Source organism: Eschrichtius robustus, chromosome 10, assembly GCF_028021215.1.
Source record: "Eschrichtius robustus isolate mEscRob2 chromosome 10, mEscRob2.pri, whole genome shotgun sequence".
Classification (NCBI taxonomy): Eukaryota; Metazoa; Chordata; class Mammalia; order Artiodactyla; family Eschrichtiidae; genus Eschrichtius; species Eschrichtius robustus.
The window spans coordinates 55,455,161-55,512,356 of record NC_090833.1 but is presented as its reverse complement, the minus strand read 5'-3'; the positions used below and the strand labels follow the sequence as shown (position 1 = coordinate 55,512,356).

The 57,196-nt window shown below is 42.5% G+C and overlaps 1 protein-coding gene across 1 annotated transcript; it reads right to left on the bottom strand.

The window, feature by feature from the left end:
- Positions 1 to 447: 447 nt before the first annotated feature.
- RCL1 (RNA terminal phosphate cyclase like 1) lies at positions 448 to 56,627 on the bottom strand. Its single transcript, XM_068552643.1, has 9 exons — positions 56,328 to 56,627; positions 42,272 to 42,343; positions 39,508 to 39,683; positions 34,095 to 34,169; positions 33,025 to 33,149; positions 20,398 to 20,523; positions 15,730 to 15,886; positions 10,418 to 10,521; positions 448 to 763 (listed from the first exon to the last, which is right to left on the bottom strand). The coding sequence occupies exons 1-9, from the start codon at positions 56,461 to 56,463 to the stop codon at positions 613 to 615; spliced, it is 1,122 nt and encodes a 373-aa protein (XP_068408744.1). The 5' UTR covers positions 56,464 to 56,627; the 3' UTR covers positions 448 to 612.
- Between the last annotated feature and the right edge of the window lie 569 nt (positions 56,628 to 57,196).

Below are 57,196 nucleotides of genomic sequence, written 5' to 3'. Positions count from 1 at the left end.
TGCTCTCCCTAGTCACTCATCCTCCCTAAAATCCACATACAATGAACCAGATGGGGAGCAGTACGTCTCTAAGATAGCAGTCCACTCAGAAGACGAGGGATAAAATAGTCTACTACACCAATTTCTGACATTTGCATAACACTGCACTACTCATAAAGGGCTTCTACCAATATTATCTCATTTAATCCCTACACAGAAACCAAGGTTCAGAGAGGTCAGTCCTTGCAGAACGAACAGTAACTCCACAGGTCTGGAAAAATAGCCATATGGCAGAAGCCTGGGGATGTGGGCCGAGGAAGCATTGCTGAAATGCAGCTGTGATGTTGTTCTAGCAGCACGACTGTATCCTGAAGGCACACCTTCATCCAGGTAAGCCAAGGGAGCTCCCATCATGACTAGGCCTCCTGAGGAATGTCTGCCCTGGAGAAATGGCTGGAAACCACAAGATAGAGAGACATCTTTTATTCGGATATCCTGATTGTTTTTAAATGGAAAATTTTAAAAGTCCTTAATACAAGAGGCCATCCTGTCCTGGATGAACTTGGTCCCTTTGGTTCCTTGGCAGCTTCTGCTGTGTCTAGAGGCCTTGGGGTCTTTCATCTTGTGACAGTGTCACTTGAGGGTCTTGCTGAGGTTGGAGAAGCCAATGCCAACACAAGTCATCAGCACTTTATCCCCTCCCTTGAGTTCTTCACCACATGGCTTGGTTTCAATTTTAAACATAATCTGGAAAAAGCTCTTCAAATGCCGCAAAAATTCTATCCTAAAAAATAAAAATAAAAATTTTAAAAAGGGAGGGAGAAATGAAAGAGGAATTCGGTTTTTAAAAAATTCTTCTCCAGCCTAGAACTGAAGCTTTTAATTTCCCAGATCAGGAGGAATAACTGAAATTAAGAACTCCTATCAATGCTGATTAAACAGCATTTATTTACAGCCTGCCAGATTCCAAAGATGATTTTAAACAGCTTGCAGAGATGCACACAACATAAGACAAATTAAGTAAAGAAAAAGAAAGAAAAAGGTTAGAGGTTAGTCCTACACACGCATTAGAGTGGACATGAATACGGCATTAATCTTCAAGAGCTCATGCAGAGAGAGAAACACGTGCTTTAATGAGTCACAGTATCATGAGATTAAAACCAAGCAGAGTGACTGCTGCTGATGCTGAAAGAGAGAAGTCTCTCCCTCCATTGTTCAATCCCGACAGCCTTTTCATTCATTCAACAAATATTTATTGAGTGCCTACTATGTGCCAGGCACTGTTCTTCGTGCTGGAGATATTGCGGTCAACCAAAAATCCCTTCTCTTATGAAGCTTTCAATCTATATCCTTGAAATATATATATACTTCCTCCAAAGTCAGAAATTTAAATAAAGTAAACAAGGCAGATGAGAAGGAAATGTAGGTATAAAATATTTGTGTGTATATGGCAGAAGGCAATACTAAATAAGGTGGCCAGGGAAGTGCTCACAGTAAACATGCAGAGGAGGTTGAAGGGGCTCTTTCTTGTCATCTCCCTTAAGACAGAGCGATGGCTTCACCCCAAGAGTACCTTGGGAACAGCAATTCCGTGGAAGGACGATGGTACTGGTCTGGCCTAGCAGATTCAGCATCAACCCAGCTAGACTGACCATAGGACTCACCTGCAGAGTTCATTTAACAAGCAGATTCCTGAAGGTTTCAATCAATTGGCAACTGGTGGAGAGGAAGTGTCCATGTGGAAGAGCCCAGAATCACAGGCCACATGTCCCCTCCTCACCCCTTACCAGGCCGTGTCTCCCCAGGGCACAGGGGCCAGAATCCTCCCTGGTGATTCTTACCAGCCCAGTTTGCGAAACACTGGTTTAGTTAAGAACAGATGATCTGCACGTCTTTAATGAAGTAGTTCAGCAACCCTGTGTTGTGCTGCCTCCCAATCAAACCATTCAAACAGTTCTCACCCAGAATGTACATGGAATCACCCATGGAGCTTTCAAAATACTGATCCTGACATGCAGATCAATGGAACAGAATTGAGAGTCAAGAAACAAGCCCACACACTCGTGGTCAACTGATTTTCAAAAAGGTGCCAAGATAATTCAAAGAGGAAAGAATAATTTCAACAAATGGTGTTGTAACAACTTCACAAGCAAAAGAATGAAGCTGGACCCTTTCCTCACATCACGCACAAAAATTAACTCAAAACGGATCAAAGACCTACGTGGAAGAGCTAAAGCTATGAAACTCACAGAAGAAAACACAGGAGTAAATCTTCACGATCTTGGGTTAAGCAATGATTTCTCAGATACACCATCAAAAGCAGAGTGATAAAAGAAAAAATGGATTAACTGAACTTCATCAAAATTAAAATCTTTTCTGGACACTATCAACAAAGTGGAAAGACAACCCCCAGAATGGTAGAAAATATTTGCAAATCATTTATCTGACAAGGGTCTGGTATCTGGAACATATAAAGAACTCATACAACTCAATAATAAAAAACCAAATAACCTAATTTTAAAATGAGCAAAGGATCTGAATAGACATTTCTCTAAAGAAGATATGCACATAGCAATAACCACATGAAAAGATACTCAACATCATTAGTTACTAGGGAAACGCAAATCAAAACCAACAGAAAGGCTACAATCAACAAAAAAAGATAATAACAAAAGTGTGGGTGAGGATGTGGAGAAATTGGAACCCTCAAACACTGCTGGTAGAAATGTAAAATGGTACCACCACTGTGGAAAACAGTCTGGCAATTCCTCAAAATGTTAAACAAGGAGTTAGTTACCATATGATCCAGCAATTCCACCCTAAGGTATGTACACAAGAAAAATGAAAACATACATCCACACAAAAACTTGTACACCAATGTTCATAAGAGCACTATTCATAATAGTCAAAAAGTACAAACAACTCAAATGGCCATCAATTGATGAATGGATAAACAAAAGATGGTTTATCTGTACAATGGAATATTATTCAGCCATAAAAAGGAATGAAGTACTAATACATGCTACAATATGGATGAACCCTGAAAACATTCTGCTAAGTGAAACAAGCCAGTCACAAAGAACCGCATATTGTTTGAGTCTACATGAACTGGACAGAAGAGGCAAATCTATTATAGTGACAGAAAGCAGATTAGGGGTTGCCTAGGGCTGGGGGGAGTGAGAGGAATCAGGAACAACTGTAAATGGGCAAAAGGGTTTCTTTCCGGGGTGGTGGAAATGTTCTAAAATTAAGACTGTGGTTACATTTACACAACTTTGTGAATATACTAAAAACCCACTGAATTGTACACTTTAAATAGGTAAACTGTGTGGTATGTGAATTATATCTCAATAAAGTTGTTTAAAATAACTATTTTATTTGTGAAGTTAAAAAAAAAAAGAAAAAAAGAACTGATATATGGCTCCCGTCCTCACACAGTATATACCAAACTAAGTATAGAGCCTACTGCAATGCATTTTCCACCCTCTCCTGTCCCTTTATCCTAGTTAACCTAGTCAAAGGAGGAAAAGGCAAAAAGGGGAAAAGAAAGTCTGAACAATTCCACATCCTGTCTGCCTGAGATGGGCTAAGAGATGGAACAGTAACTAGCCTGGACAGTAGGAGTCCCAATGATAGCTGCATGCTCACAGAAAAATTCCTCACTTCTTTGCTCTCTCTTCCACCTTGGATTGTGTTACTTCATCTCCGTCTTTAAAATAACGTCCCATTTGCCACCTATTCTTCGAAGCCTTCTCTAGCCAGTAACCCCTCAGGGTTTCCATAGCATTCTTGGCTCTGCGTATGGAGTCTAATTAAATGCTCATGTGTAACTGTCTCACAATTGCCCTCGCCCCGCTCTTGGTAAATTATATAAGCACCTCCAGGGCAATGACCTTAACCCATTACACCTTCTAGGCACTATATATATAAGGCACTCAGGAATGGGGCACCCAACAGAATGTGGGAGTTAGGGTTTAGGGATACTTTTGAGAAATGACTTCAACATTCTTAGCAATTAAGGGAAGTCAATTCTTCCCCTGCTGGCTTTCCCATTTTACTAACCAATTGAAATTTTCAGGTTTTTGCTCTGTCCCAGCCTCACAACCTCCCTAACCCTGCCCTGAGAAAGAAAGAAAACAAACACATCAAAAAACCCCATAGATAAACAGTCCACATCTGTGGGCACAGCTTCCAGCTGGCAGCAACGCAGAAAAAGCCAGCCATCTCACCCACTTGTCTGCATTCTAAGGAGGAAACAGCCTGTTCTCTCTCGCTGCTGCCTCGGTTCTAATACAGGCCCGAAGCACGCTCTGCTCCCAGAGCCTCCCCAGCCTACTTCATGCTTCACCTTGAATCATTCAACTGTGCTGGAAAAACCAGACACCCTCCCCAGCTGGCAGAATTCCTAAAAGGCCGCAGCCTGCCTCTGATCTCTTGGAGAAGGAGGGGAGAAACACAGGCTTGAGTGTGCAGCCCTGCATAGTTGCAGCTTTGGGGTATTTGTAGCCCTTGGAATCGTTAGGAAAAAGCAAAGTCAGTTCCACTTTTTACATAATGTTCTGCCAACCCTTCAGCCTGTCTGAGGAAGACTGTGTAAGGACTGAGTTAAGGTACATTTCACGATGCCCTCCACTGCCAGCCCCATTCTCCCTAAGTCTCCTGTGGCTGGGATAGCAAAAAGCAACCATGCTCAGAAGCTGAGAAATAACCTCAGGCGATATGAAATACTAACAGTATCCTTAAGAAAATGAAAACCAAACAGAATAAACTCACCCACATCTATATGCAGTTGAGCAAAGTCAGGTCCAGGGCCAGCCTGCGTCCTTTTCCACAGCCCCATGCGGCACTGCTCCCCTTTCTTTCTCTTCCAAACACCATACAGTAGACCCACACTTTCTAGACACAGCCCCCCGGCCACAGAGCCAGGCAGAAGAGGCACCCCCGGGACACCGAGGGCAGCTCTGCTCCTCTACAGATAATCCCCGCAACAGTGTGACTGGAAGATTTTCAGACTAACCCTTTTAGGCAACTGGGACCCCTGACTTATGAGAAGTATCCTTAGCGAGCTTTCTTCCCCTAGAACAAAGTGATTTATTTTTTTTAAAAAATGAAAAAACAAAAAACCACCAACAACCTACTTTTCATGAACGCCTCCAGTCCATCTGACAAGCGGGTTTCAGAGAATCCTGGAGCACAGAGGTAATTTTTCCTGTGCATTTTCCAAGAGCGGGTTGTTCCCACCACCATTGTTGGTCAACAGGTGAAGGCCACTGGGCTCACAGTCATCTGCCCATTGGATCCCAACTGCCTGCAACTTGCCAGGTTGCCTGGCCCTGCCCCTGAAAATACAGCCCCTCATACCAGGTCCCCCTCTGAAGCCAGCTAGAGCGTGGTGGTGACAGGGATCACGACGCACTCTCTCTGGCGGCTCTACAACAACAAACCATGATAGAGGGTCCAGCCTCCTGCTCCACCAAGCCACTTGGACACTGGGGTCACCTACTTCTCAGATCTAAGGAGTTGCTCTGCAAATTGAGGGGATGGAAGATCTGGGAGGTGGGAAGAGAATCTGCTCAACAGGGCCCCCTGTAGTCACTACACGGCATCTTTTAAATATATCGGTGGTACTTTTTCTGCCAAAGAGCTGTTTTCCCAAAGACCAGCTGACCTCTGCTCCAGGAATGAAGTTATTAAACTCCGTTATAAAGGCAGCAGGAAACAGAGAGCCAGGTTGGCTGCACTCTCAGGAGACATGGATCCCAGGCCAAGTTCAGCCAAGAACTCACTATGAGCAGGTGACTGACCTCTTTGTCATCTGAAAAGTAAGGATATCACTTGTTTTACTATATGCCAAATATGTCCTGCGGCTCAAAGAGCATAATAAAGGAGACTGGGCTTTGCAGCGTTTAAACCATTTCCCAGATGTAAGGTGGCGTGTGCTGTGCTGGCTCCCAGAGAGGAGTTAGGCAACTGAACCCAAAGAGCAGCATCTCATTGATCTTCACATCACTGTGCTACACACTGGGTGAGCCAACTACCCCGATCAGTCTGTGTTTACAAGGACCCTGGGCTCTCGCTCCCCAGCACGTCACAAAAGTGAAGAGGTCATTTATTAAAACTAGAATAAAACAAAGTGACGTAGTTTATTTTAGACTTCCAATGAAAGACCGAAGGAGATCATTTTATGACAATTTGAAACGAGGACGCTGAAAAGATACAGCAGGGCACCCTGGGCTCAGGCAGGGAGGTGCCTGGAGTCCAATAACATGTGTGAAATCCCAGCTTTTACTAAATAGCACAGTGGGTCAGGGAAGCGTGCACTCTGGACGAGACGTCAGAGTCCGAACCCCAGTTGCTGCCTGTGTGACCCTGGGCACACGACTTGACCACTCTGTGTCTCAATCCGCTCACCAGTAAAATGGAGTGTACCTGCCTTCATCACTTTACCACCCTTGTGGGGTTATCATGAAACCTGAAAGAGTTCGTGTTTGTAAAGTGCGTAAAACAACATCTGGCCCACAGCGAACACTGTTAAGTGTTGTTAAATAAACATTCACTTACAGAATTCTCAGGAACAGTAAATAAGATGTGTGTAGTTTGTTTAGTAATGTGACTGCAGGAAGTTAGTCATAAATTTAAAAATCAGTGGATACAGGGACTTCCCTGGTGGCGCAGTGATTAAGAATCCGCCTGCCAAGGCAGGGGACACAGGTTCGAGCCCTGGTCCGGGAAGATCCCACATGCCGTGGGGCAACTAAGCCCGTGCACCACAACTATTAAGCCTGCGCTCTAGAGCACGCGAGCCACAACTACTGAAGCCCACGTGCCACAACTACTGAAGCCTGCGGGCCTAGAGCCCGTGCTCCACAACAAGAGAAGCCACCGCAATGAGAAGCCCATGCACTGCAACGAAGAGCAGTCCCCACTCACCGCAACTAGAGAAAGCCCGGGTGCAGCAATGAAGACCCAACGCAGCCGAAAATTTTAAAAAATAATAAATAAATAAATAAATAAAATTTTAAAAAGTCTTTAAGAAAAATAAAAATAAAAATTAGTGGATACAGATTTAGATAGCTGAGCAGACGATTTACAGCTGACTTCAGGCCTGAGGTTACCCAAAGCAAGTTTACCAGGCCTCCTGGTGTTCAAAGTGAACTTCACAGGAGAGTGGACGTCCATGTGCGTCCAGCACTGATGGAGCTCTGCCAGGCACACCGCGCTGCTGGGAGAGCTAAGTGCCCAACCTCGTTTAAGCCTCGCTCCACCTTCACAAGCCCATGACTTCAGGACCATTCACTTTCTCTGTGGATGAAACTGAGGCTCAGAGATGCCAAAGACCTTGTCCATGGTCTCCCAGTGCTGCAAGGTAGAGCCAGAACTGAAATCCAGATAGGCTGGACTCGAATACCTGTGCACTGGCAGAACGCAGGAACTTTTCTGGTCACCGCAGTCTCTGGTCATAAACAATTTCTGAAAGTGCTAATTAAGATGCTCGTTGATATATACTCTTACTTTCAAATAAAGTATAAATCATCCTTAAACTGTAAAATTAAGCTTTTTGAGGGGAAAGTAGAACCACCATCACTAATTGTAAACCACCTAAAACTCAGCAAATTGAAAAGAAATAGATTCTCCACATACCAGCACGTTATCCAATACTATTTTATTCTACTGAAAAAAAAACTCTCTGGCCTTCCCAAAGAATTTCACACATATAGATTTACTTTCTCAAATAACACAGAAAACCATTACCAGCCACGTCCTGCAGTAAAACAGAGAGAAGAGGAAAGGGGAAAAACAGAAAGACCCTTATTTTCCAGAAAGGGTTTGAAAGCAACACTGCTAGAAAACACTATCCTGCTTAATCCCAGTGCTCTGTAAATAGACATTTAAAAAGCTATTTATACAAATCAAAACATGCAAACTGCCAGAAAAAATACATTTCTTTAAACCAAGGAGGGTCTTGCTTCTGGTTTTCTTTAGAAATCTGAGGTTACAGAAAGCAGATTTTTATGATTTTAACTGCACATAAAAATACGTGTGATATTATGGTCTCCAAAGCTCTTGAATCCAACTAGGATAAGCTGTTCCCTCACCATGATCATCCTGACTGTGGATTCTGCCCTTTTCACCCTTAACTGTATGCAAACGCATGATGGTAACTTTGCCTGTCCTGGAGCACGCCTATTTCTTCCCACCTTTGCCCTTCATCTCTTTGGGCTTCTAGAGCTTTCCACAATGATTAAAGGCAAGAAGGGTCCCAAACAGATACAGCTTTCAAAAAGAAACTCCCTCCTCCTCCCTTGTGCTAGCTTACTGAAATGAAAGAAGGGAGGCTGCCGTTTCCAAGCCCCTGGCCGCCCCTCTTGCAGGAAGCCCTGGGGGGTGCAGGTAATCCAGAGAAAGACTGTCCTGCAAGTCCCAGCCCCAGGGCTCAAAACACAAAATTTTGCAATTTGTCCCACTCCTGTAAAGCTCCATTCAGAGCAGACCACTTTGTTTTCCCAGGAGATGTGTAATTTTAGGCAAGGTTTCTGGAAGACAAGACACTGCAATTAATGTTTGGTGAGGGGGTGTGTCAAGGACACAGGAACTTTTAAAAATGTCCAGTCACATCTTGACGGTCTCCACAGAGTTTGCTGACTTAAAAAGATTATACAAGGCCCTGTAGCCAAACTGAAAAAAAATCTCTAAAAGCAAAAAAAAAAAAAAAAAAAAAAAGTGTCAAGGAAAAATAAAAATATACATTCCATTTTTCACATAATGTTCTGCCAAACCCCATGCCCCACAACCACACACATTTCTAGACACCGCCTCATGCTGTGTGAGCAGCCAGGCCTTCTGCTGCCCTGAAGCCAAGGCTGGGAAAGCAGCAGCCATGAGACCAGCTAAGAGGGTGAAGGGCGCTGTGGCGGCCACACGGCTGTCAGCCACTTCCAGCAAACTCGCTGGGAAGCCAATCTCTACACTTAAGGTGCTGTGCTCCCAGCCCTCACCTCCTCTCCAAGTGCCTTAACTACAAAGTCTCTCTCGGCAATGTTCATTCCTGATGTCAGCATGCCATTTAGGACTACTCAATTTCAGGTTTCCTGTCCTGTGAAATACTTTACACAAGTTATCGGGAGATAATGTGGTCCTCACCAGTTCCCTGCTTTCAGTCTTCCCGCAATGCTAACAATGTATTCTCTTCCATTTCCTTGTTCCAAAAAGCCTTCCACCACCAACTTACAGAAAAAAAAAAAAGTCTCCAAAAGAATCTCCTGGGGCTTCCCTGGTGGCGCAATGGTTGAGAATCTGCCTGCCAATGCAGGGGACACGGGTTCAAGCCCTGGTCTGGGAAGATCCCACATGCCGCGGAGCAACTAAGCCCGTGAGCCACAACTACTGAGCCTGCGCGTCTGGAGCCTGTGCTCCGCAATGGGAGAGGCCGCGACAGGGAGAGGCCCGCGCACCGCGATGAAGAGTGGCCCCCGCTCGCCGCAACTGGAGAAAGCCCTCGCACAGAAACGAAGACCCAACACAGCCAAAAATAAATAAATAAATTAAAAAAAAAAAAAAAAAAAAAAAAATCTCCTGGTCGCTATACTCCCAGCGCCGGGGTCCAATGGTACACTGCCCCCTCTACAGTGCCCGCCCCTTTCTCAATGTGATGGCACCACCATTCTTCAGTTATCACAGTACTGTACCTTTCAGATATACAGCATCGGTACCATGATAACCGAAAAAGGACAGTTCAGTCTCATATCTACCTGAATATTTCCTCAAACTCAAGGCCCATTCCCCCCGCCAGCTTCCCACCCACAGGTGGCCACAGAATGATCTTCAAGTATATAGAGACATGTACAGAGATGTCAGTGTTCAAACAGGTTGTTTCACAGCAACCACACTAACTATCAACAGGAGTGCTTCTTTCATTGTGCTGTTTAGAATTCAAGTCTTCTGAGGATCTGCTCTTTTTTGGAGAATGCCTGCTTTAATACCCCAACAGTCAACTTCTGATAACATCTCATGGCCTCAAACTCACCTCTGCATTTCCCTCCTAGTCCAGTGGTGTTACTATGAACTTTGCCTCCTGGACAAAAAGGCAGTCCTTTTTGCTAAAGCTCGGAAAAAGAGGGATTTTTTAAAACTAACAATAAAACCCAAGCTATAACAGAAGCAGGAGTTTACCTCCAAAATGGAAACAATATCTAAAGCACAGACAGAACTGTCTAGTATAGATCACGCAGTTTTAATGACACAGAAATGACAGATGGGAAGGAAGAAACTGCAGGAAAGAAAGGAAAGCAAAATCCTTGTTAAACGCCAGATGAAAGCAACAACCTCCAGCTCATTTAAGGATCAGCATAATCAGGTGGGAACAGGATAGCGCTCATCATTTCGTTCGACTGGAGGATTAAACTGGACAGCATAAGGAGGCTGAAAGAAAACAACTCACGTGTAGGGAGAGAGCGGTCCGAGAAGGACTTTGGAAACGTCCTGCTGTCCAAGGGTCATGAGTAACAGAGCCAGGCTTTGGTTGGTCGAGTCCACACATCCACCCTGTAAACACAAACACTTTAAGGATTAATCATTGTACCAAACCAGATAATGGAAAACCAACAAAACAGAGGGAAAAAAAAACAGACACAGATGCCCAGAGTATCGGAACCACAGAAGAGCAGACGGCAAAGTTCAAGCAATAATAAAACAGAATAAGTGTCTTTTAAAGAGTTATCCTCATATCAAGTAACTGTAGGGGGTTAAACTAACAGTTAATCAAAACAATTGTAAGAGCTGAGACTATCAGAATGAATAGACATTTAAGTTTACTGAGGTATATCTAGTGAAAAATGAAACTTTCCCTTCGTAATTAAAGCCATAGCAGGACATATAAGCAAAAGAGCATAATTATTTATAGGCAATGCATAGTTAATTACCAAGGGTTAAGTGAATGACATTTCTACTTATTTAATCTGTCATAGAACACCGCAGCTAATCGGACATGAGAGGACCTTTCCCTTTCAAGGGTCTTAACCTACAACACATTCAATTACATTCAGAAACTGCCTGCCATGTCACATTAGATTCCCCTCTTTAACTCTTCCTGTGTGCCTTAGAACTGGAGAACTGTTCAGACCAGATCCCTCCATTCTTATTATTTATGCATTATTTTTCCCCATTTTCCCTGTTCTTCCAAATCAAAGGCAGGACAAAAGCCTCTTCAAGAACTTTCTCCTGAAGTACAACTGCTTTGGTTGCCTTTCTTCTTTCATTCTCGAATTTTTCAACCACTTCAGCCATTTTGCTTCTGCTTGATGCATGCATTACTGCTGTTTCCATTTGTGCCTTAAAGAATGTCTTTATTTCAGATCATCCTCTCTGGGATAACTCTATTTAAAACAATTTAAATTTACACTGTACATACTGAAAGCAGGATGACCTTGAATGTCTACATATTTTGCATATTTCACAACAAGAAATGCAGTTTCTAACCATGGCACATCACTGTTCAAGGCTAGACTCTCCCAGACTTGGAATGGGATAAGTGGTCGCCCACTGCTGCTTATGTGGGTACACCTCTCTCCTTTTTTAATGCATGTAGGGTAAGGAATAAATCGATTCTCAGGTACAGACACTCATTCTCTGCTGTTAGACTTCACTGAGGACAATGAAGTAGGAAAATCAGAAGGTGGATCCTACTGCCAGCCTTTATGAAATCTACTGCTCTTCCTAATCTACCTGAGTTAATAAAGGACAATATTTACCTCATTTAGCAAATTTTAGGACGAGAGGAGTTCCAGCAAATATATTTCCATCTAAACGGAAAACCTGACCCATGGAGAATAAAAGAATATATAACAAAATATATTAATATAAGAAGATATAACAAAACTATTTGTTTTACAGAACTTGCTCCTTTTCATAAGACTGCCTAAAATTAAACTGTTCTCTTCAGTCTCCGCTTCCTAGCGCTATGTTGCTATTCTGCTACTCTCAACTGATTTTTATTATGTACTGAACCAACATTTTACCGCAGTAAATATATTAGGGTCTGTGTACAGGATACGACAGAGGGAGTGGTGGGGCCGCCCAGACAGCAGGACACAAGCCTTGTGCAAAGTAGCTTCAATCTCATTACAAAGACGAAATACGAGCAGGAACCAGTAACAAGTGAAGGTGAAGACGAAGTTACACAGCAGCTGGGGCCTGTGGGCACCTGGACTGCCAAGGCGGTGCGAGAGGGGTTGTCACTCCCCTGGCACCAGAGGGAGGCTTTGGGGAGGTGGGGACTTGAGCTGGCCCTGGAGCGATGAGCAGGGTTTGGAGAGGGAGGAAGAGCAGGAGGATGGGGGAGATACAACCCAGGGCCGGCAAGCACCAGCCAGGAGGCCAGCCTGCAAGTGGCTGTCTGCTCTCTGCGGAGAAGTATGCAGAACCGCAGGGATAAGGTGGAGTAGGCAGACTGAGGTAGGGCTTTTCTAACTGGGCCACGGGTTTTGACTTTATCCTGGGGAAGTGAGAAGCTGGTGAAGGTCTCCGAGCACAGGAGTACCAAGATCAGGTCGCAGCTTTAGGGGGAGATTTAGGCTGAAGAGGATGCTGGAGAGGGTATGGAACGGATTTCTCCTCTGCAAGTAGGGAGAGCCAGTACCTATATCGGGGGAGGGGGGAATGGAAGGGAGGAGGGTGGTAGATGGGGGTAGAGAGAAGGATAGGAAAGGGCAGTTCCAGAAAGCCTGGGACAGAATCAAGAGGGCTTGGTAACTGATGAGACAGAAATGGAACAAGAGGAATTAGATCAGAGGATTAAAACTTTGGCAAAAATAAACGGTACCAAAGGGGATGGATTTTTATTACTTATTTAAACCATGTCACATCACAGACTTACAAAGAATTATTATAAAAACTGCATGCATTTTCATCCTTTTAGCAATTAAAGATCATAGACACACATAAAAGAAGTTTTCTTAATGACTTAAAACAAAAAACTCAGTCCAGCCACTATTGAACGGTTTAAAGCAGAACTTAACTAGAGTAAAGAAAAAGTAAAATAAAATAACCTAATCCAGATTGCATGTTTTCGCTCTTGGGGACTGGTGGACTGTGCTTTCACCCTGAGGCTTTTACTCTGCCATTTACGGAGATACAAAACCCATATTCCAGCTGTGTCTGGGGGCTCCCACTGGGCTATCCTGTAATGGGATACATCCAAATCCCCCAGGTCCACTGGAAAGAGAGGGATGTGTCCCCACAGTCAGAGAGAAGGCTTGCCAGCCACCCCAGGACCAAGGCAGGGAAACCTGCATGAGTCAATAGCGGCTGAGGGACCCACGTGTCTCCAGCAGTCTTTCTTCACAAATATCTAGATGACAAACTTCCTGAACTGAGTAACTGGCAGGGCAACCTCTTGGTCATTTACTCCATTTACTCCTAAATTTTAGTTACTATCCCATCTTTCAAAAATCACTAAATTTAGCATCAAACATTGGAAAGACTTTGCATCGAAAAAGCTGAGGCCAGATCTTGACTGCTCAAGAATTATGAGAAGATACTTCCTCGCTCAGAGGGATTTCTTGTGATAGACTATTTCCTTCCTCCACTATTTCCTAGCTGAATGGTGAGTAGAGGGAATGGGGTCCCTCTACTGAGGACACAGTTATAGGTTCTTTGTCTTCCATTTAATTAGACAGACACTAAACAAGCTGGAAATTTTAATGAACTTTGAAACAGGTCATTCCTATTTGTTCCACCTTGTGACCAATGAGATATTTTCAAAAATGCTGACTTTGATCAGGGGAGTAGACTGTGGCAATAAGCTGTTTTCCTTAGTGAGGCCTGTGCAGGGATCAATACCCATGACCCAGGCATCACCTTGCCACAATGATTAATAAATTACAGTGGCAAAAGGAAGAATTAAAGAACAAAATCACCACTGTACCAGCCTTACTGATTTTATTTCACTGGGCTCACGTGTGATTTTTGCGACTTTAAACAGAGCAAAACTTCCTAGAAGACTTCAGGAAAGAACCACAGAGATGTCTAATAACTGAGAATAAATACACAGGTAGTACAGAGATGAAAGGCTCTTCAGCTGGAGAAAAAAGACAATTTACAAACACTCTACACCATCCAATAGCAATCACCCAGAGTACAGTCGGCCCTCCACATCCACAGGTTCAACCAACCAGATTGATTTTCAATTTCAGATGACTGAATCAGCGGATACAGAACCTGTGGATACTGGGTGGGGGGGGGGGGCAGTAATGAAACACAGACTTGAGTGGATTTTGGTATCCACTGGGGGGAGAAGGGGTCCTGGAACCAATCACCTGTGGACACCAAGAGATGAGTGTATAGTTCTTGCTAGTGCTCAGTTTAAGAATGTGGGCCCCAGTGTGCATCCACAGCAGAGGACTGATATCCCTCGAGCCTGTCCTGGATTCTGCATGTTAAGGAAAAGGTTTCATGTTCCTGAGGTGCAGACTAACAGAAATCTTGGAGACAGGTTTGTGACTCTCCTCTAACCAAGTATACGGGATCTTAAAGAATGAATTTTCAGGCAGCTTATCTTATTTCTCCTGCCATCATCTTTCCTTCTCTTCCAATTTCCTCCTTGTTTATTTTGGGTTGCCTCAGCTGTCCCTGGGAAACAGAGTAAAGTGTGTGTGTACATATGTGCATGTTGCTCTTATGGATCAACAGAGAAAAAGGACTGTGGCAACTGAGGGGACAGGCTTGGCCAGACTGGTCTATGCCATGTCCCACCAGTAGGGCAGCAGAAGCAAAATGGTAATCAGTGCAGTCTTGTCTTCAGCATCATGTCACCTTTTCTTTGTCCCCTCTTCCCAAGCACCTACTGTGCTCTGACACAGGCCGGCCTTCCCTAGACACTCTTCTATGTGCTCCCAAGCACCCTACAAAATCGAGCCTGTTGACACTGTTTTCTATCTGAATTAACTGTCACACACAAATCCAGGTTCCCAGCTTCTCTTGAAAAATCTGAAAAGAATGAGCCCCCATCCCCCTACGGCAACGACAGGGGGCTGAGAGAAGGTCCCTGCTTTGCTTGGGGGGGTGTGTGCTCTTCAATTGGCCAGTCACTGCCTAACCTGCTTCATTTTTCACCTTCTCTCTCCTGTATGACTCTGTTCCAGTTCTCTGCCCTCCCGATCTTTAAAACTTACCTGCCAGGACTTCCCTGGTGGTGCAGTGGTTAAGGATCGACACGGGTTCGATCCCTGGTCCGGGAAGATCCCACATGCCACGGAGCAACTAAGCCTGTGCGCCACAACTACTGAGCCTGCACTCTGGCGTCCACGAGCCACAACTACTGAGCCCACGTGCCACAACTACTGAAGCCCACGCACCTAGAGCCGGTGCTCCGCAACAAGAGAAGCCACCGCAATGAGAAGCCTGGGCACGGCAACGAAGAGCAGCCCCTGCTCGCCGCAACTAGAGAAAGCCCGCGTGCAGCAACAAAGACCCAACACAGCCAAACATTTAAAATACATAAATAAATAAATTTATATTAAAAAAAAAATTTACCTGCCATATGTAACAAACCAGTGGGGCTGGGCCTCTGCTCACTGATTAGTTTAGCTAATCCATTAAGCTAGTTAATGCTAAACTGTCTAAAGGGTAGGAAGAGGCTAACTCCTTGACTGAAGCCCTTAAAAGCGGAAGAAAGTTGCTAACGAATAAAAATGACAGACAAAGAACTGCTTCCTGATGGCTCCTCTCCCGGACCTGCAGAAGCGGAGGACATACCCTATGGATTTCTTCGAGCAGCAGCTTGGCACAGTTCCTGCCGAGGTCCTCGGGAAGCACCGCTGCCCCCTGGCCCTGGCGGTTGGAGACCAGTTCAGCGCTGAGGAAGGTGCCGTTGGTGGTCTCAGCAACCAGCCACAGTCCAAAGCCCGGAGACCTGGGGATTCAAAGGCACAGACACTGAGTAGCATACGAAGTGGGGTTCACATTCACCAGTAAAAAGAGAAGACAAACATCTTTTTGATGGCATTCTGTCTGGTCACATCAGGTCTTATTAAGAGTCCCTCCCAGCTCACAATGGACATATACATGATGCAGTGAGGGCACACACGTGACAGAACCAAAGGTGATGCAAATTTGCATTGCTTTTCTTTTTAGCCCTCCCTTCCCCTAGCTCTCCCTTACCTTTCCCCACTCACTACATTGTAAAAGATCCTGCTGTGAGAGTTTGTAACAATCAACATATAGAGCCCCTAGTTTCTTTTTATTTTATTTTATTATTTTTTTTAAACATCTTTATTGAAGTATAATTGCTTCACAATGGTGTGGCCCCTAGTTTCTGAGCTAGGGGCTCAACACTATTCTGCAGAGTAAATAATACCATCCCCACCTTACAACTGAGGAAATGGACAAATCAAGCAACCTGCACCAAGTCCACACAGCTAGAAAGAGACTGAGATGCGCTTCAAACACAGATCTTCCAGACTCCAAAGCCCACGCAAGTTTTCCACCACGGCACGCACTCAGCCCTCAGTCACAACGAGCCCAGAAGTACAAGCAGCCTGGAGACCATCTGATTACAGCTCTCCTTGAGAGACAGCAGGCTGTTCCCCCGTGCTGAGAAATACCACATGAGGAGAAAGGGCCTAGAGAAGGCACACCTTTATGTTTTTGTCCCCAGGGGACACCTCTAACTCAGAATTCACTTAATATAATCAACGAGCCAGCACCATGTTCTCGCCTGTGTGTTTCAACCACCAACAGCCAGACCCTAACACCCTTCCTGTCCAGGACCACAAATGACTCCTGTATGCGTACATCCAACAAACATTTGGGGGAAAGCTTCCACAGACCCGGGAACTGGGGCGCCATGGTAAGCACAGGAGCCCCTGCTCTCACGAGGCTTAGTGAAAACCAGTTTGACGCAAAACAAAATCCATCCACAAACAATAAAAACAAGCATCTCTCCACAAAATTTCCGGATTTGACACCTCACATCTACCTTGCCCAGTGCCTCTTAAACACACACAGTTGACCCTTGAACAACATGGGTTTGAACTGCACAGGTCCACTTAGAGACTTTTTTCACTAAATACGTACTACAGTACTGCATGATCCTAAGTTGGTTGAATCCGAGGATGTGGAGGAACGGAGGATATGGAGGGTCAACGGCGTTAAGTCCCACGCAGGCCTCTGACCGCGGGGAAGGTCAGCACGCCTAACCCTAGCGTTGTTCCAGGGTCGACTGTACCTACTTCCCAGCAGTACACTCCATATGCAAGCACAATACAGTTTTAATAAAGCCTCCTTTAACACAATCCAACATACATATTCATGAAGCACTTTCTATGCATCTAGCACAAAACCAGCCAAAATATTTTTTTCAGAAAAACTATGCGTAAAATTTATGTTTCAAATGTACTACATATGAGCTCACAATAGGGAGGAACTATACTGGTCAGTCCTTAATTTCTTTTAAAAAGAAGTGATTGTCTACGTAGCCAAGGATTAATAACACCTGCCAAGGGAAGAGGGTGCAGTGAGAACGCCGGTTCCAGGACACTCTGAGTCACGCTTAACAATCTAACACTGCACCACCCAGCATCATCATGGGACATTTAATCTCAAGTTGCCGATGAGTCACTTGACCAGGAGGAGGGACTGGGCACCCAGCTCATCAGTAGAGGCAGTGGCATGCCAAAATGAAGAGGAGAAAATGCAGGGAGGAAGAACCAGGAGACAAGCCACCATCACTGCTCTAACCCACATACCTGCATTTCCTAAGAACTTCTAAACTTTTCCATCCATGTGAAATTTTTGAGGCGTGTGTACTTATTACAATGAACTTCATATTTAATCAAGACCGTTCCATTTGATATTGTATATGTTTTACAGAAAACAACACAATGACATATTAAGCTCTATGTACTCTACGCCAATTCCCCCCCCCGCCCCCCAATTTGGGGTATGTGTATTATCAGGCCTATTTCAAGTTATGCTGACAACGTAGCTGATCACCAAGTGACCTCATTGAAGATGTACATTGGTACAGTTTGCAAATGACAGGCTCCAAAACTTACCAACTGGTGAGGGACTAGATTTTTCAAAAAGTCATGACTGTGAGAATCAAAATGGGACCACACTGGACAAATGTTCACTGGACAAAGAGCTGACACAGCCCACCAAAAATTGCTGGCCACCAAGGTTCCAGGCCATGGCCACACATAACTCTCACTCCCAGACTTCAATAAGCCTAACTTACGTGGATACTCCACTGAATCAGAAGAGGAAAATACCTACCCACAACTTTATAATTTCATAATGGAGAAGGAAGATCACCGTTTGTCAACTGTAGCTTGAGATTTAGAAAACGGAACACAAACTTAACATCATGCATTGGTTTTAGAGGTAAATTTTAAAGTGGAGCTTGGAGTTGATAACCCACAAGGCTACATTATGCCCACATCTCCATCCACGTGTGAGCTTCCTACTCATTATTAGCAGGTATGGGCCTTGACCAGCACTAGGGTCCGCTGAGTCAATGGCATTATAAAAACCACAATCTAGCTGGAGGCAGCATGGTCTTCAGGTCTGCTCTGCCTCTTTGTAGAGCGAGAGGCCGGACGACAAGGCACTATCGAGTCAGGCCATTCAGACAGCTGCTTCTGCTACCGATCCTCCCCCATCCCTCGTAATCCCCTCTCCCCAGAAAATAGCTGACACATAATTCCAGGCCTGTGGCCAAGAAAAGAAGAGAAAGGAAATAACGGCATTAGCAGCTACCATTTCTGTAGCACCTACTATGTGCCAGGCATTGCATTGGTGGCTTACATATGTGACCTTTTCATCTTTACAGTAACCTAGGGATGCAGTTGTTATCACTCCCACATTATGAATGAGGAAAACACTGATGGTATTTGAGCAATACACCAAAGGTTTGGGACCATCACTGACCTTTCCAACTCCCAGAAAAAGGGCCAGCTCTGCACACAAACCCTTTCCCAACTCTAACCTCTGACATCACCACCTCTGTTGCTCTGGACTATGAGCCACCACTGCATTTCTGAAGTCACCTTCATCTTTCCCTTGGGCCTCATGAAGGTCTGAGATCCCATAACACACTCACCCCTCCTTTACCCTCTTTTTCCTTCTTTTCCTGAAGTTAAAGAAAGCTCAGACAGAAGAGCTGTGAAAAAGGATGAGCTGTGGTACAACTTAGGAGAAAACTGATTTTTTATCCCACAACAGTCAGTCTCTGATGTTCTTATTTTTAGAAGACACAACCTGAAAACTTCAGATTCAAAGTGTAAAGATACTGTCATTCACACTGACGTGGTTAGGTAGAAACAAAGAAAACCCACGCACAAGGAAAGCAAATTTGGCAAAATATTCATTGTTAACTACAAGTAGTAGGAATATACAAGTGTTCGCTGTATTACCCTTTCAACTTTTCTGTATACTTAACATTTTCATAACAAGAAATTAGGTTTTAATTGCTTCCCTAACTCGCTGGTTTCTAAATATACAACCAAAGCCTAAAACAGATATTTTCATTACACAGATCATCATTAACTTTTTATTTTCTAAAGTAAGGTCTTCTGTAAAGGCTCTAACTAAACCAAACTCAAATCTGCAATAACAACTTTCTTTGGCTCTAGGGGTGTTTTTCCCCTTGATGGAGAGAGAAGCCGACTGGCACTTAAACCAACAAAGGATTTTTTCCCCTAAACTGTTATTTACACAGGATGGAAGAACTTGTTTACTTTAATTTTTTGTGGGAACAGAGGACAGATGGGATTTAAAGCTTGCGGCACTGTTTATTAATAGCTGGGCTTTAATTCCCTTAGGCTGGCGTCTCAACCCCTCATCACCCAGCACTGGGCACTGTGACACTTTCCATGTGATAGGTGTTCAAAAGATGCCTGTTGGGCTTCCCTGGTGGCGCAGTGGTTGAGAATCTGCCTGCCAATGCAGGGGACACGGGTTCGAGCCCTGGTCTGGGAAGATCCCACATGCCGCAGAGCAACTAGGCCCATGAGCCACAACTACTGAGCCTGCACGTCTGGAGCCTGTGCTCCGCAACAAGAGAGGCCACGATAGTGAGAGGCCTGCGCACCGCGATGAAGAGTGGCCCCCGCTTGCCGCAACTAGAGAAAGCCCTCGCGCAGAAACGAAGACCCAACACAGCCAAAAATAAATATAAAAAAAATAAGTTAAAAAAAAAAAAGACCTAAAGAAGAAATACATGGCGAATATCTTTTAAAAAAAAAAAAAAAAAAAGATGCCTGTTGGTGACAATGGCAGTAAGTTGGAAGGAAAAAAATTGTGAATCATTCTTCCTCTGGCTGCCCAACCTCAGAGCTGGCAACTTTAGCTTCAATCAGACCAGGAGTATGACAAAGGCTGGGTGGCTAGGGAATTAGGCTCCAGAAACACACAGACACTTACCTCCCAGAGTTGACTCCTTTCATGTGGTCTGTGTATATATAGATATCGGGTATAAACTTGTTGAGGATGCTTCTTGCAGAATCCACAATCCGGTTTGCCATCTGAGGTGATACGCGTACCGAATACCTGCAACCTGGAGTTAAGGGTGTCATTCTGCTTGGACTCCACAACAGAGAAAAGTCAGTCATAAAGCTAGCAAATATTTGAGGAACTGTCATAACAAACTGGGGCTTCTGACTCCATTCTGTTCTCCACCTGTACTTAATCACTTAACTTTGTAGTACCATAACTTAATTTTTACATTACTTTTATTTATTATTATTGTATTATTATATAATTTTTTGTATTGTTAAAAAAAGCCTTCGGTGAAAAACATCTAAACAATATAGGCACTTGGAAAGTATAAAATAAAAGCTGTCAACCCTGCTCTAGACTGCCTACCCATCCCGCCTCCCCTAGAAATGGTTCACCTCAATTTTGGAACAAGTAAAGGCAATTGCCCCCCTGTAGGGCATGAGCCAGGCTCCCTTTGAAGTATTCTCTGACCATCCCCACTGCTGTAACCATTGAGTCTTTCTCTTAGGAACCTAAGGCCAGAACAGACACCACACTGGGACTGACCTGGGCCCCTGTGTGACCCAATCCACCCCCTGATAGGCTGACAGGAAAGGCAGAAAAACATTAGTGAAAGAGCATGGTGGGGCTGTTTATAAAGGTATAAACAGGTTTTTGTGTTTAACTTAAGAGCCTATTTTCAGTTATTTAAGTGTCGATGATTCTATTTATGGATGATACAGCCTCCTCACAATTCTATTTATGGATGATACAGTGGTCAAAACATTGGTCATTAGCACTTTTACAACAGGGCACCCTCAGAAAGGAAAGGAGAAAGATATTAGCAACTCAAATGAAAAGGTTGGTGCTTGAGAAAGTGGAAACTATTACCTAAAATTAGACTTTGTTACAGAGACTGGCTCTCCCCAATTCCACCAACCAAATAAAAAGTAAGTATGTACTAAGCACTTCCGATGTTCACTGTACGGTCAAGGGGCAGCTGCGTATGTGGGACGAGGGGCTACCAAAAACGGAGAAGTAACAACATGTGATCTTCCCACTACTCTGATCCAAACCCCATGCAGCAAGTCCAACAGGAAAACAAGGTGTGTAGTCTGCCCAGCCTCGCCCAACTGTTCGAAAATTACTGTCAATAACATATTTAATTTTCATTTGAGCTGCAGAAACAATATGATCAGAGACTGAGCAAAGAACTTGACTGGCATCTGGCTCCCCGTTCTAAGCCATCCTGAACATCCACAAAAGATCCAGCTTCCTCACGCTAAGGAGAATCTCCCAGTAACTCTGGGCCCTCCCAGATCTTGAGATTGGACCCCCGAGTCTGTTCGGTGTTCATCCCCAAACCGACACCACCACCCCCAGCTCCACCAACCAAAGTGTTCAAATCCTTCAGCCTGATCTGCCTGCCTTCATTCTTCAACCCGGAGTTCCCCCCTCTCCTGAAATCCTCTGGGCAGCACCGACTGTGGCCTGCACTTGAACTTACCACACGTCTCCCTTCATATACACTCATGCTGTCCTTGTTCTTCGATGAGACCGCACACTCCATAAGGAAAGGGGCTCTACTTCTGTATCCCTCACAAGTCTCTAATACACTACTTTTGTACTCAGAAATGCTCGATAAATATTTGACTTGACTCAAAGGACAAACCCGAAATGAGGAAAGAGCAAAGAGGGATTTTTCAATACACACACTGAGCCCAGTTACATCACCACCTCTTCTGTCCAGAATGTACTTTTGACCACAGGCAGCTTAGACAAACAGTCCCAGGTCTCATACCCTTTGGACCAGGAGGGTGCTATCCTTCTAAGGCCTGAAGCTGTCCACTCTCTGTGGGAAAATACAGATGTCGTTATCCTGACACATAAGCCCACAGCATTCACGTCTTCCAAAGTTCTTTCAGGTACATGATCATCTTATTTTATGCTCACGGTAACCCTGAGGCAAGGGCCACAGATTCCTGTTCCAGGGCTCACACTTAGGACAGCTGGGTCACGGAACTAAGATTCAAAATTAAACAGATCCGAATTCCCAGAGACAACCTTCTTCCCCCACCCTTCCAGGGATGTGGAAACCAGGTGGCTAACAACAGTGCTAATGAGGGCCAGTGGAAGCATATACTAGAATTCAGGCAGTGGAGTAAAGAAGGAAAGGGACTTTAAAGCGGGTTGCATCCCAGAGTCATTATGGAGCTATCTGGCTTGGCGTGGAGGCCCTACCACGATTGGCTAAGGGTTCTAGAATCAGATTATCTGTGTTAAGCGTCAGCTCCAGCAAACTGCATCATTCTGGGACTAATGTGCTATTCTTGGTGCCTCCACCTCTTCATCAGTAAGAAAAGGATAATCACAATACTCTCCTCACAGGGTCTGGAGGCTCAAATGAAGTAATGCACGTAAAGTGCACAGCGGTGCCTGGTGTGTGGTCGGAGCCCAGTGGATGTCAACTATTGCTTTTCCTACTGGCAGTCCAAGATTCAAATCCCAAAGCAGAGGTTCTTTCCTCTCAGGAGTAAGAGACCTCTCTGAGAATCTAATGAAAGCTATGAACCGTCTCTCAAGAAACACGTGAACACACAATTTTGCAGACAATTTTGGGGGGTGGTGAATGTCCTGAAGGCCATTATGAGTACCACGCTGAGAACTCATATCCAAGAAAGACAAGTTCATGGCTACAGCCCACATGGAACTCCTGCCCTTCACCCTCCCTGGTGTTACAAGTCGGAGAAAGCTAAGGGGTGTGTGTGTGTGTGTGTGTGTACAAAGAAAGAGACTGATTCTCTAAGTACCTTCCCTATAGTTAGAGAAAGGAAACCCCTCTACTCCAGCTTCTTCACTTAACTCTTATGTACCCAGTCATGAGCTACTGGGACAGCATCACAAAACTAAAACACAGTGTTCCTTTCTCACTCAGGCAGGGGGAGAATGAGAGTGGGTGGCAGTAAATAAAAGGCAACCGCACTGTCCAGTCACAGCTGCTGGCAGGAACAACACCAGCTCCCTCCCAGTCCCTGGCCAATCAGTCAGAGAGATGCACTCTGCTGCGGTGGGTGGGCTGGGGGGTCGGGGTGAGGGGTGGAAGGGGACAGCGGGGAGCCCAGTTAAAACCACAAACACACACCAGACAGCGGGGCTAGTTCTCCCAGCTCGAGCCCTCCTATGGGGAATACAACCTCCAAGCTCAGCCCAACCATTAACCGGCCTTGCAAGTAACAAACCACAAAACCAGCTAAAGCTTTTTCCAAAGGCAGCTCTTTTTTCCCAGGCTCCAAAGCTGGCCAAGAAGGTGATCTCAATTCAAACCCACATTCCTTTGAGGTGTTTGAGAAATAGGCAGCTTTGCAGACCAGTGGCTGGAACGTTTGGTTTGCAGACAGGGATCTGGGCAAGGGCGCTGTGTCAACTCTCCTGGGGAGTTCAGAGGAAGGCTCTAGAGTCGGGGCTGTATCGGGCAGGGTTCAGGTGTCCTACCCCCAGCCTCAAGGAAGGTGAGGGGCTTGGGACCTCACTGGCATCCTTCTGGCTCAGAGTCTACACAGGGAAGGCTCAAAGAACACCAGAGAGAAGCCGGGGAGGAACAATGTTGCACCCCAGGTGCCCGGGGCACAACAGCTCTTTCAGCTTTTATGTAAAACACTGTACAACCCCGTTTTCCGCCGTCTTCATCAAAGGCTTCAAAGCTCTCACAAGGCTTTTGCACACCTGGTACAGCGAGTACAGGTGGGATCCCAGTGTAACTGCCTCTGTGAAACCCATGTTGTTACCACAGGACTGTGGTAAACAAACAGAGCACATGCTGGAAATCACATTTCCAAACTAGAGAGAATGGATTCCAAGCAGAGTTCACTGCCACGACATAGCATTGAGGAAACAAGTCTCAAAAGAGAAAAAACAAACTGAAATAGTCCTGAGAGTGTGTAGGACTCCGTGTACAAGGCCATTAACCCATTAACCGCAGCATTTTTGGCAACAGTGAAAAACAGAAGACACCCCAATGGCCATCAACAGGGTTTAATTTGGAATTCTTTACACAGTGAAATACAATGTTAACGAGAATGAGGTTGAGTTATAAGTAACTGACACGGGTCAAGCAGAACAGGCATATTTAAAAAAAAAAAAAACAAAAAAACCCACCTATTCACATCACATTTCCATTTCTCTATAACCTGTTTCTACCTCCTCTGAATCAGAGAACTTGAGAGTTGAACATCACCTTGGGACATCAATGGAAGTATCCATCAACCTGGGGGCTCCCCAGGACAGGAACCATTTCTCCCCCATTCTCTCCTCATATACACAGGTCTTGATCCATAATCCATGGAAGAAGCTTTGTTATAAATTCCTCTGTTCTTGATGACCCCTACAAAGAACTTCAGGTAGCACCCCAAGTTTGACCTTTTATCTCATCAATGGCTCTCTCTGCCCTGTGGCTATGCCACGCCCCCATACCGTGCCCTCACCACTCACTTTTCAATTTACTCAAGGCCTCTGAAAAGTCAGTCCACTCCATACTTCTTTTCCTCCAAGAAGGACCACCCCAAAACCTCCTGAGAAATAGAAAACTTGACTTTAAGCCCCTACTACCCCAAGAAGCATACATCTTGGTCCACCCCACTCTGTCTAATTCCCACCAGGAAAGCCACACCCAACCCCATCCAGCCCCCACCCCACCCCGTCTCTAACACTTGCCCTCACCCAGATCTTGTTGGCACCTAGAATTCTACCACTCTTAATATCTGAAACCCCAAAGCACAGTTCCCTAAACATAATTTCTTGTTCTTCTACACAGCACACATATCTACTTCCATTAAACCTGCTAAGGATTCCAATCCCATGACCAGGTGCTTTCTCCAGGCTGGCGAGCCCCTGCTGCATTACTCAGTAAGGAGCGAACTGGCCATCACTCCAATGCCATGCTCACCAATACGCCCTCTAACCCGTCCTTCTGCACAACCCACTCACCCTGCCAATCCACACCCAGCCCTGGATGAAAATGGCCCTCTTGCCTCCTCTACTTTTCCTTCTAGGCTGCCAACTGCTGCTGGACCCACTGCCATGCAGCTGGCACCATGATAACATTTCACTTCAGCTGAGCCCTTATTGCAGTCCCACAGCCTTTTTCTTATCTTTAGTTACTATGTCCCTATGGGCACCCCACCCCCAATAGTGGCCCCTATGCCACTGTGACAGCACATCTTTACCACCCCTGTTACATTCCCTTATCATACCCGTGCTGATCCCCTTATCCTAGAACCCACCCTAACCCAGTAAAATTGAAAACTCCTCCCACTGGCTTCCAATCATCGTCAGACTGCTCCATCCTTACCATATACCTGCCATTTTCAATCCATCCCCTCTCAAACAATAATAAAAATAACAGCAGCCACAACTTACCAAACACTTACTTATATACCACCCCAGTGTCTTGTACTATACGTCTATTACCTCATTTAACCTTCTTTACAGCCCCATACAGTAGTCGTAAGCGGGCCCAATGATAAATGTGTCAACCAAGGCTTGGGGCCAAACATCTCCACCAGTGAGTGGCAAAGCCAGTTAGAATCCACATCTGTGTGACTCTAGTACCTGTGCTTTAATCACCTTGTTACCTTGCTTTATCAGTCTCCCTCTCTCATATATAAATCTACTTTACCCAACCTACAAAAATACTCAAATCATCACCAACCTTTTTGTTAAAAAGGAAGGGAATCTTCTCAATTCTCTTCCTCAAGTTACCACCTTATCTTTCCTTCTATTCTCTTTCTTGTCAAGGTTGTTGAAAGAGTGGCCTCTGCTCTTCACCATTTCCCTCCATCACCCTGCAACCTAGAACTGGTTATCTGGCCTCTGCCTCTACCACCCTCTGGAAAGAGCTCCCAGGGGTATCAGTGGCAGCCTGCTGTGAGTCCCTCAGCTTGCTCCCCATCCTAATGCTGACTCCTCTGAGCCCTTCTAAGGCGCTGACCTGGGTGGGCTTCCAAGAAGCTACATTTTCTTTTTTTCTTTTTTTTAGAAAAAAACGATTTGCAATTTATTCATAAACAAAGAGTTAACACCCCTGATATACACAGACTTTCCCTCACCAACTTCCCTTCATCAGCTTGTACAGGAAAAGCAGAATAAATGCTTGTCTCTACCAATTTTCAAAAGAATGAGTTGATTTCCAAGTGTGATGAATAAAGGTTTATTTTTTTTTTAAGTATCATAATAAATTTGTGGATGTAAACTTATTTAATGTGTTTCAATGGACTGTAATTGTCCCTATTGGTGGTTGGATTGTCCCACCTTCGGCTAGTAGGAGCCTCTTCAAGTTGGCTTCTGTGTCTAGTTGACATGACTCTAGTAGCCTTTGACAGCTTCCTTGATTTCTGGGAATTTTGCTAGATATTGTCAAATTCTTAACCATAGGGGTTATACTGTCTCACCTTCCCACCAGCCTTTCAACAGAGTATGATGTCAAACTTTAGTTTTTTACCAGTCTGATTAGTGAGAGATGGTACCTCAGTGTAGTTAAAAAAAATTTTTTAATTTTTATGTTTTTTTTTTTTTTTAATCTTGTAGGGACTTTTTTCTTTTTTTTTTTTTTTTATTTATTTTTACTTTTTTTGGCTGTGTTGGGTCTTCGTTTCTGTGCGAGGGCTTTCTCCAGCTGCGGCAAGTGGGGACCACTCTTCATCGCGGTGCGCGGGCCTCTCACCATCGCGGCCTCTCTTGTTGCGGAGCACAGGCTCCAGACGCGCAGGCTCAGTAGTTGTGTCTCACGGGCATAGTCGCTCCGCCGCACGTGGGATCTTCCCGGACCAGAGCTCGAACCCGTGTCCCCTGCATTAGCAGGCAGATTCTCAACCACTGCGCCACTACGGAAGCCCCTTTATGTATTTTTTTAAAATGAAATATAGTTATTTGATTTCCTTATTCTCCTCTCAACTCTCTAATTTTCCCTAGTCTTCCTGCCTGGGAGCACTTACTTTGCTTTTGCTTTCAAGTCTTAGTGACCTCTCACGGTTCCACCCTCCTCCCTGCCTTCTACACGGTACCTGACTTCAAACCTTTCATTTCTAGCTCTCCTTGCCCCTCAGTTACAGTTCTACATTCCTAACTTCTAATAAGTCCTTTCTAGACTTATCCACTTACCTACCTGGAACCACCAAACCCAACATGAATAAAACTAAACTTATCTTCACCGTCACCCACACGGCCACACCCCACCCCAAACATATGTAGCTTCTATCTCAACAAATATGTCTATTCAGGTGCATAAGTGAGAAACATCAAAGTCACACTCAAGGATTACCTGTTCCTCTAGCACAGACACAGGTGATCCCTGCATCCTGCCCATCCTGCCTCTAGGACCTCCATAAACTAGCAGCCCTCCCCTGTCCCCCAGCCACTACCCTCACCGGCTCTCTTTAGGGCATGATAATTCCCCACTATCTTTGCCTCTAAGTGATCGCCATCAGGTGATTAGGTGTGGGTTTTTTTGTTTTTTTGTTTTTTTTAACTTGTACCTACCAAAATTTCTACAACGAGCCAAAAATAGCCAAAAGTGCTTTCGGTACCACCAGAGTTATCTGCTTGATGTGCAAATTCTCTCTCCAAAAGAAAATTACTGACTCTGAATGAAGGTCAACTCCTCCGCACAGCCTCCCACTTTTACAGGCTCCTGCCCCAACTTTTTGTCCCATCTTCTACTACCAAACACCCTTGACTGACCTGCATTCAGGCCACACCACGTTGCCTGCCACTCCCCAGAACCACTGTGCACTGCTCCCTCCACACAGGCCCACATTTCTGCCTGAAGAACTCCGCCTTCTTTGCTCCACTTTACAAGCCTTTATTCTTCAAGGCTCAGTCCAAATGCCCTGTCCTCTCTATAGGAAAAAGCAGAGGTTAAAAGCCTGGGCTTTTAACAGAGACAGGGTCCAAATCCCAGCTCTACCATTACTAGCAATGTGACGTGGGAGCAAATTCCTTTTGAAGCCTCAGTTTCCCCATCTACAAAACAGGATGTAAGAGAATTCAAACTCACTTTGAGGCTTAAGAATAAAGTATATAAAATATAAATGTATTAAACTCCACAATCAAAAGACATAGAGTGGCTGAATGGATAAAACAAGATCCAACTATATGCTGTCCACAAGACTCACTTTTGATATAAGGACATAAATAGGTTGAAAGTGAAGGCACAGAAAAAGATATTCCATGCAAATGGTAACCAAAGGAGAGCAGGGGTGACTATACTTATATCAAACAAAATAGACTTTAATCCAAAAAAGACTTCAAAGTCACTAGAGACAAAGGTTATTATATAACAATAAAAGGGTCAATTGAACCAGAAGATATAACAGTTATAAATATATGCACTCAACATCAGACCTAAATATATAAATATATGCACTCAACATCAGACCTAAATATATAAAGCAAACATCCACAAATCTGAATGGAGAAATAGACAGCAATGCAATAATAATAAGAGACTTCAGTACCCCACTTTCAATAATGGATAGAACAACCAGAAAGAAAATCAGTAAGGAAACAGCAGACTTGAACACTATAAACCAAAGAGAACCAACAGACATATACAGAACATCCAGCCACCAGTAGCAGAATACACATTCTTCTCAAGCACACGTGGAACATTCTCCAGGATCACATGGTAGGTCACAAAACAAAGTCTCAACAAATTTAAGAAGGATGAAATCACCCCAAGTATCTTTTCCAACCACAATGGAATGAAACTAGGTATCAATAATAGCAAGAAAATGGGAAAATTCAAATACATGAAAATTAGAAACATGCTTCTGAACAAATATTGGGTCAAAGAAATCAAAAAGGGAAATTAGAACATATCTTGAGACAGATGAAAACAGAACAAACCAAAATTTATGAAATGCAGCAAAAGGAATACTAAGAAGGAATTTTATAGTGATAAGTGCTTACATTCTTTCTACAAAAGAAGAAAGATCTCAAATAAACAGCCTAACTTTACACTAGAAAAAGAAGAAACCACATTCAAAGTTAGCAGAAGATCAGAGCAGATAATAAATAAAATAGAAAAACGATAGGAAAGAAACCAACAAAACAGCTGATTTTTTGAAAAGATAAACAAAATTGACAAACCTTTAGCTAAACTAAGAGAAGACTCAAATAAGTGAAATCAGAAATGAAAGGAAACATTACAACAGATGCCACAGAAATTGAAAAAGATCACAAGGGACTATTATGAATGATTATATGCCAACAAATTGGACCACCTAGAAGAAATGAATAAACCTAATACCTATCAAGTCTGAATCAAGAACAGAGAGCTTGAACAGACCAATTACATGTAAGGAGACTAAATCAGTAATCAAAAACTTCCCAACAAAGAAAAGCCCAGTACCAGATGGCTTCAGCAGATGAATCCACTGGTGAATTCTGCCAAACATTTAAAGAAGAATTAATACCAATCCTTAAACTTCTAAAAAATCAAACAGGAAAAACTTCCAAACTCATTTTGCAAGACCAGCATCACCAAAGCCAGACAAAGACAATACAAAAAAAGAAAACTATAGGCCAATATCTCTGATGAACATGGATGCAAAAAACCTCAACAAATATTAGCAAACTGAATTCAACAGCACATTAAAAGGATCATACAACATGATGGACTGGCATTTATCCCTGGGATGCAAGAATGGTTCAACAAATGCAAATCACTCAATGTGATACACCACATTAACAGAATGAAGGATAAGAATTATATCATTGTCTCAACAGTTGCAGAAAAAGCATTTGACAAAATTTAACATTCTTTCACGATAAAAACTCTCAACAAATTAAGCATGGAAGAAATTTACCTCAACACAATAAAGACCATATATGAAAAGCCCAAAGCTAACACCATCTTTAATGGTGAAAAACTGAAAGTTTTTCCTATAAGATTTAGAACAAAGCAAGGATGCCCACTCCTGCCACTCCTATTCAACATAGTACTAGAAGTCCTAGCCAGAGTAATTAGGCAAGAAAGAGAAAGAAAAGGCATCCGAACTGGAAAGGAAAAAGTAAAATTATCTGTTTGCAGATGACATGATCTTATATGTAGAAACCCTAAAGAATGGATCAAAAAAAAAAAAAAAAGAAAAGAAAAACTATCAGAACTAATAAATGAATTCAATAAAGTTTCAGGATACAAAATCAACATACAAAAATCAGTTGCATTTCTACACACTAACAACAAACTACCTGCAAAGAAAACCAAGGAAACAATCCTATTTACAATAGCATTAAAAAAAACCTAAACACTTAGGAATAAACTTCACCAAGGAAGCTAAAGACTTATACACTAAAAACTATAAAACATTGATGAAAGACATTTTAAAAGACTTTTTAAGTGGAAAGACAGTCCATGTTCATGGGTTGGAAGAATTATTGTTAAAATGTCCATACTTTCCAAAGCAATCTGCAGATTCAATGCAATCCCTATCAAAATCCCAATGTTCTTTTTAATAAAAACTGAAAAAACAATCCTAAAATTTACAAGGAACCAAAAAGGACTCCAAATAGCCAAAGCAATTTTGAGCAAGAAGAATAAAGCTGGTGGCATCACAGGTACTGATTTCAAAATATGTTACAAAGCTACAAAAATCAAAACAGCATGTCACTGGCATAAAAACAGACATATAGACCAATAGAACAGAATAGAGAGCCCAGAAATAAACCTACGCATATCTGGTCACCTGATCTTCAACTAGGATGCCAAGAATACACAATGGGGAAAGGATATTCTCTTCAATAAACAGTGTAGGGAAAACTGGATACCTACATGCAAAAGAATGAAATTGGACTCATCTTACACCACATACAAAGATGGACTCAAAATGGACTAAAGACAAACATAAGACTTGAAACTGTAAAACTCCTAGAAGAAAACATAGTGGGGAAGATTTTTAGCTTTGGCAATGATTTCTTGAATACGAAAACACAGGCAAAAGAAACAACAAAGTGAAAAGGCAACTTATGTAATGAGAGAAAATGTCTGAAATTCATATATATGATTAATACCCAAATATAAGACACTCATACAACTTAGTAGCAAAATAAACAAACAACCCAATTTAAAAATGGGCAAAAGACCTGAATAGACATTTCTCCCAAAAAGACATACAAATGGCCAACAGGAACATGGAAAGGTACTCAACAATCACTAATCACCAGGGAATTACAAATCAAAACCATACTGAGATATCACCTCACCCCATTAGGATGGCTATTATCAAAAAATAAATAAATAAATAACAGGTGTTGGTGAGAAAAGGGAATCCTTGTATACTGTTAGTGGGAATATAGGTTGGTGTAGCCACTGTGGAAAACAGTATGGCGATTCCTTGAGAAATTAAAAATAGAACTAACCATTTGATCCAGCAATCCCACTTCTGGATGTATATCTAAAGGAATTGAAATCAGGATCTCAAAGAAATATACACACATTTCCATACTCTTTTCAGCATTATTCACAATAGTCAAGGCATGAAAGCAACCTACATGTCCATTGACAGACAAATGGATAAAGAAAATGTGATATTTGCATGCAATGGAATATTATTCAGCCTTAAAAAAAGGAAATGCTGTCCTTTGTGACAACATGGGTGAACCTGGAGGACATTATGCTAAATGAAATAAACCAGACACAGAAGAACAAATACTACATGATCCCATTTATATGAGGAATCTAAATAAGTCCTAGAGACCTACTGTACACTGCAATGCCTGTATTCTATACTTAAAAATTTGCTAGAAGGGTAGATCTTATGTTAAGTGTTCTTATCACAAAACAATTAAAATTTTAAAAATGTAAAATAATAAAGAGGGTGAAAAGAAACTTTTGGAGGTGATAGATATGTTTATGGCACTGATCATGTTGATGGTTTCACAGGTATATACGTATCTCCAAACTCATCAAGTTGTACACATTAAATAAATACAGCTTTTTGTATGTCAATCACACCTCAATAAACTGGTTTTTAAAAAATAAATAAAAATAAATTAAGTATATAAATTATCATAGTGCACACGGAGTAGGCACTTAATAAATGGCAGATGTTATTCATTATTATTCATTCCTCCCACATCTTCCAGACAAATTTGCTACTCTTTACTGTTAGCTCCCCCAACCCACTGCACATCATCTATATCACTTTACACATTATAGCAGAATTATGTGTTTGTATATTTGTTTCCTTCACCAGACGATGAGCTCTTCTGAGGGAGGAACTGCGATGCATTGGTGGCCCCCAAATCGAAGCCCTCAGGATAGTGTCACATACACTGGAGCTGTTTGCTTAAGTGTTAACTGAAAAAATAAATGAATCAATCAGTCAATCTAGTTATGGTGAGGCAGGTAATAAAATATCCTATCTCAGCCAATAATTATAAATTAATTGTTAAGACTTTTCCAAGATTGTTGTCTAAAATGTAAATAACCCTGGGAAGAAGTAAATTGTTATGAGTTATTCTTATCTTAGGAAGGCAAGAAAAAAATAAGAAATCTGAAGCAAATGCAAAGGATACGCCATTCCTCTGATACGTTTGATCTTTCCTGGATCTGTGAGCTGAATGGGCTTCAGGACCTTCCTTACAGGACATGAGAAAAACACTTCACCTCCTCCTCCAGGGAGCATTCCCCGTCGCACAATCTGCACCAAGTGAGAAAGAAGAGGTGAGGGTTCAGTAGAGTGGATGACACCCAACCTGGCTGGTTTACACCAAGAATGAAAACCACCATCAGAAAGCAGCAAGCTCTTTCATACACAACTTGTCAATCCTTTCAAGATGAACAGCACCTGATGTTAGCTCCACGGGGGCATGTGCTGAGCAAGGAGACCGTGTGGTGTGTCGGAAAGAGCAGTGGACACAGAGCCTGCCTGTCCCAGTCAAAGCCAGACAGGTCACTTCACCACCAGAACCTGTTTGTTCAACCTTAAAATGAGGGACTGGCCTAGTTCATCAGCTTATCCCATTTCTTAACCATCAGGAACCCTTTTCTCCTCCTCTGGAATTAACCGATCTATCAAAACTCTACATTATTAAATAAAAATGAAGTCATTTTCCTTGTTTAAAAACATCATTTTAAAAAACAGAGATGCTAAACAGCTTAAGATATCCAGTGTTATCACATTGGATTGATGTAATTCCCTTAAATAGCAAACAAACAGATGCTTAAATTACTTTGACTAAGTTTTGAAAGTAATGTACTAAAAATTCTCAGGGACATTCAGGTTGGGAGGCTCCGGACACAAATTAAGATAAATGATCTAGATCAGAGAGGCAGCATGGTCAGAATCCTGGCTCTACTACTTATTAGCTGAGTTGTTATGAGCCAAGGAGTAAATACATGTAGAATGCTTACAACATCGCCTACCACGAAGTAAGTGCAGTATAACTGCTGGCTACTCCTGTCATTACTAAAGGGTCCCTTTCAGATCAAAGTCTGCAATGTTTGGTTCATGAATCCTGTGGGTCTTCTAATAAATGGCGACTGCAAATGTGCCACACACACATGAGGCATATAGCGCCTCCAATGAGTTGGTAAGAAAATCTTTCACACTGATATATACCACTAACAATTTGTACATTCTTACCTTTAGCTCAAACGATTCACTATCAATCCCAAACTGTTTCAATAGAGGGAGTGCTGTTGCCTTAAGAACATCAACCTGTAGAATTATTTCAGAAAAAAAAAGCTTAGTTAAACCTTGAGAGATGGAAAGAAGAAAGAGCCCGCGAAGCAGGTGAAGGCTTAGCCTCCAGGTAGATGAAGCAGCCTAGTGAAGAGAAAAGAGGCTGGCTTACAACTGAGGGTGTGGGCCAGCTCTGCTCCCGAGTATAGACTGTGACTTTATAAGCCACTGGCTCCTGTGGGCCCCTTTTCCACATTTACAATATCATACGCCTACCTTATGAGTCATCATGAGCATCACGTGCATCAGGCAAAAAGCACCAAGAAACTGCTGGGCTCATACAGAAAACAGAGACCTGTGCTCAGTCTTAAGAGGTATAAACACTATGCAAGAAAATCACCTGTCTTAGTATTCTTTTTCCAACATGACTGTTTAATGTTTAGAGCTGGTGGCACTCGAGGCTAAAGCAAACCAAATGAACTATTCAACCTAAGAGTCCTACCTAAGAATCCTGCTGACACCCACCACAAAGGCAGTTAAAGGTGGTGATTCTATAAGGCAGTGAGGGCCTCGGGGGAAGGACAGCCTCAAACTGCACGAAGCAGCACAAACCCCAAAGTGCAATGACAGCATCCACAGTTGATGACAAGACAGTGCCAAGCGTAACTGTTATCTCCTCCTCAATCAAAACTCCTTCCTTGTTCATTTGTGGATTGCTCACAGAGGATAAGGTGACATTCAAATCAATGGCAACTTGCGAAAGAACAGCAATCTCTTGCTTGTTCCCAATGGAACAAGAGATGTTTCTCGGCCCTGCGGGGGCTGACTCTATAGCAGGAGGTGCTGAGGGCACAAGCGGCACAAGCAGAGGCTGCAGGGAAAAGCCCTGATCCTGGCCCAGGCTCTGTCTCCAGTTAGCTGCGTGGCCTCAAACAAGAAAATCTCAACTGTCTAAATTTCCTTGTCTCTAAGGTAAGGAGCTCAGCCTGCCTGTCTCCGAGTTGCTACCAACTCTAACATGCTAAGAGTCAAAAGAATGATACTCCAGCAAGGCTTTACAGCAGAGAATGCGCCCCAGCTAAATATTCTCATATCAGAAAATTAACCAAAGGTATCAATGACCTATGAAGCCTAGGAACATGTTCAGCACGGATCAGGTGGGGCAGAAGCAGTTACCGGGAAAATTCATTAAAGATGAGCTCATTTCAATTAAATATTAAAGCTACACACACCCACAAACTTAAAATATGCATATGGGATTGCCAGAACCAAGACGAATCAGTCTAGGCTAGTGTTAAGGGCAGTTGGGGAGAAGGCCAAGCCAGATTCTGGAAAACGTCAGGGCAGCAAGGCACTCTTGCCCACCTGACTCCTGGAACTAGGCAGCCTCCAGCTGTCCTGGGGAAGAGAAAGGCAAGAGAACAGAACATCCCCTCAGGTCACCCTACTTACACCTGGAGTCATAAAGGATGAGGTCAAATTGACTCTGAGGGTCAGCCAGGAGCCCAAGCGTAACTCCAGATGTGGTCCTGGCTCCTAAGTCACTCTCCATCTGACGTGGAAGGCAGGCAACTCGGTTCGGTGTGACAACGGCTGGAAAAGCAGTTGTGGGCTGAAGCCCCACTCTGCCTCTTACCACCTCTGAGACCTGGACATTACCTCCCCAGGGCCTTGGCTTCCTGCTGTATAAAGAGGGGCTGGACTGGACGAGTTCCACAGCCTACCCGGGCTCCGCACACTGGTTCTAGCAGGGCGAGGGTGGTCTGTAGGTTTTGTTTAACGGAAACTGAGCTGTGACTCTGTGCTCAGAGAAGAAAGGCAAAAGTCTGACCCAAGTAGAACCTCAGGGCAAAGGTGTCACCCTTACAGTCCAGTCAGTCAATCAACAGGTAGAAATATGACCTGACCGCACCAAATAGAAAAAGGGAAGCAACCTGCTCTTCAGTTCCCTTGTCTGAAACAGTGATAAGAACACCCACCTCACCTCACAAATCAAATAAATATGGACGCAGACGTAAGTACACCTAGAGCAGTGCCCAGCACACAGTACATTTCTTTACCCTTTCAGGACAGTACCGAAAAAGAATGGACTCTTCACACACCAATTGGCCAGCTGTTGGCACCAGTAAATATCTACTGGGCGCTCTAGTATCAAATCACTGAGATTCAAAGGAGACCTCCTAGAAGTTTTCTTCTCAAAATTTCTCCCTATTTCCTATCTTTTTGCCTCCAAGGAAAAATGTCCCTACCCCTTTATACGGCACATCCCATCGCTGCTGCTTTCAACTCTCATCCTTGTTGGCTGTCTGCAGAGCTACCCTTATTAAATCCCCCTACCCTTCTTATTTCAACTCTTTACTTCTCCATTACAGCTTCGCCTCAGCCTACAAACAAGTTTAAGTTTCGTTCGTTTAAAAATTCGCAACCTCAGCTCTTAAGGAATCATCCTATCTAACTTCTGGAAGAATCTCCTAACCTTCCATGGTTCTACTTCCTACTCATTCTGAACCTGTGCCTGCTCTTGCATTCCGATGGCACTGCTCTCTCAAAGGTCAATAAAACTTCTCACTGCCGAATCTCCCTGCCCAATTCCAACTCAACTCCTGCAAAGATTGACTCTTGGATCATCCCTGGCTTCTCAGAATTCAACTCCTGCTTGGCTTCTCCAAATACTTCTATCTCCACAGTCACTGTCTGCAGCTCCTCTTCCCCCCACTCACACCTTACACACTCATTCCTCTTCTTTATTATTCTCAGTCCCTGGAACCATGGGGCCAAAATTCTACTGCCCACAGAGGCCAAAAAGGGAAGTTAAATGAATGATGAGGTCAGCTAAGACCTGTATCCAACTGAAGATCTCATGCCTCATCCAAAGAGGGCAGGTGCTACTCAGCTCCAACAGATGGCTGTCATGCAGAAACAGCCATCCAGTGCTGCCACACCGACCTACTACCATGTAAACTCTGGGGTTTCAAACATGAACAACCAATTCAGATACACACACCACCACCACTACCAGCACACTGTACAGGCCAAAGGAAAGACACCTGTCAGATTAACTGAGCCAAAAAGCCGCCAGTGTTTAGCCTCGGCACTGGTCAATCTCGGTCTCCTAGGGAGTGAAATGTCAGTAGGTAAGATCCTGATGACCTATCTCTGAGGCTCCAGACAATAATTTCCAACTTTCAACTGGACATCCCCTAGGGATGTCCCACCAATATCTCAGGAAACAGGACCAAAATCAAACACGTCATCCATCACCCCACCACAATTTTCCTCTTTCTGATCACTATCCTTCAAGTCAACCAGGACAGAAATCATGGAGTTATTTATGACCCCTCCCTCCTATCCCATCTCCAATTAGTTATCGAGTTATGAAGTCCCTCCCTCCACACTGCCCTTCATATCTGTCCCTACCCTTCCACTTCCCTCTGCATAATGTTCAAATTAGTTGACACCTCTGCAATTCATCCTTCTCTCAACCTCCATAGTTATCTTCCTAAAACCATGACTGACTCTGGGGCTTCCCTTCCTCCAGAAGGCCCTCCCTAGCCCTCAGCACTTTGCTTGTGCTTCTACCAGAGCCCAGAGGTATTCAGCCTTGAGCTAGCCTCCCTAGCTGTGTTCACAGCTGTCTATCCCATGAGACCACGTTCCCTACGGGCAGAACTCATCGTATTCATCCTTGTGTGCAGACAGTAGCTGTGGACATAAACTGATGGGGAAACCACACATTAAAGAGAAAGTTCAAAATGAAGAAGCCACAGGTTGAAGAAGTTACTCTTTATCCAGGATTAGATGTATTTATTTTATCCTGGGCTGGAGCCAGGTACTAACCAAGGTCATTTTAGTCATGCAGCTAGCAAAAGCAGAAAGTCCTGTGGCATGTGAAAACAAACAAACAAACAAAAAAAGTTTTTTAATACTCTGCTAAAAAAAGAATTAAGTACCCTTTCTAGGGAATTCATCAATTAATCTTTTTCACTGTTAATATGTAAATTTCAATACTGCCAGTGATAAAAGCTTTTAAGATCACTGGCAATTACAGAAAGAGAACAAAACTGGGACACACAGTGCCAGCCTCTCCTGTCTGCTTCAGGGCCTTCTCCCAACATTCAAGGCACCTTCCCCTCCCCCTCCCAATCGGAAATGGTAGAGATCTCCTCTCATACTTTTAACTGAAGGACCCATTTCCTAGAATCTTCTGGAAAAAAGCAGTCATTTGAAATTACTTTAAAATTCTAAACAGTTTATGCAACATTCCTATACAGCTAAGAATTTCAGATCTTGCACTGTACTCAGGATCCTGAGAAGAGTTTATGCACCTGAATTCAAGAATTGGGGAATAATTCTCTTAATGCCTAAGAACATATTAACTGTGTTTATACCCTAGTCAGTGTCCTGGTGAATACCAGCAGTCCCCACTTTGGGGCTAACTGCACCACCTAATTGGTCTTCCCTGGTTAGGGAAGCCACACACTTTACATTCTGCCACAGAAGCCACCCCTTCAGTGGTCTTGGTCCAGTGTCTGCAGAGGTGAAGATAAGCGTCCTCAGTTGGAACTTCACATCATGGCCCTCGGCTTGAAGGTAGTTTCTCTGCACAGCAGAGCAGCCGAAGCGAGGGATCGTTGCCCCACTACGAGAGGCCTAAGGCAGGCCTGCTCTAATCAATCAATCTCCCTCACCTTCTGCTCCACCCTCCCACACACACACAAAACAAACCCATCCCAGACTGGCATTAAGACAGCTGTGGTAGCCACAATGACTACTCTGTCTGTATATGAAGCTATCCTCCCTACACAGGCAGGAAAATTAGCACGCTTAATAAGAAGTGTGCTGGTGCCCCAAAACTAGCAACGTTCATATATACCTTCCCTGCCCTTGTGCCCTTTTTCTACACCTGCAGACTCTTCTCAGAAGAAGGAAGTCCTAAAGTGTATGGCTGAAGCCTGAGTCCAGATCATGCTGCAGCAATGCCAAGGAGATGTTATTCTCGGCCTAAAATGTCGGTCTGCTGCCTTCCAGCCTCAACCATCACATGACCTTTTGAAAACTCCACTCTCATGCACTTCAGCCAACAGAGCCATATTTCATGTCAACCATGATGAGATGGCAAGCATCTGTTCTGAAGGTTCTTAGACATGACAATGAAAGGCACCTTGACGAACATTAACCATCGTGACTGAATGTGGTGATTATGAGTCTTGGCTCATCTCCCTCCTGGAGTGATCAACCTCTAAATTTCTAGGTAAGTAACAAAACAAACACTCTCTACAATACACCTGTGCGTTATCAGGAACTGGTTTCTCAAAAGTTGGGTTGTGACAAGAGACAAATAAAACTCACATCTTGGTATGGCCTCACTACTCACCGAAGGGTCCACCTGGTCATTGGTCACTCCTCGTAGAACTATTCTCAGCGGGTGCTTCATAAATGGAGCCAGGCAGAGAAGACTTTCCAGATAATACCCAATGCTGCGAAGGATGCTGCAGTCATGTTCCACAGACCCACCATACAAGAGGCCAGGCTGATAATATAAGGTGGTTCCTTACACCGGAGAAAAGAAAGTCAGCAGAAAAAAAAACTTAGTGTCACAAAGGCAACGAAGGCAGTAAGTCCCAAGGGGAAAGTCTGGCAAGGGCATCCAAGAGAGTTCAAAATGCCATTCCTAAGAGTCCACATACTTCACTCCAAAAGCTGACTCATTACTGTCAAGTCCCTGTAACAATAATAAACTGTGAGTGTAATTTAATAAACAGTAATAAATTAAACCCCTCCCTGAGCCATCTGAACTGCCAAAGCCGTGGCAGGGCACAGAGGAGATATCCTAACAGGCACCCTAGTCTCCCAACAGCACACTCTCAGACTGTGCTGATGTGGGGTTTACAAGTGATGCTCTGAAATCATCATGCCGGCAATCAGCTGCTTCTAGGCCCGGTAAATGAAATTCCCCATATACCACACTCACCAAACAAGGTACCTAGAGAAGGCAAGTACTTTATGGCACTTACCTCCATTAATAGTAGCTGTTTTAATTTAATAGTAACAAATGGAAATGGCTAAAATTATTGAACAGCTTTAGTGGAAACTCTGTTTATTTATTCTTTCAACTATTCACATCATCTAAAAAGTTTCTTACTAGGTTTACATATTAGAGGAAGAACCAAATAAAATAGATGATTCAGGGAGTATGAATAAGTGAACACAGTATTTTTGATGCTAATAATCTTTGGCCAATGTCTTCTGGCACAATTTACCAATAAAGAAATTTAACATTAGAGGAAGGAACTATGTTCAGTCACCAAAAGAAAAGCAGCTCTTGGGAGTTTCATAAAATAAATATAGGTTTTACTATATTAAAAACCAAAATCCTAACCATCACAATCAGAATCATATTCTGATCAAAGTGGGAGAAACTCTACATCGGTTATTCTAAACACTATTAAGTCACAAAACAATCTTTTAGGTCAAAAATCTCTCCTTCCTCCCCCCAGAAAAGACTCTATAACCACTAAACTCTGCAAATCTGTTATGCCTGCAAATTAACCAAATGATAAACTGACCAGATCATCAGAATGAAGGCTTCCTGGGGTGGGGAGAGCGGGGACAGACACATGAGGTGGAAAGAAGCAGGATCACGTAAATGTCTTACTTCTCAACCAAAGTTGCAGATATGACCAGAAAAGAATAGAATTACCTGCCCTCTGAATCACCAATAAAAATAGCTGAAAAAAATCCCCAGCAATTTCAAAGTAAACGAGCCAAGGAAGCCTAAGGGAATCATAGCTTGCAAAGGGCATCTGATGTTTTATGCCTGAAACCTGCTACAGATCAACAAGTCCCATGGCCACTTATGAAGCCAAGCTTGTCTTCTTTCTTAAGAGAGCTAACACACCGAAAAGTTCAGTTTCCTTTGTTGAATATATGAGCAAAGGCACATAGTAAATGGAGCCAAAGGATGCTTGCCATGATCGTCTAACAATGTAGATAAAAGAGTTTCTAGGGGGCTTCCCTGGTGGCGCAGTGGTTAAGAATCCGCCTGCCAATGCAGGGTACACGGGATTGAACCCTGGTCCGGGAAGATCCCACATGCTGCGGAGCAACTAAGCCCGTGAGCCACAACTACTGAGTCCGTGTGCCACAACTACTGAAGCCCGTGCACCTAGAGTCCCTGCTCCGCAACAAGAGAAGCCACCACAATGAGAAGCCCGCACACCACAACGAAGAGTAGCCCCTGCTCGCCACAACTAAAGAAAGCGCGCATGCAGCAACGAAGACCCAATGCAGCCATAAATTAATTAATTAATTAATTTTATTTTTTAAAAAAAGAGTTTCCAACAGCAAAAAAAACCAAAAAAGAAAAACAAACAAAAAAAACCATTCAGACAAAAAACTAGAAACAACCTAAATGTTTATCAGTAGGGAACAGTTAAATAAGTTATCATCCTTCCATACGGTAGAATACAATATAAGGCCCACTGAAATACTGAGATGGACCTGCATGTGCCTGGCAAGAAAATTCCCTAAGACATCTGTGCTAATGAAAAAAAACTGGCTGCAGAACAACATGAAGAGCAAGACCCTGTTGATGGTTTGAGATACAAAAGTGCCCACGTAAGCAAATGCACATAAAGGAGACCAGGACACAGTCCCCACACTGTGACCACGGCCGCCCCTGGGAGAGAGAATGGAAGAGGAAACAGGGTGAAGGGATTTTTCACATTTTTTGCATATACTTGTATAAACTTACTTTAAAAGACAAAAAAAAAAAAAAAAATTCAGCACATACAACAACCTCAGACAGTTTGTTGGAAGATTTTATTGTGACAACATAAGTTAAATGGACATTGAAAAGTTGTATATAAATGTTAGGTATAAAATGTTTTTATTGTTTAAAAAGAAGAGGTGCTCATCTGTTGATCTGAAATTTTCACTCTTCTAACTTACTTAAATCAAGTGTATTCTCCTTAAATTGGCAGATTTCACATACCATCTCCAGACAATTGTATCACAGATAGGAAACTGGGTCTTTCCATCCAAATACAATATTTATACCATCAAAAAGAGTGAATAACAGAGGAATATTTAAGTATTACATGTAGGTGCTTTCAGGAATGGGAAGAAAAGGAGCTTACCTGTTTGGTTTATTTCAATTCGAGAACCATTAGTTATTTTGTCCAACAGCCTTATGAAGCTGGCTTCAAAATCTGTGGGGAGAAAAGAAAACAGATTGGCCTCATGTTAGGTCACCATTTCCAGAGCACATCCCATTCAAGTACTGCAGTGCGGGGTAGGTTACTTCCTGCATCATACCTGGGTTCTTCTCAGGGCCTGGGTGGCTCACTGGCTAAGGAGTTCAACTGAACTTCAGTTTCAACTGAACTTCAACTGAACTTCAGTTTCAACTGAAGCAGTTGAAAAGCACTGACTAGCATATATATGTTTAGTAGAACTATTAGAAACAACTCAGTTTTCGTATTCCACCAAAAAATAGCAACTCTACCAGCAATCTAATAGGATATTAATTTTAGCAGAATAACACCCACTTGTCCTTCTGACCTCAGGAGTGTGTGCCACATAAGGGAGAAAGAACAGAAAGTAGGAAAGAGCTTTAAACTCAAATTCTTACTTGCCGCAGAACACCTGACAGGGAAAATTAAACCGAGGACCACCCTTCAGTCTCAGAGGCAGTAAGAGGTTACCGTCTCTCCCATTCAACAAAGCATCCCTGGCTCCTTTCCTCTATTGTTTACTGATCTAGAAGCTATCTAATCAGTTCAGTTTTTAATTTTATTACAAAGGTGCCTGAATATACAGTATTACTGCCACCTTTTTAATGCATGAAAAAAGACTGGAAGAAAAAATACCAAATGTTAATAAATAGGTTTCTCTTCACAGTAGGATTTTATATGAATTTAGTCTTGTTTAAATTTTAATGTGTAAATTTGCTTCAATTACTTTTATGAATAAATTGTTATCTAGAATATAAAAGCTGGTTATTCTTTACAAGGTGGGGGAAGGTAGATTTTAAATGTGAAATATGGGAAGAGGTAGAGTGAAGACTCAGGATTAAACGTCCTCTGTCCTCCTCGGTAGATTTTACACACACACACACACACACACACACACACACACACACAGGCTTTAGCTTCAACCTCCCTCCCATGAACGGGGACAAGGAAGACCAAGTCTTCTGCACTGAAGGCATGGTGACTGCCTGGCGCTCTCAGTCAGTTCCTACTGCTATAATAGACTAGCAGAGTTTGAGAGCACAGACCTTAGAAGTCACCTAAACTGATCCCAAAGGGTGAAGCAGATCGACTAAGCAATTCCCATCTACCTGTTCTGTTACTTAACACTGTCCCATAACTCCTGTCATAGCAGATTCTGTAATCTGTACAAAAAGCACTGGGCCAGAAGTCAGAGAAACTCCCTTAAGTCCTGAAACAAGGCATAATGGCTAATAACAGCAGCTGTGTATTAATGCTTACCTATGTAATCCTTATAACCAGTAAGCAGGAAGTGTTTCCCATTTTACAGAAGGCTGAGGCCCAAGAATGCCCTCTAGCTTGCCCTGGTTAAACAACTGGCAAGTGGCAGAGCCAGGATTTGAACCCAAGTCTGCCTTTCTCCAATGTCCATGCTCTGAACCACACCATAACTCAGTTTAATCCCTCAGAGTCAACCTCTTCCTCTAGAAAATCATGGTACCTTTCAACTGTAGGCAGTGATTTAACTGAAGGACCCTGCAGACGATTTAATAAGTTCCCAGTCTACATTTATTTTTAATGAAATTAGAACAGAATAAACAATATCAGAGTTACATAGTAAGGGTGCTGTTTATGAAATTTTAGTCTCAGTTTTACATATACTTGTATGTGTATTAGGTTGTGGTATAAGTAGCAACACAAAAGTTCAAAAGTAACTCAACTATAAAATTGAACTAGAAATGATTTCTATGGTCTTTTTATATAGAATATTCTATGTTTTTTAAAAGTAGGCATGATCTATATAGCACAATGCCACTTTCTACTTATGTTTATAGAAAATGCAAGGTATTCTGCACAAAAAAGGAAAACCCTTGATTTGCTCAAGCTTTCACAGTGCCTAAATGGGAGAGAGGAACAAACATTTATGAATAAAGCCCAAGATTATCAACTCCATAGCTTTTACAGATTAGGAAAGAAAAGAAAACAAAATTACTTTAGAAGTAGTTTTTTTCTGCTTTTATTTATTTATTTATTTTTTTGCAATCCACAGGGGCTCTTGAGCATGAACACAATTAAAAACGCTCAGCAGAGGAACATGAGTAGGAAAAGAATGGGCACCTAAAGAGACCTCCAGGCAGGACCATCCCCTGGTCACAGTAAACAGGTGCTTCAGAAGCAGTACTTCAAAGAACCAACACAGAGCTAGTTCCAGAATCCTGGTAACAGTGAAGATATAGCTCCATCAGCTGGTATGAAAAAGATCTCAAGCTCACCTAGTAATAGTCAGACTGAAGTCTCAAACTTCATTAAGACAAGATGTATAGGATTCCTTGCCCCTTCACTTCTTCAAGACTGCTCCTAAGAGTACAGAATGTCGGATATCTAACAACGTTAGGGGGGAAAAATCCCCAAAATAAGCACAAGCACAGTTTTACTGGATGGTTTAGGAATACATAATTAGGCTACACAGGTAGAAAGAGAATCAACATGAAGACCATAATGGTCAGGAGACTGGCTACCATTAGGGGCATGGAAGGGAGTGGTGAATGAAAGAGGCACACAGGTGTGCGCAATGTTCTATTTCTTGACCTGGATGGGATCACACAGATGTTCACTTTATAATCCTATAAGACTAGTTTTATGTCTTATGAATTTTTTATATTATTGTATTTCATACTTTAAACAAATCTGTACTATCAGGACCATCAGTTTCGGGATTTCTTAAATACTAACTCCCATCCTACTGCCCTCCCCGTTTCCCTTGCCCCCAAAGAAGTGAACTCATCATTTCTTTAAAGGGGCTGGTAACTTCTAGAAGACTTAGTGGTGGTCATCAACCCGACCTATTCCTCACTAAGAAAGGCAAAACCATGTCTCCAAGAAGGGGAGCAAGAGAAGGAATACAATCTAAAGATCTATACTTTAAAAACAAGGAGCAAATCTCAATGAGCATTTTCACTTAAAAGTATTGTAACGCAACTCAAATTCTAGAAATATTAGTCTGCTTAAATAAATTATGACACATCTACATACCAGAACACTCTGCTGCTATAAAATTAATACGGTTTTTTAATATACTGATATGAAACATCTCCATAGTATACTGAGTGGAAAAAAAGTAAGATGCAGATGGTCTTTGAGAAAGGAAAAAGTGTGTACTTGCTTATTTATGGGAAAAACAGCCCTGAAAAGAAACACAACAAACCAACGACACTGTTTCCTTCACAGGGAAAGAAGATTGGGAAAGAGACAGACAGAGAAACAGAGACAGACTTTGTAAACCATTTTGTTCCCTTTGAATTTCATGTCATGTGTACGCATTTTTAAAAAATACATAAAAATTAAATTGAAAAATACAAATAAAGGTATTGTAACACAATTTAAAGAGCCAATAAACAATGCTCTCATTAAATAGCCTATGAAAAATATTTATAATACAATATACCCATTATTTTTTTAAAAACTGCTTAATTACATAGGGAAATGTTCACACTATATTAAGGAAAAAAATTTTAAGCAATATATACAGTGTGATTTCAGTTTCGTTAGAGATAACTAAAAGGTAAGACAGCAAACTATTAACACATGAAATTAGGAGTCATTATTTTCATCATTAAATCCAAAAAGGAAGAAATTACAAACATATACCCAAGTCTCAGAATAAATTAAAAGATGTCTGCTCACTTGAAAATAAGGTACATATAAAAAATTTATGTATTTTATGTAATTATGCATAATGTGATAGATAATAAATTATATTTTAACTTAAATATTTACATAACATCTTTCCTAAATTATGAATAGGTCAAGAAAAATATTAAAGAGACATATCAATTTTACCAAAATATATGGGAGTCTACAAAAGAAAAACTTACCACTCTAAACACTTTAGTAATTAAGAAAAAGAAAAGCAAGAGAACAATGAACTGAGATTTTAGAAATGGAACAAAATTTCAAGCCAAAAAATAAATGACAATAATAATCTCAAAAGAAGAGATAAACAAAATGGAAAATATAGCAGAAAAAAATCAAGCTAATTCATTGACAAAAATACAACACAAATCAACAGCCTCATTCATTTGTAAAAGGAAAGAAAATGTGAATTAATAAAATAAAAAATATAATTAATACAAAAGATTTGAGAGCTTTTATGGTAGACTATTCTCTATTATTTACTGACACATTTGGAATTAAAATGGATGGTTATGTAAAAAGATAACAAATCAAAACCAATGAAACAAATTTTAAAAAAGGCACAAAAAGATAAACCCAAAACAAAGGGAATGCAAAAATTTATCAAGTAATAAACAGAAAAGAGCACTGATGAAGTTATTTAAACATAGATAGAGTACATAAATTGTGACGTATTAATAAAATGTAGTATCATGACACAGCAATGAAAATCCACAAACTATTGCTGCTACAACAAAGATGCATCTCACAAACACAATACAGAATTAAAGCCAGACACACACAAAATACGTACTCTATGACTCCACCTATACAAACCATGGTTAATATTTTAGAAACCTAATCTATGGTGTAAAAAGTCAATTTAATGTTTACGCTGGGGATGGGAGGAAATGGTGTGACTGGAAGCAAGCATGAGAGGGGTTTTGTGGGTTGCTGGTCATGTTTTATTTCTTGACATGCATAATGGTTACCTGGGTATATCCACTTAGTCATAATTCATCAATTCATTAAGCTTGTGCACTTTTCTTAATGTGTAGTATAATTTGATAAGTTTATTTTAAAAAATCAAGTTCAAAGTAATAACATCTTTTAAAATATGAGAAAAGCAAAGAAACCCAATCATCTCTCAAATTTACCATACTAGAAATGTGATTAAATATATCTCAAAAAAACACAGCGTCACTACAAGGAAGAAATAACAATTGAGGGAAAGGTTATCTTACCAATTAAGCAAAAGGATTTCACACACTTTGATTTGACCCCACATTCCCTTTTTTTTTTAAAGCATAATTTTTGACCTGTCAATTCCACATCTAGAACTCTATCCCACAGAAATAGAAATATGCTAGACTATTGCACAAAAATTTTTTTTACTGCTGCTTTACGTACAATAACCATCACTGAAGGTTACTTTTTTGCACCATACCTTCAAATTTTCCTAGATATTTTATTTTGCTTATGTAAAAACCTGTAAAAGAAGTGAAGTCAACAAAGGGCAACTTATTTCTCTGATTTATGCTGTTTTTACCACCTTCAAGTTTCCTATTTGTATCCAATTTCTTCAGTTCTAGTCCTTTTCTTTCTCTAACCTAACCTTTCTCTAACCCTAAAGCACTAGAGTATTTCCTCCACCTCAGGAAATTACTAAAGATGCAGCAGGACATTACATAATAATAAAAGGGCCAATCCACCAAGAAGACAGAGCAAGCCTAAATGCACCAAACAACGAAGGTGCAAAATATATAAAACTAAAACTGTTCAAACTGAAAGGAGAACTCAACAATGCCATCAACCAACAGGATCCAATCAACATTTATAGAACACCCAACTCACAACAGCAGAATATACATTCTTTCCAAGAGCCCATGGAACATACACCAAGACAGACCAAATCTTGGGCCATTAAAAAACATCAACAAATTTAAAGTAACTGAAATGAATACAGAGCATATTCTCCAAACATAATGAAATCAAACTGAAATCAATAACAAAACGATAACTGGAAAATATACCCACACTTGGAAGTTAAACAACACACTTATAAATAATCCATGGATCAAAGAGGAAGTCTTAAAGGCAAGAAAAAACACATTAAACTGAATGAAAATTAAAACATGACATATCAAAATTTGTGGGACACAGCTAAAGCAGTCTTGAGAGGGAAGTTTACTGCACTAAATGCCTACATTAGAAAAGAGAAAAGGTTTCCAATAATCTGTCTCACCTCAACTTAGAAAAAGCACAAAATAAATCCAAAGGAAGTGAAGGAAATAATAAAAATAGCAGAAACAGATGAAATTGAAAACAGAAAAATCAGTGAAACAGCTGGCTCTTTAAAAAGATAAATAACATGACAAACCTCTAGCAAGACTGAAAAAAAAAAAAAAAGACACAAATCATCAACATCAGGAAACAGGGAATACCACTACAGATCCTGCAGACATCAAAAGGATAATAAGGGAATACTATGAACTCTACATATATAAAACAATTTAGATGAAATGAACCACTTCTCCAAAAAACACGAACTACCACAACTCATCAAATGAAATGGATAATTTAAATAGCCCTATCACCATTCAGGAAACTGAAAGTATATTTTTTAAAACTCCCCAAAAAGATATCTCTAGGCCTTTATAGTTTCAATGGAGAATTCTACCAAATGTTTAAAGCACTAAAATCAATTCTACACCATCTCTTTTAGAAGACCAAAAGGAAACTGCTTCCAATTCATTTTAAGCTAGTATTATTCTAGTTTAAAATACCAAAACCAGACTAAGACAGTACAAAAAAGAAAACTACAAATCAGTGTAATTTATGAATATATACCCAAAAATCCTTAACAAAATGTTAGCAAATAAAATCCAGCAATATAGAAAAAGAATTACACACCATGAACAAGTAGGGTTTATTCCAGGAATGCAAGCCTGCTTCAATATTTGAAAATCAATCCATGCAATATACCATATTAACAGACTAAAGAAGAACAATCACATGATCACATCAATTGGTGCAGAAAAAGCATTTGACAAAATACAACACTCATTCATACACATACACAAAAAAATCTTAGAAAAATAGGAATAGAAGGGAATTTCCTCACTTGATAAAAAAAAACATCTAAAAAAATATACAGCTAACATTACACTTTGTGGCAAAACAGTGGACACTTTCTCCTTAAGACAGGGAACAAGGTAAGGAAGTCTGCCCTCATTACTTTTATTTAACATAGTGCTAGACGTCCTACCCACTGCAATAAGGGGGAAATAAAAGGCATAAAGTTCAGAAAAGAAGAAATAAAACTGTTCCTATTTGCAGATGACATGACTGTCTACATAAAAAATCCCGAAGAATCTAACAACAACAACAGGAAAAACACACACTTAGAACTGTTAAGTAGGGGACTTCCCTGGTGGCACAGTGGTTGAGAATCTGCTTGCCAATGCAGGGGACACAGCTTCGATCCCTGGTCCAGGAAGATCCCACATGCCATGGAGCAACTAAGCCCGTGTGCCACAACTACTGAGCCCATGTGCCACAACTACTGAAGTCTGCACTCCTAGAGCCCGTGCGCCACAAGAGAAGCCACCACAATGAGAAGCCCACACACTGCAACGAAGAGTACCCCCTGCTCGCCGCAACTACAGAAAGCCCGCATGCAGCAACAAAGACCCAATGCAGCCCCAAAAAAAAAAGAAAAAAAAAAAAAAGAACTTGTAAGTAAATTCAGCAAGGCTGCAGGACACAAAATAAACATCCAAAAAAAATGAATTGTATTTCTATATACTACCAATAAACACATGGAGACCAAAATTTAAAATAAGATACCATTTACAATTGCTCAAAAAAGTGAGACATTTAGGTGTAAATTAACAAAACATGTACAGGACTTACATGCTAAAAACTACACAATGCTGATGAAAGAAAACAAAGATCTAAATAAATGGAGAGATATATACTATGTTTATGAATTGGAAGACTCAAATACAGTAAAGATGATAACTCTCCCTAAGTTATCATATAGGTTTAACACAGTTCCTGTCAAATCCTAACCAGATTTTTTTGTATAGATAAAGACAAGATTATTCTAAACTTTATATGAAAAGGCAAAGGAACTAGAATAGCTAAAACAATCATGAAAAATAAGAATAAAGTTGGAGGGGCTTCCCTGGTGGCGCAGTGGATGAGAATCTGCCTGCCAATGCAGGGGACACGGGTTCGAGCCCTGGTCTGGGAAGATCCCACATGCCGCAGAGCAACTAGGCCCATGAGCCACAACTACTGAGCCTGCACGTCTGGAGCCTGTGCTCCGCAACAAGAGAGGCCGCGATGGTGAGAGGCCCGCGCACCGCGATGAGGAATGGCCCCCGCTTGCCGCAACTGGAGAAAGCCCTCGCACAGAAACGAAGACCCAATGCAGCCATAAATAAATAAATAAATAAATAAATAAATAAATAAATAAAATTAAAGTTGCAAGAAGGCTGGGACTACTTTAAAAAAAAAAAAAAAAAAAGAATAAAGTTGGAGGGATCAGCCTACCCAAATTCAAAATTTATTATATACATATAGTAATCAAGACAGTGTGGTACTGACAAAGGGATAGACATATAGATCAGTGGAATAGAACAGACAACCCAGAAAGAGACCCACACAGTATACCCAACTGTTTTTTTACAAAGGTGCAAAAGTGATTAAATGGAAGAAAGATAGCCATTTCCACAAAGGGTGCTTAGAGCAGTTGGACATCCATAGGCAAAAAAAATGAACATCGACCTAAGTTTTAAACCTCATACAAAAAAATTAACTTAAATATAAAATGTAAAACTTTTAGGAAAAAGAAGAAAATCTTCAGGATCTAGGGCTAGGCAAACAGTTCTTAACACCAAAAGCACAAGCAATAAAAGAAAACTTTGATAAATTCTATTTCATTAAAACTTTCCCTCTGCAAAAGACCATGTTAAGAGAATAAAAAGACAAGCCATAGAGTGGGATAAAATACTAGGAAACCACATATTAGACAAAGGAGTAGAATATGTAAAGAACTCTCAAAACCTAACAGAAAAAGAAAAAAATCTTACTAGAAAATGGCAAAAGACATGAAAAGTTGTTCAATATCATTAGCCATCAGGAATATGCAAATTAAACTAGAAGACGGCACTACACACTAATCAGAATGGCTAAAATTAAAAATAGTGACAACACCAAATGCTGGCAAGAATGCAGAGAAACTGAATCATTCCTACATTGCTGGTAGGAATATAAAATCTACACTTATCATTAGTATAGTCGTCAGGCCTCCCCCAGTTCTAGTTATCAACAACTTTGAGTCCCAAACAATACTGAAATAAAGTATAGGTACATCCTTGTGGTATAACAAGAAATGTATTTGGTCTTTGTTCCTGGCACAGAGCTCCTAAAACCCCTGAAAGTTCCAGAGCCACAGGAGTCTCTTTTAAGTTATTCATACAGAGGCCCTTTTGAGCACACCTGAGTTTATGCTATGAGTTGACTTAGGGTGGAGCCCCTAGACAGCCTCAGGATGGGGCCCATCACCAGAAAAACCAAATGATTAGAGGGTTAGAACTTTCAGTCCTACTCACTGACTTCTGCAGGGGTGGGGGGGTGTCGAGGTATGCCTAGAGATTAAGCCCTATAAAAACTCTTTAACAAGGAGAGAACTTCCAGGTTGGTTAAAAAAAAAAAAAAATCCACATTCTGGGAGAGTAACAAAACCCCATTCCACAAGAACAGAAGCTGCTATTTCATGACCCTTCTGGACCTGGCCCTATGTACCTCTTCATCTGGCTGTTCATCTGTATCTTTTATAATATCCTTTATTGTAAACTGGTAAATGTAAGTAAATGTTTCCCTGAGCTTCATGAGACATAATTTTATCAAATTATCTGGGAAACCAGAGGTATGAGTGACCTGGACTTATGACTGGGACTTGTGACTGGCACCTGAGGGGGTGGAGGGGAGTCTTGTGGGATTGAGCCCTTAACCTGTGGGATTTGATGCTATCACCACCGAGACAGTGTCAGAACTGAGTTAAATTTGTAGGACACCAGTGAACATCCACTGAGAACTGGAGAATTACTTGGTGTGGTGAGAAAAACCCACACATCTGGTGTCAGAAGTATTGAAAGTAGAGGATAAAAATAGTTTTCCCTTACAATCCTCCTTTTAGAAGATCCAATTTATGAACAGCCAGATTTATCCCCAAAACAATATATCAGTTTGCCAAAAGATATTTTACCTTTAAGGATCTCTATGTGGTATATTTCCTCGGCACGTTTTAAAGGATTCTTTTCATTAAAATGCCACTTACCCCTCCTTTTTCAGAATCTCATCTGCTCAAGACCAAATAACTCCTCTCTCCAGCTTCACAGCGAGGCTTAGTCATGTGACCTACTCAGGGACTTGGGTAGCAGCAGTCCCGCGTCCTAACTGCTAAACCAGGGCTCTTGCCCAAGTCCATCATTTCTGTATACCCACTTTAAAAAATTATCATTCTTGTGGAATTCTTTCCTTATGGACCCCACCTTATCCAGAAAATGTTAACTCAACTGAACCCTGCAAGATACAGCCCTCGTGAAACCCAGAAACAGAAGCACTTTGGACAGCTGCTTTATAATCTGAGGAACACTCAAGTCCACCAAGCAGTCAGATGGGAGAACAGGCCTTCCAGGCTGGAGCTGGCTGCCGTCTGTTTCCGGTTCTGTCACCGACTGGATATTCAACTTCACCAGCTATCTTACTTAACTATGTCTTGCCTTTTTTACCTTCAGTAAAACAGCAACAAAAAAATATTTATTTCCTCCTCACTGATGGAAAGAGTCTAATGAGACAATATAATCCTTCATGTTCCTCAAGAGTGAAGTAAAAATTACACATGTGGCTGCATAATTAATAAAAACCATTCCAGGATCATCTTTCTTTGGGATTCAAATTCTTCTCATTCTTTACAATTCCTCTTTCAAAGGAGGCAGTTTTATTTAAGAGATTAACAAATCTGCCAGAAGTCACAGAGTTTGACCCGTGTCTCATCCCCTTCTGAATCTTTATGCAGTTTTCTTAGTACCTCATGCTGCTATTCCCAACCATTAGGGATACGAGGAAAAGAAAAAGGTTAATAATTAAGTCTAGTAGACCAGGGTTTTTCAACATCAGCGCTGCTATTTTGGACAGAATACTTCTTTGTGTGGGGAGCCGTCCAGTGCACTGTAGGATGTTTAGCGGCATCCCTGGGCTCCACCCACTAGGTGCCAGGAGCAGCCTCCCAGTTGTGACAACCAAAAATGTCTCCAAACACTGCCAAATATCCCCTGGGGAACAAAACTGCCCCTGGTTAAGAACCACTACATTATACATATAACACACAAATATTTGGAAGCCATCACCTAAAAGGAAACCTTTAGACTGAAAAGAAAACAGAAAAGACATAATGCTCTTTAAATATTTGAAAAGTTTCCATATAGAAGCAGGAAAAGATTTCAAATGCCAGAGAATAGAACCATACCAGTGGACAGAAGTTACATAATAATAAAACCAGCTCACATTTATTCTTCCTACACACCAGGCACTGTTGAGTGCACTTTCAAATATTATTTAATCCTCACAATAACTCTCTGAAGTCAGCAGTATTGGCCCCACTTTACAGATGAAAAAACTGAGGCTCAGGAGGTCCAATAGCTAATAGCAAAAGCAGAACCCCATCTCAAACTGAGATCAAGCTCTTAACTCCCAAGCTACTACGACCATGACAAATGAAGATTTTACCTCCACATAATAAAGAAAATGAAGAACTTTTTGACTTAAAAGCTGCTTCTTTCACCAACGGTGATTCCTGCAGCCACCATCTCAATCCTATCCGTTCAGATCAGAAGATCCAGAGAGCCTTCCTTCATAACCTCAGGGGAAGCCTCTGCTCTAACTCTGCTGAGCCCCTTTACAACTTCCTACTTCAAAGTACTCAGGCTACTCTCTCAGCTCTTCCTTAGAAAGCTCCTCGAGAGTGGGGCAACTAGCTTCTCACATTTACACCTCCACAAAGCCTTGCACATACTGGGGCTCAATAAACCTTTTCTGAATGACTATTCCAGAGGCACCATCCCCACCCTCCAAAGCTCACACCAGAGGGGATATTTAAGCAAGCACCTTCAGGAGATATAATTCTTGCACTTGAGCTGAAGATTTTATTGCAAATGCTGAGTTTTTTCCAACTCTCAGAATCTGGGTCAGGAAGAGTCAGAAAGGGATATGACAGATAAAATAGTCCGTTGGCTACATGTCCAATCAAGCTACCACAGACTCGTTTGACTATGATCACATGTCATGTGTCAGGGGCTACATGTATTTATGTATATGTGTGCATGTATATACACTTATACTTACTTACACTTGGGTATGTATACAAAGACACATATATATGTCTATGAATGCATGTATATACGTGTATCTCAGTTCCCTCTTTAGAAATTAAGCAAATGTCTATAGTGTTCCTGAGGCCTTGAATCCAGCCAAGGAAGTCTAAATTAGGGGTCTCTTTTTTCCCCCTAGTATATTAATAAGGTAAGGCAAATAAGGCTATACATAGTGTTCCTCATAAAATACCAGCACGTGTGCCAACCAGTACTACCTTCCCCAGGTACCAGAGTCTGGTATCTTTTCAGGAAAATGCCAAGTGGCCAAGCCCCGTTCATGTGTGTGGCAGTGAAGAGATGCTCACGAACAGTGCACAGGGGAGAAAGGGAAACATCACTAAATTGTATCTTATGGGCACTATATTTCCATTAGAAATTGCAGGTCTCCAGGCTAAAGTACTTCTATTTCTCTTTTAAAAGAAAAGCTATGCCCAGTGTTCCATAGAAGTAGAAGCCTGTCTTCTTACCACATCCAGCTAGTGGTGAGTTCTCTAGGCTAATTTAGGGGTGAAGGGGAGAGTTGGCTGGGAAGGCCACAGAGTAGAGCAGTCAAGCAATTGCTTTGCCCAAGGGCCAGACTCAAAATAAAGGCAAGGAATGTTGAGAGGAAGAACACCTGGCATAAACCATGCTAGGGGTCCCTCAACTTCTTCAGTGTTTTCGAGCTGTACAGTGAGGGCAGTAATAATCATGTACCAACACAAGCCTTTGTTACTGTCACCTGGTTCCTCTCCATGGTACAGAGGTTCATCTGATTCTTTCCTTCCTAATCTTCTATCTCCATCAATGACATGGCATTTTCCGCTTATGTGCAACCAATCACCATTCAAGAGAAGCAGAAATGTAACCATCCAGAAGATGCATTCAGACTGATGATGAAATAGGCTGGCCACCTAGTACAGGAGCCAGTGCAAAATTAAACACATCAATAGGGCCCAGAAAGCTTTGAGGACCAACCACAAACCCTCTCCTCCTTCAATTTGCAGATAGGTTTTTCCTTTTTTTTCTTGAACTGATTTTCCCAATTTGGGATAACCAGACAGAAGCTTTTAAATATATGAGTCATTCCAGGGGACCAGTTGAAACTCGGAGACAATTCAACTTCATATGGGTTTAAATGGGGCCTTATTTTTCATCTATCCACCTTCGCAGGGCAAAAAGAGAGCTTGGAAGCCTATAGTTTAGCGCTTGTCACCAATCCTTTACTAAAGTCAAAGCAATTAGGCCCATGATTGTTAAAATTTCATCTCAAAGCTCCTGTCCTGCACAATCAGTGGCTGTCCTTCACAGCCACTGCTGAAAAAACACAGAATTTAAAAAAATTTTTTAATCCACACCCAAGGAGATGTGTGAGGGCAGCCGAGAAATCATGACGACAGGGACAGCCGGTGGCGTCCAAGGGGGCAGCTGCTTCTGAGACCTGTTTTGGGACAGGGGACAAAACCAACCAGTGGTACTTTTCTCTCCAAATCTCTTTCCATCTTTACATTTGCCCATTCACCACATTTCGGTCCAACAAACTGTTTTTCTCCATTGCGAGGTTTACAGCGAGAGCAAGAGGGACTCAAGACAAGCGAGGGGGCGATGGCTGGGATATGTTGCAACACGTAATGCTGGAAAACGTGTAGCTGTTTACTACCAGCTCCCGGGAGACGCCGAGCGCCGAGCGCAGAAGAGCTCAGCCCCTGGTGCGCGGCCCCGCCTCCCACACAGCCTCCGGCGCGTTCATTCGGGTGTGGGGGCGACACGCGATGAGCCCTCCCCAACGCGCCCCGGAGGCTCCTTGTGCGCCGGCCCCCAGGGCATCAGCAAGGTCTCCCTTCGCGCCCCACGCCCACCCTGCGCGCTGCCCGCCCCGGAGTTACCTCGGAGGCCGGGGTTGTCGTCTCTGGCCCGAATCTTTCGGATTTTGACAGGGCGCCCGCTCAGAGTAGACAGGACCAGACGCTGGCGCAAGAAGTTGCAGCCCGCGTAGCTGAGGGAGTGCGCCTGGGTCGCCATGTGCACGCCCTCTGCAACGGCGCGGGCGGCCGGGGCGAGGCGACTTCGGACGGGCGCGGGTATCGCGGAGACGGCGACAGCGGCAGTGGCGGCCCGGGATCCCTCCCGCAGCCCCGCAGCCCCAGGCGCGTCCACGTGGTTTGGAACAGGAAGGGAGAGAGACGATACACCGGGTCAGAGGGGAGTGGGGCGGAGCCGGTGACCGCCTCTCCGCCTCCTGGCCCGGCTGGGGGCGGACCCCGCACCGGGCCACTCCGCTATTGGCTGGTGCAGGATCAGTGAGGTGCCCGGGACGCACCGCTATAGGCCTGCACTGGGGCTAGGCGGTGCCCGGGCCACGCTACCATTGGCCTGCGCTGGAGCTGGGCGGTGCCCGGGCCCCGGCAACAGCGCTTGGCTGGAGGAGCGCGGGACTGGGGAGAAGCCTGGGAGCGGCGGCGCTGGAGCACGCCTTCCCCACCAGTTTCCGCGGGGTCTTTCCCCGCGTTGGGGCAAGGGGAGGCGATGGACTGGGGTTGAGTTCCTCCTACATGCCCGGTACTTAGCCTCACTACTTACGGCAACCTCTGGGATGTGTATGCTATTAGCTCCCCCGCCTTTTTCTTAATAGAAGAGAAAACAGGATTGGCGCGCTTTACCCTGTTGCAGACACCGTGCTGAGTGCGCAGCCGGCCCTATCCCCTCGCGCCCGCTGTAATCCTGAGAGGTAGTGCCATTCCCGCCCTACACTTGG

What these genes read in the sequence shown, in the direction of transcription:
- RCL1 (XM_068552643.1), bottom strand. Translation starts at nt 56,463, where the DNA reads ATGGCGACCCAGGCGCACTCCCTCAGCTACGCGGGCTGCAACTTCTTG. An exon ending in CGACAACCCCGGCCTCCGAG is followed by an intron (nt 42,344 to 56,327) that starts GTAACTCCGGGG and finishes TTCTCCCCACAG; the next exon opens with ATTTTGAAGCCAGCTTCATA. An exon ending in AAACGTATCAGAGGAATGGC is followed by an intron (nt 20,524 to 33,024) that starts GTATCCTTTGCA and finishes TCCAGGTTGCAG; the next exon opens with GTATTCGGTACGCGTATCAC.